Source organism: Adiantum capillus-veneris, chromosome 22 (assembly GCF_014529385.1).
Source record: "Adiantum capillus-veneris isolate H3 chromosome 22, ASM1452938v2, whole genome shotgun sequence".
Classification (NCBI taxonomy): Eukaryota; Viridiplantae; Streptophyta; class Polypodiopsida; order Polypodiales; family Pteridaceae; genus Adiantum; species Adiantum capillus-veneris.
In genome coordinates this window covers 4,821,144-4,893,232 of record NC_140952.1, presented here as the reverse complement: position 1 = coordinate 4,893,232, position 72,089 = coordinate 4,821,144, and the positions used below count along the sequence as shown (strand labels likewise).

At 43.3% G+C, this 72,089-nt stretch overlaps 1 protein-coding gene across 2 annotated transcripts; it reads right to left on the bottom strand.

The window, feature by feature from the left end:
* Positions 1–32,623: 32,623 nt before the first annotated feature.
* On the bottom strand, positions 32,624–53,232 carry LOC147428865 (putative LRR receptor-like serine/threonine-protein kinase At1g67720). 2 transcript variants are annotated; one of them, XM_086494761.1, is made up of 15 exons: positions 52,810–53,232; positions 52,018–52,594; positions 51,455–51,939; positions 50,590–50,713; positions 50,420–50,491; positions 50,160–50,228; positions 49,956–50,027; positions 36,699–36,779; positions 36,242–36,513; positions 34,791–34,993; positions 34,501–34,624; positions 34,339–34,407; positions 33,997–34,186; positions 33,657–33,789; positions 32,624–33,241 (listed from the first exon to the last, which is right to left on the bottom strand). In XM_086494761.1, exons 1-15 carry the CDS (start codon positions 52,895–52,897, stop codon positions 32,954–32,956), a joined length of 2,847 nt encoding a protein of 948 aa, XP_086350887.1. In that variant the 5' UTR covers positions 52,898–53,232; the 3' UTR covers positions 32,624–32,953. The 2 variants fall into 2 exon arrangements, with proteins under 2 accessions (XP_086350887.1, XP_086350888.1); XM_086494762.1 differs by having other exon boundaries at positions 51,569–51,939.
* Positions 53,233–72,089: the final 18,857 nt, after the last annotated feature.

Sequence of the window (72,089 nt, the reverse complement as noted above, 5' to 3'; positions counted from 1 at the left end):
AAAAGTGTAAATTATATAATTTTTGCATAGAGCCCCCCAAAAGATGGGTATCTCTCACCTAATAATACAGTCTGGTAATAGAGCCTAAGGTTATGGAGATAGCCTCAAGCCTAATACTAGTCGGCTTAATCGTGCATCATGCACGCATTCATGCATATTGTTTGAGAAAGAACAATGTATTCCATGAGTATTTACAAGTAACATTAACTGGTGATACATGCTTGGGTTGTCTTCTTGTGTGGAATTGTATGGTGTTGGGTCACAACAAATTGATTGGATTTTCATACAAGTATATTGAGAATCTTTGAATGTTTGTCTTGTAGTTAAACAATGGCTCCTAAGGTGACACATGAACGCTTTAGCAAGGGAAACAAAGTTTTGGCCATAGTATTCAACAACATCAAGAGATTGGAACCAAAGTCTTCACAACATCAAGAACCATGACTTGTTGGAAGATGTCGTGTTGTGACACGTAGTGGGAATGAATGCTACAATATCTATTTTGTAACTTTTTAGATACATAAGTATATTTCATATAATGTCCATATGTATATCTAAGTATAATAAGCTTTCTATCTCATCCTATTATTTATCTCAAGGGTAACATATTCTTACTTTACCATTAAAGAGTACTATGGGAAAAAGTGTCAATAGCTTCGCCTCTTTAACTTGGGACAAAAATCATTGGTTCTTTCTACTATCTCATTATCATCTCACACCCTATCTAGATCCTATATCTAGATAGGATCAACAACATCAAGAGATTGAAACCAAAGTCTTCACAACATCAAGAACCATGACTTGTTGGAAGATGTCGTGTTGTGACACGTAGTGGGAATGAATGCTACAAGATCTATTTTGTAACTTTTTAGATACATAAGTATATTTCATATAATGTCCATATGTATATCTAAGTATAATAAGATTTCTATCTCATCCTATTATTTATCTCAAGGGTAACATATTCTTACTTTACCATTAAAGAGTACTATGGGAAAAAGTGTCAACAGCTTCGCCTCTTTAACTTGGGACAAAAAGCATTGGTTCTTTCTACTATCTCATTATCATCTCACACCCTATCTAGATCCTATATCTAGGATACCTTTCAATATATATATATATATATATATTCTATATATTTTTCATATATTTCTTTTTAATAGCTACTAGCAAGAAATCAAATCCTAGTGGGACAATAGCTTGCATGATTTTCAAAGATGCACACATTTTAATACATTATTAAGAGGATGCTTACAAACCTTTGTCAAGGAGCAATGTCATGCTTTCATATTGCACGAGGTGTCCATTGGAATCAAGTGGAGGTCTAAGCTAAGCGAACCACAAGAAAACTTTTGCTACCAAAAAGATATCCTATTTTGGTGAATTTTTTACACAAGGTTCCATTCTTAATTGAAAAAAAGTATATAAAATAGGGGTCGTCGCTTATGAGCTAAATTTTCTACTCCTATTTTTATTTTTTTATTTGGATCCATGGTTGAGGTGATGTGATCAAAATGGTGGACCCTAGTATGCCCACATCATGCAGGGACAACTCATCTCAAACTTTGGCAGTTCCTGTTCACACTAGCTCTTCTCTTTCTTGTGTAACCCTTGAGGGTTCCACCTATAAAAGGGGACCTCTTCTTTCTTGAAAATCATTCATGAGGGAGTAAGAGAATTGATGCCTAATTGTACTTAGCCATAAACATAAGCCTAAGCCTACATTTGCTCATAGAGGAAGACTAAGCTATCCTTGGAAGATCAACTCTAATCAAAGAAGGTCTTGAACTTGGTGCATCAATCAAGGCTTGAAGTATTCCCTCTTCTTCTCCCCCCATCAAAATGGTGAATAACTCCCAAAGAGTTTGTCAAGTAAGATGTGTTTTACTTTAATATTTTGTTGGTTTCTTGTTGTTTTCTTTTTTATCTATACTCCAACATATATCTCTAATTTCATCTCCTTCCCTAACCATATCTATCTCTCTCACTCTTAGTCATTCTCTCTAAAAATTCTAGGTTCTCCGTGCTACAAGTACATCTCTCCCCACAGTATCCTTACTGCCTACAGACAAGAATAGGGCTTCGAAGGGAAAATTCTCTTTTCTTCACTTCTCTCATATCTATATATTTTACATACTAGAAATATCCTAGATGAATAATCCACATGTTGTGAATTTCTATTGCTTCCACTTTGTGAGATCTATTACAATTACCGTATGGATTAGCCAAAAAATACACTTTCAACAACGTATAGTATTTCTCTTTGGCCCAAAAAGGCTCAATGAAATACTTCTTTCATCGGATCCCATCATACTATCCCTTATAGACTGCAACTTTTCTTTTGACATAAGTGTAGCTATCTTGCTATGAACCAAGAATATTTGTATACACAATTTATCCCAATCAGTAGACAAAACATATATATTATGGTAAGCAAAAAATTACAATCCCATAGAACAATTTGTAGCCTGTCTAGTCGGCAAAGATTGCCCATCATTAATCACCACCTATAACCTTCTTCTAGGCAAAACAAGAGACAAGCCTGGACCTCTCTATAGAAGATGTCTACAGAATGCGAGGAATGTTGTTCTCTCTCTCTCTCTCTCTCTCTCTCTCTCTCTCTCTCTCTCTCTCTCTCTCTCTCTCTCTCTCTTTTCAAGGTATCAAGCCGGAAATGATTAAATGGATTGGAGATTTAACACATGAATGTATGTGTGATATGTTCAACGTTGCACTTCAATATGGTACGTCTTAGGATGTACAAAAGCTTATGCTTGTCCTTGAGAAATTTTGCTTGCATAGTGGGCTAATCATGAATGAATCCAAAATAAAGCTTATGCTTGTGAAAACCACCCATTGGGAGACGCCATGCATTGTGTACAACAATGAGACACTTGAAGTTGTTACGAGCTTTAAGTACCTTGGCCTTGAGGTTCTGGCCAATCACAAGTGGCATGAATATGCTATGTATCATTTGGAAGTCACGAAGAAAGCATACTATGGATTTGAGAATGTGTAATGTGGGAAACATCAAGTGTCGGATTCTCAAGAAGTACCTTTTTGACACATTGGCGACACCGGAGTTGAATTTGTGGGCGGGAGCATCTCAAAGAGCACAATGCCCTCTACGCATTGATGTTGAAAAAAAAAAATCAAAGTTATGGAAGGAATTTTGCAACAACATTTTTGAAGTGAATAGGTTTGGAGAAGTTGACTCTCATCTCTTATTTTACATACAATGTCTTTTGGCACTCGCAAGGGTTCTTCTTCTTCAACAAGGTCCACATCCATTGTAGAAAATGATCCAAAATCTCTTAAATGTGGAGATAGCAACACAACCACTCAACTAACGACATCAAAAACCATGATAATGGCATACTCGGTATCATTGCAAGAGACCGTAAATAAACAAGGTGAAGAAGTACGAGCACTTGCAATGGAGAATGGCGCGCTAAGGATTCTTGTAGTTGAGAATGAGAATCTCAAGAGGACACTTGAGATGCAAACAACACATTTGATGCAACTTGAAGAGGAAGTCAATGAATGTAAACGCTCTCTTGTGGACCTGAATGCTTTGAAGGAGTGCATGAGAAAAATAGAGCATGATCATGTATTGAAAGAGGACATATTTGATACCTTGAGCCGGGATGTATGCAACATGAAAAATGTATGCACAAACAAGTCTTGGGACTGGATTTTTGGTAATTCACTTTCCACTTTGTACCTTTCAGGTTTGGATAATGCACTTGACTCTAGGTTGGTGGACGCTATTTTCAACCTTTAGGTAAGCATATAATATAATTTATATCATTTTTGAACATGCTTTGATTGAGTTTTCCAAGTAGGATGTATATACTAGAATGCTATCATCCATTTCACTCTCTAGACACATTACAAGGTCATGTAGGAGCATAGAATTTTGGGACAATAGTGTACCAGATACATTTATGTACCCTACAATTGAAGACCTACATAGTAGATTTTTGTTTGACACATGTTGTCACAAGGAATACAACTTGGTCTAGGAACCCATGGAGTACGGTTTAGCCAGTGTGAAGTAAAGTTCATGCAGGTCCCTCTCACTCATGTCTTTGAGTATTTGTAGCTACCTCCACACACAATTACATATCGTACTTGAAGTATGTTTTGTTTTTTGTACATCCTTATATGAGACATATTCCACATGTGGAGAATATGAGTCTCTGGCGTTTGTTATTTTAATTATGTGTCACGACAAGTCCCTAGTTGCTGCTCAAATCTGTTTATTGGACCAACTTGAGCATTTCATATCAAGAACAATTTCAATGGCCAGAAATTGACGGATACTTAATAAGACTTGTTGAGGTTACAAGTATTGTTAGACAACTTTAACAGACGGTTGTTTACACATGTAGCAAAGCTATGTTTTGTTCATGAACATGTATTTTTGGTACCTAGATGTGATTAATTTTCACATTCTATTATGTTAGCACGGATCTCATGTAATTGTAGAGAAAAGTTTTTAGTTCTTTCCTTATGGGATGTGAGCATAACATTAGCCATAAGAATTGGCAAGTATGGTCATAGAAATGTAGATTCATATCTGTTTTTGCAAAATGCGTGCACACTAGGTGTTATGGGCCATAGTGTTTAGCAAAGGTTGAATTGAAGCGGCATGAAAATTCATGAAATTGATAGCTTCTAAAGAATTTCACACATTATGTGCATTATTTCTACGAGATTAATTGTGGGTTTACCAATCACCATCAAAGGTCATGGCTCGATGTGGGTGCTTGCAGATAAGTTGACTAAACTTTGTACATTGTATTCAATCCACTTTTCAACTCTCTAAAGTTAAACAAGTTAGTTTCTCATAGCATTTTTGATTACTTAGCAATGTTGCAAGGAATTGAGATCCCAATTTACCAATCATTTTGGAGGATTGCCTGTAAATAGTTGTGAAACACACCTTGTTGCTTCCAATCATCTAGATACGGATAGGTAGATTACAAGTGTTTATCTTGTACTAAAGCATATGCTAAGTGCGTACATTAACACAAAGCAATCTAATTGGAAAGGTTATCTCTATAGTTGGAGTTTGCTTACCATGAGGCAAAGCATGTTGTGACTAAGTTTAGTCCCTTCATGTTTAGATCAGGTTCTCAAACTCGATCATCAGTTATGGTAGGGTTGTTTACTGATGATAAATGATAACAAGTCAAGGAGTTCATCTTTGTTGATGAGTTATATCACCTTGTTACTTTCATAAAAACTGAGAAGAGGTTTTCTTATAGACACCTCTTAGGTGTAGTAACTCGTGTAGCATACTCTAGTGAGTTATAAGTAGAGTTTACACACTATGTTGGATATAGGTTGGTTACATAAGACGGTTGCAAAGGGACAACATTGTGGAAAATCAAAACGTTCTTCTTGATTTCATTGAACCTCCTATTGAACCGTGTTTTGATAAAATTAACAACAAGATCTGTGAAGGATGCCACTAAGGAAACTTTAGTGTTCTTATAAGATCATCACTTTTGTTTTCGAGGAAAAAGATGCTTCTAGGGAGTAATATCGAACCTAGAGTAAGACGGGCCAAGGCCAAGGGCCAGGACACACATGTGATACAAGGGAGCCTATATTTAGCAGGCGAAGGGTCTATCTTAGGTATAGTCTCCACTAAAATGGTAATTTTGAGATCTCAAAGAATATTTCATTTATAAGACAGAGTTGTTACATCATCAAGAAATGGAATTTTTTAGAGTATAAGGAATCTCGTGGCATGCTATATATCAACGGAAAGATCTCAAAGTGTACATTCTAATTCAAACATGTTCAACAATTATTGTGTTTATATGTAAAAAGTTCATTGTGTGCCCATTTTGGAGAAGTCACAGATAATAAGCATGCTTATAGATCCCCTTTGAGAGTCCAAATTTTCCATAATATCAAAATAATATGGGCAAAATTAAAACAAGCCTACATTTTCAAGTAAGAGTACCAAATTTCTCTCAAGTCCCACCATCATTCTTCCAAGAAACCAACACTAAGGTGGATTGTAATGGGAGAGTTGCGAGTTAACCTAAACTTAATTGAAATAAAAGTTCCAAGCTAAAAGGAGATTTCACTTCTAAAGAACAAAAGGATCTATAAAGAAAAAATAATTACCCAAGGATCTCTTCATTGAACAATGCCACTATACAAGTAATGGGAAAGTTCAGTTGCCAATTAACCTAGAAAACAAAATAATGTTCAAGCTAAAAGGAGATCTCAATTCTAAAGGACCAAAGGATCTATAAAGAAAAAAATAGCAACTAGAATAAGGGCCACATCACCCATGTGATGGTGGCCTACACAATCAAAGTTGGGTACATAAGAAGCGGCTCCATACAAATGATAACGTTGAAGACTTCTCCAGGTCCATCAATGCTAAGATTAAAGACAATTATGGCACCATGGAGCTAGACTCCTACCACAAAAACAGTCAACCAAAGTGCTAAAAGTTTTAAAGCTTTACTCCAAGGTGAGACTCTCTGCAATAAAGACAAGTTGTCAAGGAAGAAAATAAAAGCTCTTTGCATAAGAGTCAAGAGTTAGGAATTTCCAAGCCAAAATGTGCTTGGATGTTAGAAAGAGAGCTATAAGTTCTATCTACTCTATGTAAATAGAGTATTTGTACATAGTTTTTCTTTCCTTTTTATCTTTTAGTGTGTTTTTACTTTAAGCTAGAAAGATGAGCATATGACATGTTGCTCATGCCGGATGAGATGAGCATAAGACTCCATTCTAAGTCTATAATAAGAGTCTGCTAGGTATCTATGAACCTACCCTATGCTAGCATCCGAAGCTTGACCTACTCTATACTACTTATGTACTAGGAGGTTTTTTCCCTATGCATTATATATACGTCCACCGTTCTAACGCTAACTTATCTTTGTATTTTCACACTAAGCAATACACTCTCTATTGTGTGCCTTCAGATTCTTTATCTTCTCAAAGTTGTGTGTGCATCCTTGCAACCCTAATTCCAACAAGAGATGCATTTTGTGCATTGCAATGCTTGTTCCCATTCTCCACATTTATAATAATATTGTAGAGAACGTGCCCTTATTCCGCTACGTTTATCCCCTCCAGTGTTGAAGGGGGACTTATGATTCTGCTCTAGTATTGGAGGGACTTTCTTATTGTAAAAATATTGCAGTTTCACAAGGAAGAACTATAGTTGTTTCATTTACAATCTTTTCAATAAAAATGATGTAAATTTATTACTTTGATGTATACATGATGGAATCTAAGTACTTTTGAGATCACACAAAGGAAATTGAAATACGAAATATAAGTGTACATTTTGATATTGGCCGTATGCTTAATCTTGGATGGATCGACTCCTAAATCTTCCTTACGTTGTTCTACCACCTTGCCACTACTATGTGTTTTGCCATCATCATCCCTTGTATGAATTTTGCCAATATGTCCACAGTTACTCACTTTTGTTATCATGCCTACCATTACCTCCACTACTTCTTATGTTCTTGCTCTTAGGGTAGGTTGAATATGCCGTATTTTCTGGGGGATTGATATCGAGTGAGCTTTTTGAGCGAGCTTCAAAGAGAGCCTTTTTCAAATATTTCATGGATGCCATATTTTTAAAAAAAACCTCACCCATGAAGTGATTGGAATGATTGGAGAAAACTTTTTAAAGAGAGATTTTTTATTTTTATCCAGCCAATGTAGCCTCACTCAACTCCCTTTGAAACGCACTCCATGTGTCTCTCTTTGACCAACATCTCAGTGTTTCGATCGTCCGACCACCTTGACACTAAACATGCCTCCTCGATACTCTAGAAACATGCAATCCATGTGCTTCGTTCGCCAAGGGAATCACTCCTGACTTGACTTTGAGAGGAGTGTGTAATTTCTTTAAAATTGTAACATGTCAAATCGTGTAGCCATGTCGACTCAAATGCAGCCAGATCATTGGTGTGTGATGCTCACACCGTGTATATATGGGATCCAAATCCACTTGCCAAGACTGATTCTTCGTATGGGCCAATGCAACTTCATTCAACTCTTCCTGAAATGCACTACATCTATCCCTCTTTGAACAACATCTGAGTGTTTCGAGCATTCAAACACCTCGACACTAAACATGCCTCCTCAACACTCTGGAAATATGTGTTTTGTTTGCCAACAAAACCACTCCTCACTCGACTATGAGAGGAATGTGCATTTTCTATGAAATTCGTTGCGTTTTTTGTTGCCATCTAACCTTATAGCCAAGGAGACCCAAACACAGCTAGATTATTGTTGTGTGTCACTCCATGGGTATACAGGATCCAAACCCACTTACCAAGGCTGGCTCTCCGTATAGGATGATGCAACCTCACTTAAGACCCTTTGAAACGCACTCTATCTATCTCTCTTTGACCAACATCTGAGTGTTCTGAGCATCCAACCACATTGACACTAAACATGCCTCCTCAATACTCTGGAAACATGCAATCCATGTGCTTCACTCTTGGCTCGACTCCAAGAGGAGTGTGTAATTTCTCTGACACTGTAACATGTCAAATCTTGTAGCCATGTTGACCCAAATGCAACCAAATCATTAGTGTGAGATGCTCACGTTGTCGTGCAGCTCCGCTTCGATGATAAGAAAAAGAGCAGAGAAATGCAAGCTAAGCTTCTTTGAAGCCTACTTGATGAATGGTCAGTGATGAGGGCTTGTTAACAGGCCAAGTCTCATGATTAATGTATGCCAGATGCATCTTTAAAGGGCCAATTGATGCCTTAATGATGCCAAAAATGGACTATACTTAAAGTGATCATAGATAGAATATTATGATCTAGAACTGAAGTGCTTGATGAGCTCTACCGGCCTGTCTTTACGGCTCGTCGATTACAGCCACTGTGAAGAAGTTATGGCACTTTGAAGTTTAAGTCGATTGCAGATCCGTACCGGATTGGGCAACTTCAGCTGATGTGACATAATTGAAATGAATACACGGGCTTCAAGTGCTCACTTTGTGGAGCACGTCGGTCTTTTCAGATCAGTGATCGGAGTCCAGGTCATCAAGATATTAGCCGTTAAAGATTCGTCGGGGGCCGGCTTCGTACTAGTTCGGTTCGCTCGATCGGAATGCTATTCGGGAATTTTTGAGCTTTATTCGGGTTTTGATATGCGGGAGCATTTTTATCATATGCCTAGCTTTGATGGACACATACAGTTGCATCTTGGAAGCCACGGTGCCATTCAACACACTAGAGTGGGCAGTAGAATTCAAGGTGATATTGCTAATCCCTAGATGTGGAAAATGATGTCAAGGACGCAATGCTTTAACCGATATTTATGCCAAATGTGACTATGGCCGCCGATGAAGAAAACTGGCAAAGCCTAGGCTGCTATGCATGTCGAATGTGGTGCCGAAAATTTAGCAAAGCTTCGTGTTTGGAATGCGGTCTCTTGGAATGCATTCGATGCAGGATTTACCTCAAGGTGAGAGATTCCATGATGAGATTGTTGGCGGATGTTGGGCTGTGCTTGGCAATGCCTTAGTCGATATGTATGCTAAATGGGGTGCCCTTTAAGGGCCACCCACCCAAGCTAAAGCAAAAGCCGCCCGCCCAAAGGCATCCGCCCAAAGGCATGGTTGCCCAAAACCCTCAAAGGGTATTTTTTTAAAGTGTGAAGCCAAGGAAATAAAAAGGCGATGGCGTGGAAGCTGAAAACAGGCAGCGCGCAGGGGAAGGAAGGCTCGCGCCGGCCAGTAGAGGCATCGGATGATGCCGAGCATGAAGCGAGATGTGACAAGCACAGCAGGGTGCTCAGATTCGGAGCTAGTTCTGACGATTTTCGCGCTGCTCGACTTGCCGACTGCCATGTCATCGGGGTCGTTCATGTGCCACGTCAGTAGCGGCGGCGCTACTGTTAAGAAAGGGGCACGCTATTTATAAGGGTTTTTTTTGCATGAGAGAAGAAGAGGGGAAGTTAACGAAGCCAAGGAGAGCAGCCAACGACGAGGGGAGGCCAACGAGAGGGGAAAGCCAGCGTGAGGCAAGAGAGGAGAAGCGATCCGAGGCAAGCCAACGAGGGTTGCAAGCCAAAGGAGACAGGAGAGAAGAGCTTGGTCGAAGGATACAGGAGGAAGAAGCTTGAACGAGGAAGACAAGCTCTCGCTCTTGATTTCCAATTCAACCAAGGCAAAGCTCTCGCTCTTGATCTCGAATCCAACCAAGCCGAAGCATCTATCTCTTGATCGGCAATCCAAGCTTGAAGAAAGGCAAAGCTTCTTTCTCTCTCTCTCTCGATCGCCATCGAAGCTAAGCAAGAGGCAAGAATCAAAAGCTTTCTCTCCGAAACTCCATCGAACCAAGGGGCAAGTTAAGGAAGGGAAGCAATAGAAGAACCATAAGAGCAGGCTAAGGAAGGCACTCGGAGAAGCAAGGGATGAAGCTTTAGATAGCAATTGAAGAATAGGAGGGAGTTAAAGTGCAGACCATGAGGAAGTTAATGTGAAGAGCATAAAGAGCAGGATAATTAATAACTATTGAAGCTTGATGATTGAGGCAGTGAATTGAATTGAAGCTTGCAGAATCTAATGGAACTTGAAGCAGACAAAGCGACAAGAGATAATTACCATCATCGTCATCAGCTAGAGATTGATTTAACATTCTTTTAAGTCCGGTGTCGTTAACGGCCCGGTTAATCCTGTAAAGCGGGATCCTAAACTCCTAGTTAGCAGATGATCCAAGTTACGGTGTTGTTAACAGCCCGCCTTGGCTAAGGACTAAGTTGTACTCAAATGTTAATAAATTAATTGATGATTACGGTGATTCCCATATTCAATTACATCTGTTGTTCTTGTTCTCTCTCTTTCACACCTCCCACAGCCAGAGGCCCGGTGCATGCCCGGCTCACGTAGCGAACCCATATCCCCCGACATCTGGTGAACCCGACGCGAAACGAGCCGGGGTGGGAGGTAAAGATGGAGATGCCAGAACAGTTAAAGCAATTTATTGAAGATTTCAGTGCCAATGGATTTGATACAAATCTGGCAGTTAGAGATTTGCCAAAAATGATGGAATTGGTTCAGGGATGTCTGCAGGAAGCGAAAGCCGTGAAGTTAAAAAAGAAGATTGATGATGCTGTAGAGCTAGCACTTGATGCTGTTCAGGAGCAGTACTATCATTTTCAGGGATATGATCCAGAAGGTTTTATTGCATGTTACGAAGCTGAGATGAAGAGCCGAAATGTTCCAGAAGATCGGATGATTGCAGCTTTTGAGCAGGTTGTAAACTCGGATTTTAAAAAGCATGATCAAGAAATGGCAGAAGAATATCCCACACGGTGGAGTATTTTGTAGAGGAATTTATTTACGAAAGCTCAAGGATTCTAGATCGGGACATAAAGGAGATTACTGAACGAAATAAGGTTGTCTTCAATAAAGGTGAAGGGGATGAGATGCAGATCCTCAACTATGATGAATTTTGGGAGCATATTTCTGCAAGAAGTAAAGCCAAAGAAAATGTTGAGCCGGAAGTAGCAGATTCAGTTTCAGAGGAGCATAATTTGAGCAACGAAGAAAAGGTAAACAATGAATTTAATGCCGGAACAGATTTATATAAAAAAATTTCAAAGATTGCTCGCATGGACGCCACCTCTAATAATGTTTCCAGTGAAGACATAGACTGTACAGCAAGCGGTTCACAAGCTGTTGACCTTGACATGGGTTATTCTGAAGGAGTTCATCAAGCAGATGCACCTCTACAGGATATTTCTGAACCTATCAGCACTATAAACAAGCAGGACAACATGTTTGCTACAGATGATTGCATAAACAAAGCTATTATATACACAGTAGTAACTGATGAAGTGACCAAGATTGTGGACCCAGCACAGGATGAGCCTGAGGATGTCAATGAACCTATGATTGCTACTAACAATATGCTTGCAGATGATGCTATCACAGAAGAGGGTGCTATAATCGGTGAATTTCTGTCTAGATCTGAAGGAGTTGTTTATGGCAGTATAGAGGAGCTTTCTGATGTATATACCTCTTCAGAGGGGGTGTCAGATGAGCCTTTATAGCTCTATAATGTATTATTAAGTAACATGGATGCAAATGAGGAAGCAAAGGATGATATCGAGGAGTATGAAGATTGCTTGGATCATATTGATTGTGAACAGGTTATCGACAGGGATTTTACATCTATGCTTGTAGATGGACTGCATGAGGAGATAACTCTTACAATTTTGATTAATGTTGAGACTTCCAAGGGTGCTTTTCCCTAGGATGCTATTGATGAAGATCTACAGGATAAAGCTGTCTTTCATGATCAAGCTAAAATCCCAACAGGTGAAAATTCATCTGATGATACAGGTCGAGAGACTCCCAAAGTTTTCCTTGATGGCTATGAAGTTAGAGGGGGTGATGATGCTAAATCATCCTTGATACAGCATAAAATGCACAGGGTTTTTCATTTGCTTAGGCAATGTGCCAGATGTGGTTGGATTTGGATGTTATTCCTATTGATGCTTATGTCATTGATGTATTGGCTGCCAGTAAAAAGGAGACAGATTTCTTTAATGCTTTCTGGTAACGAGCTTAAGTTGCCAACAGTTTACGGGATGTGGGTGATGCACTATGCTTCAGGTGAAGCTCTAGTATATTACAGAGCCCATCAATGCTGTGTGATCTCAATGGTGTTTGATCCAGGAGATTCTAAGGATATTCACAAGCAGATTCAACACGGATGGATATTGATCAGTATGCATAGTAATTGCGTGCTATTTGCACCAAGGGTAGCATATTTGCACCGGAAATGCTTGATGATGATTGATACAGGAAATTTATGCTCATGTGGATGTTATGAAGCCCCAATGTGTGGACGATTGCTTATTATCCCATTTGATCCTGGGGGTTACTAAAGTGCAAGTTGCAGATACGGAGGATACCAGATGCCTGATGTAGCAGGCTGCATGATGCAAGATTTTGTTTTCTAGATTATGCTAAGTTAGAAGAGTGTTTCGTTATGCATTCAATAAGATAACATGGCTGGCTTCCAACTAACTTCTTTGGACAATTAATGAAGTATCTTCACATCTTTTGAGTTGGTTCTGCTAACAGAACTTGAAGTAAAGGACTTGGCGGCCATTCCGTGTGCAGACAGAGCAAGGCATACTTGAGCTTGACAGGGTTCCTTAAGAGAGAACTTAATGGTCAAGCCGTGTGCATCATTAACTGGAGCACTTGAGTCTGGCGGGGTTCACTAAGCAAGTTATCCATGATTGAATGCTTTGAAGATACGACAAATACAGTTCAGAGATTTTTGATGGACAACTACCTAATGATTAAGCTAATACATTGATGATAGGGTATAAGCCTTATTTCATTTTTCATATGTTTAATAGTTAGGTGAGTCTGATGATGGTAAGGAGCTTAAAGTACCTGTAGCAGATGCAGATTGAAGTGTTGTTGGCACAGACCAGAGGCTGTGCAGGTTCAGAGGGGGTGGATGTCATGCAGTTCCGCTTCCATGATAAGAAAAAGAGCAGAGAAATGCAAGCTAAGCTTCTTTGAAGCCTACTTGATTAATGGTCAGTGATGAGGGCTTGTTAACAGGCCAAGTCTAATGATTAATGTATGCCAGATGCGGCTTTAAAGGGCCAATTGATGCCTTAATGATGCCAAAAATGGACTATACTTAAAGTGAGCATAGATAGAATATTATGATCCAGAACTGTAGTGCTTCATGAGCTCTACCGGCCTGTCTTTACGGCTCGTCGATTGGAGCCACGGTGAAGAAGTTATGGCACTTTGAAGTTTAAGTCGATTGCAGATCCGTACCGGATTGGGCAACTGCAGCTGATGTGACATAATTGAAATGAATTCACGGGCTTCAAGTGCTCACTTTGTGGAGCACGTCGGTCTTTTCAGATCAGTGATCGGAGTCCCGGTCATAAAGATATTAGCCGTTAAAGATTCGTCGGGGGCCGGCTTCGTACTAGTTCGGTTCGCTCGATCGGAATGCTATTCGGGAATTTTTGAGCTTTATTCGGGTTTTGATATGCGGGAGTATTTTTATCATATGCCTAGCTTTGATGGACACATACAGTTGCATCTTGGAAGCCACGGTGCCATTCAACACACTAGAGTGGGCAGTAGAATTCAAGGTGATATTGCTAATCCCTATATGTGGAAAATGATGTCAAGGACGCAATGCTTTAACCGATATTTATGCCAAATGTGACTATGGCCGCTGATGAAGAAAACTGGCAAAGCCTAGGCTGCTATGCATGTCGAATGTGGTGCCGAAAATTTAGCAAAGCTTCGTGTTTGGAATGCGGTCTCTTGGAATGCATTCGATGCAGGATTTACCTCAAGGTGAGAGATTCCATGATGAGATTGTTGGCGGATGTTGGGCTGTGCTTGGCAATGCCTTAGTCGATATGTATGCTAAATGGGGTGCCCTTTAAGGGCCACCCACCCAAGCTAAAGCAAAAGCCGCCCGCCCAAAGGCATCCGCCCAAAGGCATGGTTGCCCAAAACCCTCAAAGGGTATTTTTTTAAAGTGTGAAGCCAAGGAAATAAAAAGGCGATGGCGTGGAAGCTGAAAACAGGCAGCGCGCAGGGGAAGGAAGGCTCGCGCCGGCCAGTAGAGGCATCGGATGATGCCGAGCATGAAGCGAGATGTGACAAGCACAGCAGGGTGCTCAGATTCGGAGCTAGTTCTGCCGATTTTCGCGCTGCTCGACTTGCCGACTGCCATGTCATCGGGGTCGTTCATGTGCCACGTCAGTAGCGGCGGCGCTACTGTTAAGAAAGGGGCACGCTATTTATAAGGGTTTTTTTTGCATGAGAGAAGAAGAGGGGAAGTTAACGAAGCCAAGGAGAGCAGCCAACGACGAGGGGAGGCCAACGAGAGGGGAAAGCCAGCGTGAGGCAAGAGAGGAGAAGCGATTCGAGGCAAGCCAACGAGGGTTGCAAGCCAAATAAGACAAGAGAGAAGAGCTTGGTCGAAGGAGACAGGAGGAAGAAGCTTGAACGAGGAAGACAAGCTCTCGCTCTTGATTTCCAATTCAACCAAGGCAAAGCTCTCGCTCTTGATCTCGAATTCAACCAAGCCGAAGCATCTCTCTCTTGATCGGCAATCCAAGCTTGAAGAAAGGCAAAGCTTCTTTCTCTCTCTCTCGATCGCCATCGAAGCTAAGCAAGAGGTAAGAATCAAAAGCTTTCTCTCTAGAACTCCATCGAACCAAGGGGCAAGTTAAGGAAGGGAAGCAATAGAAGAACCATAAGAGCAGGCTAAGGAAGGCACTCGGAGAAGCAAGGGATGAAGCTTCAGATAGCAATTGAAGAACAGGAGGGAGTTAAAGTGCAGACCATGAGGAAGTTAATGTGAAGAGCATAAAGAGCAGGATAATTAATAACTATTGAAGCTTGATGATTGAGGCAGTGAATTGAATTGAAGCTTGCAGAATCTAATGGAACTTGAAGCAGACAAAGCGACAAGAGATAATTACCATCATCGTCATCAGCTAGAGATTGATTTAACATTCTTTTAAGTCCGGTGTCGTTAACGGCCCGGTTAATTCTGTAAAGCGGGAGCCTAAACTCCTAGTTAGCAGATGATCCAAGTGACGGTGCTGTTAACAACCCGCCTTGGCTAAGGACTAAGTTGTACTCAAGTGTTAATAAATTAATTGATGATTACGGTGATTCCCATATTCAATTACATCTGTTGTCCTTGTTCTCTCTCTTTCACACCTCCCACAGCCAGAGGCCCGACGCCTGCCCGGCTCACATAGCGAACCCATATCCCCCGACAACGCCATATGTATATGGAATCCAAACCCACTTGCGAAGATGGACTCTCCGTATAGGCCGACACAGCCGCATCCAACTCCCTCTGAAATACGCTACAGGTCCCTCTTTGAACAACATCTGAGTGTTTCGAGTGTCCAAACATCTTGACACTAAATATGGCTCCTCCACACTCTAGAAACATGTAATCCGTGTGTTTCTTTTGCCAACAAAACCACTCCACTCGACTATGAGAGAATTGCGCATTTTCTATGAAATTCGTTGTGTTTTCTGTCGCCATCTAATCTTATAGCCATACAAGATCCAAACCCACTTTGGCAAGATCGACTCTCTGTATAAGCTAAGACAACCTCATTCAACTCCCTCTTAAATGCACTACATATGTCCCTCTTTGAACATCTGAGTTTTCCGAGCATCCAAACAGCTTGACACTAAACATGCCTCCTCAACATTTTGGAAAAATGTAATCCATATTTTTCGTTCGCCAAGAAAACCACTCCTCGCTCGACTATGAGAGGAATGCGCATTTTCTATGAAGTTCACTATGTGTTGTCGTTGCCATCTAATCTTACAGCCAAGGCAACCCAAACACAGCTAGATCATTGATGTATGCCGCTCACGCCATGGATATACAATATCCAAAACCACTTGCCAAGGCCGGCTCTCGGTATAGGCCGATGTAGCTTCACTCAACTCCCTCTAAAACGCACTCCATCTGCCACTCTTTGACCAACATCTTAGTGTTTCGAGCATTTAACCACCTTGACACTAAGCATGCCTTATTAACACCTTGGAAACATGCAATCCATGTTCTTTGTTTGCAGTGAAAACCACTTCTCGCTTGCCTCTTAGAGGAATGCGCATTTTCTCTTAAATCCGCTACATTTGTTCATCACTCAACTCTCTTTGAAACGCGGTTCATTTGTCCCTCTTTGACAAACATCTGAGTGTTTCGAGCGTCCAACTACGTTGACATAAAACATGCCTTATTAATACCCTAGAAACATGCAATCCATGTTCTTCTTTTGCCAACCACTCCTTGCTTGCCTCTGAGAGGAATGCACATTTTCTCTGAAATCCGTTGCATTTTTTCGTCGCCGTTGAATCTTGTATCCAAGGCAACCCAAACGCAGCCAGATCATTGGTGTGTGTCACTGACTCCATGGGTATACAGTATTCAAATTCATTTGCCAAGACAGACTCTCCTTATAGGATGACGCAGACTCACTAAACTCCCCTCTAAACGCAGCCTAAATATTCACACTAACCAATTTGTAAACAAGAACTTTCAAGATTAACACAAGAGGCTTTGTGAAATGTGGCATTGCGCTCGGAGTGAGGAAGAAACTACAAACATGTATAGAGGGATCCGTGCTTGGTGGGCTTCTGACAAGGTGTCGGATGTAAATATTCCCCAAATGCATTGTTGGATGAGTTGGTGGCATGTTCGGTATCCACGTTGGAGGAAGTTTCTCGTGGAAGTAAGTAGATGTAGTATCCATGTTGTCGGTGGTCAAATTTTGAACCATTTTTAAATGGCAATAATGACGGAATATTTTTTCGGGATCTAGAAGACGTTACATTCATTCCGACAAAAAAATTATATGAGACAAAGCATGACAGTTGGCTAGCTGGAGAAGGAAACAAACAAATGCTCAGTTTGTATGATGCAAGTGTTTTTTATCTAACAAACTCGTTGTTGCAAAGCGTGAAGATGCTTGCATTTGTGGAAGATTAATACCATGGGTTGGACCTTTTGTAGAAATACTAGCAAATTTTGCAATGATAGTGTGGATCACATGTGGCAAATCTGCATCACAATAACCCATTCTCCAGGGCGAGTGCCAAATACATGGCACGTGGAAAAAGGGACAAATTTGACTCCACCCAAAATGAAGATGTTAGAGGAAGGAGGAGGTTCAAAAATGGTTAGTGAATGAGCTGACAAACATGTACTATCGTCCAGGTGTCTCAACCGCTACAGCCAAACGAATTAACTCAGTAATATCTATGGAGACTAAGATTGAGGAGCATGTTGTAATCAAAGAAAAACAGCATGAGAGGTTTATGGTGGGGACTTTGAGTTTGCTCTCCGTACATGATGAGGTATACGAAGTTCGCATCGCCACAAACCCCATGTGTACATGTAGAGACTTTGCAGATCGAGCAACACAAGAATGACCGTACCTAGCATGCAAACACATCTACTATATCTTCTTGCATATCTTTGGGTTAGATGTAAACCATAATTTGTTCATCCATCAATGTAAGCTCACAAATGAGAACCTTGCACGCGCGTTCAATGCGTCTTGCACCTTCTAGATTGTGGAAATTTCATGTCCTTCAGTCAAACTCCTCATTAGATATCACTGCTTATCGCAAATTGTAATTTTATTGTTTTCTGTAATTGTGTTGGTGCTCCTCGCACATGTGTTGAGCATTTGATGGGAATTTTGATTGCTAAGATCTTGGAATTGGCCTATTTTTGTTGCCCGATTTATGTTCATTGTTTTTCATCAGTTTAACCCTTTTAATTCTAAATTTTGAGTTGTTCGATGACCTTGGATTGTTGATCTTCACACTGTCTAATTTAGCTATTATCATTGCTTCACCATATATATTGGAGTAGACAAAACATTGTTAGCAAGTTGGTGTTTGAAGAAGTGGATTATGTAGAAAATATGTATTGTGGTTTGCTTCATCAACTTAGGGCCACGAGTTGCGGACTCTTTTCTTTGTTGTGTTTTGGTGCCACAATAGTTAAAGATCATTACTTAGTGGTAGTACATGAGTACCTCTTATACCTGGACAATCAAAAGAGCAGGCAACATGCACATTATTTGGATTTTACAATGTAGTGCAGAATTGTTATTTTTCTTGAGACAACAAATTAAGACTGCAGGCATGTGAAAAAATTAGCAATAATGATGCTCACAAGTAAATATGTGTCACCGCATTTGGGAGGACTCCTTCATGCAGCATGTGTTCATAGTGCCTCCATGCTTTGTCACCCTGACATATTGCTACATACCCCTGCAATCAATGAACTCCATGACACTACACTACTAGAAGCTCTTGGCCTTTGAGAGAGCATGACACTTGCATACATGCCCACAAGAGCCATGCAAAGCATGACATTATCTCATGCAAAACCTCATCATAATTTTGTCTACATTTGTCTACTATTGTGTTCCAAGAACTAGCATTCAAAGCAAAAATTTAAGTCACTCGGTGCATTTGGAATGATACCTCACTCCACATTTTGCCAAATCAAAATAGTGTGCTCACCTTGAACTCTTTTGTGTGCATAGCTTGCTATCAACATGTTCCAAGTAACGACACTTTGAGAAAGAAGATTCTCCAACATCTTGTGTGCCATCACATATATACCACACTAGCCATATATATATGCAAGAGCATTGCCTAAAGCAACAATATTTTGAAGCAACCATTGCTTCATAATACCGTGATGAATTTGTTTGCCTTTGTCAAGGGTTCCACTTGAGACAGAAGCTTTTAAGACCTAGGGATCCACTTCTTATAGAAAAGGACATGTCACCTACGAGTGGAAAGGTTTGAAAAAAACCCCTATTTACAATTGATACATGGTAATTATGTCCCTCCTCCTTACACTTAAAAGAGTTGTGGTGAAAAAAATTATTACACCCCTATCTTACATATAAAATTATATTTTATTCTTTGAAAACATACTATTGCCTAGTAAAAATCTCTTTTGTGTCATTTTAAGGTTAGTTTATGTCAATATACATTGATAAAATTCTCCTTATTCTTAAGTCTCAAACAACCCTAGCACCATAAGAAAGAACAAAAATAAGAATTATTGGTAGTCATTAGGTAATTGTCTTGATGGGAGAATGTGAGTGCGGATACCCTTAAGTTATATGAAAAGGATTTAGGGCTTGTGATATCAAAGATTAACTTTTAATTGACATCATATGAAAATTACAAATATTGTGCTAGCAATGTGCACATATCATACATTCATGGACATCTCTATCTATACATGCCAATGGAGATATATGTTATTGGTAGTCGTTAGGGAATCTTCTTGATGAGAGCATGTGAGTGCAAATAAACTTAAGTTATGTGAAAAGGATTTAGGGCTTATAGGGCTTATAATATCAAAGACTTAACTTTAAATTGACATCATTTGGGAATTGTGCTATTAATGTGGATATTTGATACACTCATGGACATCTCTATCTATATATGTCAATGGAGATATATGTTATTAATAGACTCCATATAGAGAATGTTTATCTCTTTTCAATACATCTCTACCTCTTCTCCTTTCCCTTTCCCTCTCCCCTCTCAAGTGAGACTTATATCCCCCCTCTCTCTCCTCATAATTTTAGAAGGGAAATCTTAACTTATACACTTAATCTAAATTGTTGCATAACCCCCCTCCTCGCCGCTACGTAGCATGGTACGTTTTCCATGGTCAATCCCCCGGGTTTTAAGACGCAAATATATGTCACAATATTTGAAAGAATTCCCTCGCTTTGCATGCATTAAAAGAAATTCAAGGCTTCATTACCTTGGCCCTCCTGTGCATATCTTGCGATCAACATACTCTAAGACACTGCATCCCAAGAAGGAGCACATCTTGAGCCGTGGAAAGGGTGCCACTCTCCGCATACATGTCCACAAGAGTAGTGCCCATCACAATATTGCTTGCTCGTCTTGCTCTTTCCTTTGGAGAAATTTGAGAAATGGGTATGATGACAAGTGAATCTAACCCAAGCTTGGAAGTATAGACATTCTCCTTAGGAAAACATGGATTTACTACAAATAGTAGATTCCATCAATGATTAACTAAAGTGCTTCATTAGCTACATTCGCATCGAATGAAGATCGAGTAAAATATTGGAAACTGAGTGTGTGTGTGTGTGTGTGTGTGTGTATATGTGTGTGTGTGTGTGTGTGTGTGTGTGTGTGTGTGTGTGTGTGTGAGAGAGAGAGAGAGAGAGAGAGATTTCATGAAAGCGTGTTAGGTTTTTCTACCTGATAGTGTTTGGGATACCGATCGTCATGGTCACAAGTGTACCTCCACAAAGATTGGATACCGATCGTAGTGCTTCAAAGGGGTACCTCGCCAAAAACCGCAAGGAGTGTTAGAGTTTTGTCAAGCTCAATGTTCATGATCATTTCGTGACAGAAAGCTCCTCAGGCATGTTTTGTGCTTTCTAAAGTGCACCACATTTAGCATACGTATAGATCAAGGCCCCCTCTTTGCATCCACTGAAAACAGCCGAGTGCTTTTTGGCCCTACTCCTATTGTGCGTATCTCGTAATCAATCACTCCAAGAGACAGCATTCGAAACAAGAAGCTCCTCAGACACGTTTTGTGCTTTCTATACCACTACATATCGACCAAGGCATTGCCAAGCACGACAAGTTCTTGCAAAAACCCTTGACTAACAACATCAGAGTGAATTTTTAAGCCCATATCAACATCTTGCGTAGAACCGCATGCCTTCACAATGCGTACTTAGGTGATTGCATCTATGGATGCGTAGGTGATTGCATCCGTTGATCCGCATGCCTTCAAGATGGCTGCGTAGGTGATTGCATCTATTGACCCACATGCCTTCCAGATGCGTGCGCAAGCGCAGTTGACTGCATCAAGAGAGAGACCGAGCCTGCAATTGCATCTCCTGACCCGCATGCCTTTGAGATGCACGTGTAGGCGTAGGTGATTGCATCTGGAGAGACCCTGCCTGCCATCGAGACAAGAAGCTCCTCAGGCACGTTCTGTGCTTTCTGAAGTGCACCACATTTAACATACGTATCGACCAAGGCATTGCCAAGCACGAGAATTTTTTACAACATCCCTTGAATAACAATGTCAGAGCGAATTTTTAAGCCGCCTTTAAGATGCACGCGTAGGTAATTGCATCTGGAAAGAGGCGCTCACTTTGCATCCGAAAGAGGCGCTCACTTTGCATCCGCTGAAAACAGCCGAGAGCTTTCTTTCCCTGCTCCTGTTGTGCGTATCCACAATCAATGCACTCCAATGGACGGCATTCGGGGCAGGAAGCTCCTCAAGCACGTTCTGTGCTTTCTGAAGTGCACCACATTCATCATACGTATCAACCAAGGCATTGCCAAGCATGAAATTTTTTTGAAACAGCCCTTGACTAACAATATGAGAGTGAATTTTTAAGCCCATATCAACAGCCCAAAACTCCCGGCGCGGCCCATGTGGGGCATATCCTGCAGTTGTAGCGTTCCAAGAGACAACATCCAGCACCACATTTGGCATACATATCGACCAAGGCATTGCCAAGCACGGTAATTTTTTGCAACAACCCCTATTAAAGTGAATTTTCATGCCCATATCGACATCTTGCGTACAGCTACATGCTTTGAAGATGCATGCGTGTGTAATTGCATCTGGAGAGAGGCCCCCGCTTGGCATCCGCTGAAAATAGCGGAGAGCTTTTTGGCCCTGCTCCTGTTGTGCGTATGTTGCAATCAATGCACTCCAAGAGACGGTATTCGAGAGAGGAAGCTCCTCAGACACGTTTTGTTCTTTCTAAAGTGCACCACATTTAGCATACGTATCAACCAAGGCATTGCCAAGCACGACAATTTCTTGCAACAATCCTTAACTAACAATATCAGAGTGCATTTTTAAGCCCATATCAACATCTTGCGTAGAGATGCATGCCTTCAGGATGCTTGCGTAGGTGATTGCATCTGCTGACCCGCATGCCTTCAAAATGGCTGTGTAGGTGATTGGGCCCTCACTTTGCATCCACTGAAAACAGCAGAGAGCTTTTTGTCCCTGCTCTTGTTGTGCATATCCCGCAATCAATGCACTCCAAGAGACGGCATTCCGGACAGAAAGCTTCTCATGCACATTTTGTGCTTTTTGAAGTGCATCACATTTAGCATACGTATCGACCAAGGCATTGCCAAGCATGACATAATCTTGCAACATCCCTTGACTAACAATAAGAGAGCGAATTTTGAAGCCCATATCAACAACCCAGAGCTCTCGGCGCGGCCCATGTCGGGCATATCCTGCAATCATAGCATTCCAAGAGACAACATCCCGCACCACATTCGACCAAGGCATTGGCAAGCACGGCAACAACCCCTATTAAAGTGAATTTTCAAGCCCATATCGGCATCTTGCGTACAACCACATGCCTTCAAGATGCGCATCTGGAGAGAGGCCACCGCTTTGCATCCGCTGACAAGAGCCGAGAGACGGCATCTGCTGCATGCCTTCAAGATGCCGGCGTAGGAGATTGCAGGCATATGTATCGACCAAAGCATTGGTAGCAACATGCCTTCAAGATGCACGTTTGTGTGATTGCATCTGGAGAGAGGCCCCCGTTTTGCATCCGCTGAAACCAGCCGAGAGACGGCATCTGCTGACCTGCATGCCTTGAACTGCGTAGGAAATTGCATGCATATGTATCAACCAAAGCATTGGCAGCCAGATGCCTTCAAGATGCACGCTTGTGTGACTGCATCTGGAGAGAGGCCCCCGCTTTGCATCCGCTGAAAAAAGCCGAGAGACAGCATTTGCTGACCTGCATGCCTTCAAGATAGCTGCGTAGGAGATTGGATCTGCTGACCCGCATGCCTTGCGGATGCCTGCATAGGCGAGGTGATTGCATCTGGAGAGCGACCCTGTGACGATTAAAAAAGCACGATCAATCAATATAAAAGTCCCGTTTGAAAAGTGATGCCAGCATCTGCTGACCCGCATGCCTTCAAGATAGCTGCGTAGGAGATTGGATCTGCTGACTCGCATGCCTTGCAGATGCCTGCGTAGGCGTAGGTGATTGCATCTGGAGAGCGACCCTGTGATGATTAAAAAAGCGCGATCAATCAATATAAAAGTCCCGTTTGAAAAGTGATGCCAGGTGGACGAACGAGAGGGCAGTATTGCGATTTTGCCTTCTACGCTAACGAAGTAAAGATGCCTCTACAGAGTGTTGGTTGCAACCACCACTCCCCTTATTCCTGGTGTAGCTGGGTCAAAATTTCACTCAGAAGAGCACTATAAACTAGAAGTATAATCAGCTCTCCACCATTGGGACTCAACCCCTTCTCTCTCATACAAGATCTGGCATGCCCCGTATCAATTTCTTCGCGTCCTATTCCCAAAAGAGCTCACACAAGCATGGCAGCACAAACGCTGATCTACCTGATATTCCGCAAGCAAAAACCCTCAAGAAGATCCCAAAGAGCAAGGACAAGGAAATAAAAGTAAGGGCTACAACAAAGAAGGGCATCTTTACAAATCCGAAAAGAGCTCACACAAGCATGGCAACAAAAAAGTGATCTTTTTGCTATTCTGCAAACAAAATTGAGGACTACATGGATGAAGAGACCTTGGATCCATACATCCTGGTGCAAGGAGTAAATGTTCCAATACCTGCAAGGAGTAAAGCTCATTCTAGAATCCATCACCATCGTAAGGGATCATCCGCTACTGTCAATGGCATTCACTGCAGTCACAAGTTCCATATTCTGACACTAAAAAAAGCCATATCGCCCATGTTGTACTAGAGGAAATATAAAGCCTAGATTTCGAACCCGAGAATCAATGCCATCATCCATGGAGCCTCAGCAAGGTGTTTCGGAAAGAAGCAGGTATTACCCATTGAAGCAGAGAGCATGTCTCCAGGCACTTTGCCATGGAGCATGTCAATTTCTTCCAGCTCCTCATTCTCTCCAGAACCTACAACCTTCAACTACTGTGATGATTCGCTCCAATACCCCGTTTTTTCACCTCTCAGGCTTTCAAAAAGATCTTGCTGTACGTCGTCTATTTTCTTTTTTTCTCCTTGCGCTGCTTAAATTAGCACAAGACTAGATCTTCTTAGACACACGTTTTCCAATCGGTACTGCCTTTGTTCTTTGTTGTTGTGGTCTGGCACTCCTACCTACATAGAAGTAATTACAGAAAAAATGGGCACCAAAGGAAATGTATATCACGTCTTAGTCAAAATAATCCTACACATAGGCTTTCAGTGGTCACATTTGCCTTGGGCATATTAGCACATTGGGCATATCTTTATTGCCCTCTCTCTGGAGATTTGATACAAATAACAAACCTCCCTCGGTCATAATCTTGCAGCGAAAAATAAATTCTGCAATACCTAACTCTTACACAAGGTAGATTCAGGAGCAGACTATGGTCGGCTTCTGCTTTGCAAGACAATTACTAAGTGATGTCATGGCAAGGAAGATGACCTTTGGAAATGGCACGCTCCAATAAACACCTTGCAAACTAAGAGCTTACAAATTAGCTTTTGAGCTAAGTCATGGCTACAGCTTTCCAGGCTATGGAGAGAATCGACTTTACTAGTCGGAAAATAGCCATACCACGTGCATCCGTAAGAGAATAGAATTTCCCCTAATGGAAAAATGCTCTTTGCGGTGACCTCACCAAGCTGTTGTAATGTGTTGCTCTGTCTATGGAAACCTCCACTATTAATTTGCAAGAACTTGGATCAATAACAAATTAGGTGACACGAGAGAACGGGCGGACAATACACTCTTGAGATCCCACTTCCTCTCTGACGCCTCTCTATTTGCAGCTATGGATGGCTTTCCATGGGTCACTTAAGGGGTCTCACAAGTGAATGCATAAGGGCTATATTGAGCCCACTTTTCAAGCTATCCTTTTTTCATAGGTCTATTGACTTGGTATGGGCACCTGTTTGGGAATTCAAGGGTCCTCCCAAACCGCCTTTAAAGGGCCTATGAGGGAACCCCCCTTACCTCTCCATAGGAAGCTTGAGTGATACAGTTGCTACCTGCACTAGTAGCAGTTGTTAAAGGTGAATGGCTTGACAACCAATTCCCTTGCTCTTCTATACTGCAAGCTTCATGTAAAAACTGCACCTTGCTCTCTTCTTTAGTGTTGCTCTTTAATGGAGGCAAAAATCTTGCTCTCTACTAAAGAGTTGCATTTTAATGGAAGTGATTTTCAGAGGTGAATGACTACTACTGTTGCAGATTCCCAATTTGAAGGGAAGTGCCTATAAGACTAAGAGGACTAGTAAGACATGGAGCTACCGTGGGATCTATAGATTGCAACACCTATATCAAAGGTTACTTTTCACGATGCTTGAGATTTTTCTCTTGATGGAAGTATCCTTGTCAAGCTTCTTCCTAGCTATCTTCTAATGAGCTAGCTATGTACTAAAGAGATGTGGACAAGGTTGACACAGAGAATGGGATAGCTTGTCTTAGCTTCTCCATTGAAAAATTTCTCTTTACCTATTCTTGATGTCATAGGCACACCAACGTCGAAGACAACGGGAATCTCACTTGTTCGTTAAGTAGACATAGATATAGAACTGCTTATGCAAGCCTCAAGCAACAAGCAAACATATTGAATACAACCGACCTTTTTCAAAGGTGACGTGCTTGTATTTGATGATCTGCGCACAAACAGGGGAGGACTTTGATAGTGGGACAAGACCTAGTAGGAGGAGTCTTACCAGATGGCGAGTGAGATTTTTCGAGCGACAAAAAGAAGGAGCAAGTCCCTCCACATAGTTTTTGTGAACTAGAGGGATTTTCAAAAGTGTTTGATTAGGTAGCCATATATAGGAGCACGGTGGTCTCACATTCATGTGTTTAACTAAATTGAGATGTTTGGAATACTAAGGACATGTTTTTTGTTCCAAAAGGTTTTCATGGTCGCCAAGTATCCCTTTTCTTTCTTTTGTATGGGTATGAAGATGATTGTCTAGTGAATGTGATCTCGAGATATTGATGGCTCAAGTCCTCATGTTTTTCTCTGTGTTTCCTCAAACCTCAACCGCCAAACTTGAAATTGATGTCTTCTTCTTATTTTTTGTTGAAAATTTAGGTCAGTCTTCACCAAATGCTTCACTTATTGTGCCAGAGAGAGGCGATGGAGTGGACACGCCTCATGGATGAGATGCTGCGAAGACAACATCCCTTTTGGTCTCCGCTTGCTCACAAAGTCGCATTGTGGAAGTCATCAGTTCACCACAGAGTCCAATGGGGGTGCTAGATGCTGATTGCTTCAGCTCTGAAAGTTGCGAGATCAAAAGTTGCTCTCTCTCTCTCTCTCTCTCTCTCTCTCTCTCTCTCTCTCTCTCTCTCTCTCTCTCTCTCTCTCTCTCTCCGACACTCTTTGGGCTCTACATCGACGAGATCTCCGACTACATACTGCGAGCAGGGGGGAGGGGAGCGACTTGGCAGGTACTCCGGTCCACATCATGTTATATGCTGATGATATTGTGTTGTTTTCAGAGTCACCCGAGGGCTTACAACGCCATCTTGAGGCCTTGGACGAATTCAGCACACACAGGGGGTTGACTGTGAACCTTGGCAAAACCAAGGTTATGATCTTTCACACATCCAGTGCAGTGAGGAGCGCCGCCACCTTCACAGCAGCAGGAGGACAGGTTGATGTAGTCACCTCCTATGTCTACCTTGGCATCACATTCACCAGCCTACCAGGACCCTTCACTATGAGGCAGGCTGCTGTTGACAGGCTCACCCGAGGATATGCAACTCTGGCCATGCTAGAGCGGAGATGCCACCAGGCACACTTTCAGGAGCCCCGCACGAAGGGGTGGCTTTTCGACACCTTAGTCACCCCGGCCTTGATGTACTCGGCAGCAGTATGGGCACCAGGATTGACAGCTGACCAGTGGACACAGCTTGAGAGACCACAGGTATGTATGCTCTCACGCTTGCTCCGCAGCAAGAAGACAGTGCCACATGACATTATTAGAGCCGAGCTCGCCACACCACCTATGGTTGTAGAGGCACTATTCCAGACAGTTTGCTTCATCCAGAGGATGAGAGAGCTACCTCTTGACAGACTTACCCGTAGAGCATTTGAGGCAACTATACAGCTATCAGAGAATGGGCATGAGAGAGCATGGTACTCACAGGTCAGAGCATGGTTTGAGGGACACGGTCTTGACATGGAGAGCCTACCACCATTCCAGTACGACCCCCACTCACCATATGTTCACCTCTCTCGCAGTGAGAGGAACTTGGTATTGAGACAGGATCTGTGGCACCTATACACTAGGAGAGTCTGGGAGGCACCTGGCTTGGGGACGAGGATGTCAGATTACAGAGACCAGTTTCTCACCATATTGTCTGGGGGGTTCATACAGAGACCACGCTACATGGACACATATATGCCACATAGCTCACGGGTGGCGATTGGTCAGCTGAGAGTGGCTTCACACAGGTTAGAGATTGAGATCGGGAGACATACTGGTGTTCCCAGGGAGGAGCGAATCTGCAGAGCCTGCACAGAGGAGGTGGAGAGTGAGGAGCACTTTGTATGTAGATGCAGAGCATACACTGAGATCAGAGGCAGGTATGAGGCCTTATTCAGAGGACAGCCCACTCTCCGAGAGATCATGGAATCTCGAGATCAGAGACAGCTCGGACGTTTCTTACTAGAGATACAGAGCCATCGGGACACACTACTACAGCCACACACAGCTACACAGACAGAGGGGAGACAGTCGCAGCTCACAGACTTCTTTCAGAGGATTTCCGCCCCTCCCTCACCAGACACTCAGAGGGGAGTGACACTCCCACAAGCGGAGGTGAACCGAGCTAGACGACGACCACGAGTCACAGGCTACAGGGGCGCGAGCTCCCACCACCGACAGATCGAGGAGATCCGAGCCCGGGAGCGCCATGCCACTGAGGAGCGAGTGGCTCAGATGAGGGCCGACCCGACAGCTTTCATCCGGGTAGCCTTGGCACCAGACCCGCCCATGTACCACATCTTACATCCCCCCATTAGTACAGGATGGAGCTAGATAGCTTGATGCATTCTCATGATTGTACTACCTTGAGCATATAGACATGCATATACCCCTAGAGATAGAGCTCCATCCCTCCTCAGATACTCCACTACCTACATTCAGTTCAGTTTTGTATCAGTTTTGTTTCATTTGTCTTTCCGATAGACGGATGACATACACACCATGTACATTTGATTTGTCTCATAGGCCGATTTCGGCCTGACATAGACGTTAAAAATCTTTCTTTCTTTCTTTTCTTTCTTTCTCTCTCACACACACACACATACACATATACACACACGTATGCACGCACAAACTGTCAAAAGGCTTTATGGGCCCTAGCCAGGTGCCACATACACGGTTATAATTTGCAGACGCTACTCTCCATGTTTGGCATTCCTCTCTATGCTATGGGCCCTAGTCGGGTGCCACATGCAAGGTTAGAGTTTGCAGACGCTACTCTAACATGTCTGCACCGGCGCGGACTAGTTTCGACAACTTACAGCAGGCTCAAAACGTTTGGCATTCCTCTCTATGCCCTGGCCCCTAGCCGGGTTATCCCTAGGCCACATGCACGATTGCACTTTGTAGACGGTGCTCTAACCTATCCGCGCCGGCGCGGACTAGTTTCGACAGCTTACAAGTTGAGCTGAGACGGAGGCAAACTTTAGGGCAAAAAATGATTTGTTAAAAAATTTCAACGAACCCGTATGAGATTGTGCAAAATAACATGTATAATCTATCAAGATTCTCTTTCTTACTCTCTCTCTCTCTCACACACACAGAGTGCATATTCTTTACAGTTGTCCCTGCTATTGTTATTGTGCAATACACCCATGTTGGATGTAGCAAGGAAAGGAGATACCTCTCTCTCTTTCTCATCTCGAACGAGGCGAGGCATCTCTGCGCGATGGCAAGTCATGAAGAGGAGGCCGCATGGCCGCAGCGGAGGCTGTGTCGCGGTATCTATTGGGCGGGGTGACGTTTTTTACTCTATAGTATTGTTTATAAACTTTGTTTGAACCAGTCCGCGCCGACGCGGACTGGTTTCGACAGCTTCCACAAGAGCTCGTCGAGATGAGAAAGAGGCTAATTCTAGCGGCTTGCGACGAAACCGAGTGGCTGGAGGATGGTGGCGGTGGCAAAACGTGTTGGCTAGAGATCAGCAACCAACGGTATTGTTTGTTGAGACTCAATTAGCATTGTTCATAAACGTTGCTGGAACCTGTCCGCGCCGACGCGGACTGGTTTCGACAGCTTCCACAAGAGCTGGCCGAGCTGAGACAGAGGCTATTTTTGGCGGCTTGAGGCAAAACCTTGTGGCTGGAGGATGGTGGCAATGGCAAAACGTGTTGGCTAGGGATCAAACCGGTGGCGGCGAAACCAGGCAGCTGGAAAGCAACTACTTCTTCCACCTTTCCGACTAAAAAAGTAGAGAACTTGAGAAGCGCAAGAGAGTATTCAGCTTGAAGAAGCACAAGAGCTTGATAATTAGCAAAGCTGCAGGCCTGCTATTCCACGACATATGAGCACAAGTAGATCCCCACCCAAGAGCTTCCTTCCCAGCTTCTTCATGCTCTCTTTCTCTTAGGCAGCTTCTTGAAGCCTTCTCCTCTCTCTCTCTCTCTCTCTCTCTCTCTCTCTCTCTCTCTCTCTCTCTCTCTCTCTCTCTCTCTCTCTCTCTCTCTCTCTCTCTCTCTCTCTCTCTCTCCATCCAGAGTGCAGATGAGGATGGATCCTCACCATTTCTTCCATCTTTGTTTCACACACTGTTACATCCAGTTTACCGGGTACCTATTGTATCAGCTGCTACACCCACGTAGTTTTAGATTGTAGTAGTAGTAGTAGTATTTTGTTCCACTTCTAGTTCTTTTCTAGTTCTTTTGTACCCAGACATGGTATTAGATTCACTATTTTGTAACTGATTGGTCTCATAGGTCATTTTGGCCTTTTGAAGACGTTAATATAACATTTCATTTCATTTCATTTCTCTCTCTCTCTCTCTCTCTCTCTCTCTCTCTCTCTCTCTCTCTCTCTCTCTCTCCCCTTCTTTTGAATCACATGCTCTCTAGATCCTTAACATTCTTCACCAACTGAATGCTTGCCCACAGGCCGTTATCCCAAGCTCTCCTTCTTTAACTTTGACTCCCTCTAAATTTTTTTCCCCTCGGAGAATACGGACAGAGCATACTTGCATTGCTCATAAGGTCGTTTGACGAGCACGATGCGGGGCATTCAAAGGGTATGTCAAGCTTCCAACTTCCAAGCTTTAATCAGTAGCAAGCTGATAAAGCAGACGAAAGCCTGTGCTTTTGCAGGTAGACTGATCCTCAACCTCGGCCAAGCCTTCCTCTCTTGATGTGGCCATTGATGTGCAGCCCCTCGCCCTCTGCTATCACCTCACGACTCCACCTCCTCTTATGCTTGCTAATTTCTGATCCAGAGATCGCTTCGAGCTCCCATGCAATAGTACTTATGGAAGTAGGTAATATTGTAGAAGCGGATTTTGCAGGGCATTTTGCAGTTGGTTGGAATTTCAAAAGGCACAACAATAGCCACCCCATCGACGTGCACACCAAACAGAAAGGTATCTGTACATTTGGAGGAGCGAATAACTATGTAATTGCTTTCGCTGACAGGCTGACGTGCTGCTCTGTCAGCTGTACTATTACAATTAGTCACAAAGCTAATAGGGGTGCCACCATACGGCTTAAAGCTATGATCATCTCCTCGCACTTTGCAAGCAAGCAGGTGCGTTCTGCTGCAGCATCGATGCAGGGTTCGACTCTAGTACGCATTGAATGGATTTTTGGTCAACCAAATGTAACCTCTTATGGGTGACTCGAGACCCCGGCTACTAGCTGGCTTCCATGATGTCAAGCTCCCTAACAAGGCTTTTAAAGAAAAAGGTGAGATTATTAATCAAAACTGGCAATGCTCGTTGATCTTTAACATGTAATGTAAGTTTTCCTACATTAGCTTCGATAAATACTCACAAGTTGAGGTAATCCATGGCCATGGAGCCTGCCAACTTGCAAGTGGCCCTTTCCTCATTTTCCCATATTGCTAAAATAGCTACTCTATTTTCCCATGGTACAGCTACAAGAGCAACGCTACGGACCCTAGATATTGAGTTCTAGCCACCGAGAATAGATGGACGGTGTGTGCCACCTCGACCTCAGATATTGATCCCATCTACTTGGTAGCCTTTCTAACACCATCTCCAACTCCACGTCCTCTGTAACCTCTGATTCAATATCTCCACCTCCCCTGCTAACCTCTTCCACCTCCCTTGCTAACCTCTTCCACCTCCTTCGAAACATCTGCGGCACCATCACTATCCTCTCGCTTTCCACCAACACCCTCTCCAACCCCATTCATTCCTCCCGCGCCAACCTAGCGGTCTACATCTAGTGATCGTGATGCTTTTCTTTTCTTACTCTTGGCCAGAAGGCGACTACCTTCATAGTCATGTGCATGAGATCAAAGTTGACACTATTAAGAATCATTTGACATTGATGACGAAGATCATGTTAAGCTTGAGAGTAGAAAAAATAATATAGGAGAGCATGTTTATGCTCTTGATCATGTTCGAAGATCTAGACCAATATTAGTGACTAATGAGGAGATATTGGAAGTGGTGACTTATTTAAAGGTCTGGTGCCGGGTAAAAGTGTTCGAAGATCTAGACCAATATTAGTGAATGCTATGGAGATATTGGAGGAGGACAACCACACGTTTCTTCAATATACCTTGTGCTCTCATGAATCTGTCAAGGGTGTTGCTCATATTTGCTCGGAAATTGGCTTCGCTCGATATTCTTTGCTTGCTAATTAGAAAGCCTCAGTAGGAGGACATTCTTTAAGTAGACATAGCTATAGAGCTGCTTATGAAACCCTCAAGCAACAAGCACACAGAGTTGGTACAAACGCCCTTTTTCAAAGGTACAATGCTTGTAATTGATGATTATAAAATTTATACTATCTTGGAAATAAGTATTGATACACGTACATCCTGACACAATTACATTTGGGATAAGCTATGCAGGGAAGAATTAGAAGGTTTGTACCAAGATATAAGCACTAAAATCACATACATTAAATCTCCCTTATGAACTCTTTTCAGATACGAAATACATATTAGTGCTAAAAAGAATGCACAATCCATGAAATTATGACCGTGTCCTTTGGTATAACTCTTCTATCAATGGCTTCTTTTTTTTTAACTGCTTAGTTTACAGCTTCAATAGCAACAGACAAAGAATGAGAGAATTCTATGTAGTCCTCTAGCTTGCTCATGGCAATTACAGAGTTATTGGTGAGGACCACAAATAAACCTTACCTACCTTGCACTGACATGTGTGTAGGACAAAGTGCTATAGTTACTATTACCTGTGAATTCCACAGAAGGCTGGTCAATAGCATGTCTTTCTTCACTTTCAAGTTCCATTCTCTCAGCTTCTCTTAGTTCAAGAGAGATCTCACTCATCTTGGGCCTCTTGGAGCTCGGAATTTCAACACATGCCAATGCAACCTCTGCTACTTTCCAAACTGACTGGACATCAAATTGACCATGTAGGGACATGTCCACAATGTCTTCAATCACCCCACGGTCAATGGAGGCTCTTGCCTGTTCATTCAAATCATGTGAGATTTCATTCAGACAATGAGATATTCAAACCGCATTTCAGGTCAAGAGACCAAGAGTGACTCAATATCGACGGCACATGCTTGCAGAAGACAATCCTGAGCATTTGTGTTGATTGTGAATGCAATGGGGAAAATATTATCGTTCCATGATAAGAATCCAACCAAATTGTGGCTAATTATGAACCTATGAAAGCAAATGCAAGATAACGCACAATTTTATCGATAAATGAAGGCTAATAATAAAGGGTGTTTTATCCTTGAATGAAGGGATCAGATTCAGATGCTTTGTCTTTCAACATGTGAATTTCTTAAATTTCTTAAAGTTAAACTTAAAAATACATGTATTGTGCTAAAAAATGTATCAAATGATACAGGAGAAAGTCTGACAGCATTACCCACTCCACAATATTGGTCGGCTGGTGAGAAGTGTCTTTGAAAATAGCTGTTCGGCCACATACTACCTCAAAAAGCAGCACTCCAAAGCTATACAAGTCGACTTTCTCCGTCAATTTCATATTTGACATGTACCTGTAACATTGATGATATTCATGTTATTTTTCAGAGAAAATAACGAGCCGCCTCCAAAGGAGGCCAAATGCTACCCAGCAGCAACAATATGAATGCTCAGAAAGAGTTAAGTATCACAATAACCATACACTTTGCAGGGTGAGGTGAAAATAGGAAGAAAAAAAAGAAGAGAACGAAACAAGGCAGTGTCAACGAAGTTGTACTTACTCAGGATCCATGTACCCCATGCTACCCATCAAAGTCGTCGGTGGGGCTCCAGTTTCACTCCTTACGTAGTCCCTTGAGATTCCAAAATCTGATATCTTGGCTTCCATGTTATCATTCAGTAGTATGTTACTGCTCTTGATATCTCTATGAATGATTCGAGGGTTGCATCCATTATGCAGGTAGTCAAAGCCTGCATTTTCATATCTCATGTCTAAAAGGAGAAAACTTGGCAATGTGCACACTAGCATGCAGCATAGACACATGTGCAAGCAGCCTCCAATGCAAATCCAAACATACATGCGTAAAGGCAAGCACAAAAACCAGTGTATTCAAATGAATTACCTTGTGCAGCATCAACCATAATCCTCAAACGTTTGCGCCATGATAAGGGGGAAGCCGCTGAATACGGACCTTAATAAGGAGGCCACAAGTTAGAGCAGTTTAACTCTGCCATGCTGCAGAAACAGATTCTTATTGTTGCATGTAGACATTTTGGGAACTCACCATGAAGACAATCAAACAAGGACCCACTTGACATGAATTCATATACAAGTACCAGCTTTTGATCATTGCAAAACCCAAGGAGCCCCACAAGATTTTTATGGTGTATCCGTGATAAAAGATCAACCTTCAAAGAACTGTCAGATTAGAAGAGCAATGGTATCTGAATGGTTCAGTGGATTAGAAGGACCATCTTCCTTAGGGAAAGAAAAAAAATTGTGTATGCACAAGCACTCACAAAACAATCAAACTTGTAATTGAAGCAAATAACAATAACAGCTTGTACTAGTTACCTCGTTCACAAATTCCTTTGTTCCTTGGTTTGCAGAGTTCGAGGCAACTTTGATAGCAACAAAGCGACCATCTTGAAGGCAGCCTTTGTACACTGGACCAAATCCCCCTTGGCCAAGCTTGGTGCGGAAATTATTTGTGGCAGTTTTGATTTCTTCAAAGGAGAACTCTTGGACAGCGAGCTTCGGCATAGCCTTGTTGGGAACTGGCAACCATGAAAAGAAAAAGAAGAAGAAAAAAGCCAAGTGAGCGGTCACCCTCAGCAAGCTCTTGAATTGAAACAGAAAAAGAAGAAGCTCAATAGAATGCCAATGGCAGAACACAGTCTCAGAAATAAAATGACATCTCACCCAACAGTACTTTCAGCTTCGCTTTGCACCATCACTCAAAATCATCCAAATTGTTCATTATACATATCCTTAGCTAATCGAAACTCAGTAAATAAAGAGGGTTAGGTTGGCATTTCAGTCCAATTGCAACCATCTCTGCATAAATCAACAAGACCAATCTTGCTCATAATGCTAAGGAGCTCCTTATTGAAGTGGCCCAGCTCCCATCCTTTACACCCTCATGAAATCCACATGTAGAAAAAAGAGGACCTCATTGACCAACGAGGAGAAACCTGAAGGGTGCCTGCAGAAATTCTAGTCACCTTAACCTTAATGCTGACAATGTAGTTCTCATTGCTTGATACAGACTAGGGACTTCAAAGACATGATAGTCTTTGAGATGTCATAACAAGGCTGTGATCTTCCACACATCTGATCAAGTGAGATGTCCAACATAGATAATTTGAAAAATAAAGAAGGATTAATTGTTCCAATTGGTGAAAAACCTGGAGGACCCTCCAACAAAGAAGATTTCAATGCTTCACAAGCAAACGCAGGTCCAGTTAGTATAAAAAATAATAAAATATTCAAATGTATGCCTATCTCCCTTCTTCGCTAAGGATTGGTTTAGAAAGCCAAATAACAAAAATATAAGCTCCTAAGAGGTCAAAAAGTATAAGCTCCCCATCCTTTGCTGGCATATTAGAGTATATCTCATAGGGCTCACGAGTTTCTGTTTTGGTAAGGCTTTCCTTCTATGGTTGGTTTTTGCATGTGTGCGCTTGTCTTCCATACTGTCTGGCCTGTTGTTTGTGTTTTTGTTTCGCCTGTAAATGTAGCCACAGTGGGTTATTTCTTGCTGAGCCAAGTAACACACACATGACTCAAATGACTCCAGGGATTGGCAGCATCCCTTTTGTTATTCTGAGATGTGCCTTTAATGAGCTGCGCACTGCTTCTGCCCTTTTCATAAACAACACAAAGAAACAATCTTTAAGATTTACTGGCACATTGTTACCTTGACAGCAGTTTAATCCACTGTCCTTAATCTCCCCATCTAATGGCTTGATTTAGTCGCATGCATACAGTCGGAGAGAGTATCATTTGAGAGCTGAACTATGTACCTGGGTTTTCATATCTCTGATTTATTTCAACTCCTCTTTCTTGAGGAACGACGACTTTGGGATCCTTCTGTACAGGTGGTTTCTTCTTGAAACAACAGCAGTAGACAGCAATACAAATAGCAATGGCCACCACCAGAATTCCAGCTACTGCCCCTCCTACAACTGCTCCGATGCTGGTATTTTTTGGGGGACTACCATTGGGTCCTGGCAGGGACCCTGGTGAAGGGACACAATCTGCACTGTTGCTCTCACACAAAAGGTTTCCTGAATATCTGGATAGACCAAAAAACTCATGTCACAAGATGTACATGATACGAAACAAACATGAAACACAGAAAATTTATCGAAAAACAAGTCTTCTCAAGCACAAGCAAGCCTAGAAAGCACTCCCTTTACCAACTAGTTCACCTCAAAACTTGCATATTTTAATGGAATATTTAGCTGATCAAAGACGCACTCAAACATTAACAGTGATGCCTGTTTGCGTTGTAGTAGAGCAGCTGGTATCTCTCCTGACAAATTATTGTTTTGCAAGTACCTGAAAGCAAATTTCAAGACAAACAATGTAAGCCCTGGTTGCATAGACAATGCAGATTATGGTCACATGAAACAGGACAAGGCAAACGTCTCTGTCTCGCATGTATGTGACAGCGAACTTGCAAACATCATTCCATGAATGTGTGAACTGGAGAAAGAGGATTGGATCCTTTTTTTAGTAGTCGCTAATATAGCATGGTGCAATAGGAAGGCTCCATGTTTGCATGCTTTAAGAGCAGAGCCTTCCTCTGCTACAAATACACAACACTGGCTATGAGCTGGTCCCCCATACTCTTGGCACTACTTAGGATACATCTACGCTTCTCAACAGTGTACATTTTGTGAAAGAATGGTCATCCTGAAAAGAATGTTTTGTGAAATGTGATCTCTCCAAGAAGTTGATTGTTATAAAATAAAGATAAATTTGAAGAACCTTACAGCAACAAAGGCAAAGAAAAGCTGCAAAGGTCGCTTATATTGCTCATGCTTCGCCCCTTCCCAACCCCCCCGATCCATGCCCACACACATGTGCTTTTTTCACCGCTGAGATGGTGAAGAAATCCATTGACAAGATGAGGACTGGGAGAGCATATGATCATGATGGCTTAGTCGCTGAGCATTTCATGCATACCAAAGACCTACTAGCAGAGCTTCTAGCAGTTATGTTTAACCGTGCCATGTGTAAGGGCCTACCGGACACTTGGAACCTATCTACGATTGTACCTATCTTCAAGTCAGGAGACCCCATGGAGCCTGGGAATTATCGCACTATCATGATTGGACACACACTGGCACGGTTGTATTCATCCATTCTTGAGCAACAGTTGAGTAGATGGGCAGAGAGGGAAGGAATGCGTGCAGCTGGGCAGGCAGGGTTTAGGAGAGGCTTCTCTACTCTTGACCATATCTTGACACTCAGGGCCATCATCAAGGAGGGCAGATCTCATGGGAGACGGATCTATTGTAGCTTTGTGGACTTCCGCAAAGCTTTTGACACAGTATCCAGAGCTAGATTGATGCGCAGATTACAGGAGATGGGAGTATCCATAGAGCTCATTTGGGGGATCATGGCATTGTACAAATCAGTAGTAGGGCATGTACGCACCCCTGAGGGACTTTCTACACCCGTTCACTCCACTATTGGGGTGAAGCAAGGCTGCCCGCTCTCTCCTACTCTTTTCGGTATGTATGTGGATGAGGTTTCTGACTACATTGAGAGCGATGGTGATAGAGGTGCACAGTTGGCAGGGACATGGATTCCACTTTTGTTATATGCTGATGATATTGTGTTGATCTCCGAATCTCCAGAGGGAATGCAACGTCAATTGGATGCTCTGCATAGGTTTTCCCACGAAAGTGGTTTGTTTGTCAACCTTGGTAAAACCAAGGTTATGGTGTTTAATACCACCCCACAATGGATCAGGAGGTCAGCACCTACATTCACATACGGCCAGGAGACTATGGAGTACACAGATGCTTACACTTACCTTGGAGTGGATTTTAGCAGACCTGCATTCTCACTCAGAAGAGCAGCAGAGACCAGACTGACTAGAGCCCACGCAGCATTGGGTAGATTGGAGAGGATGTGTTCGCAGGTTCAGTTTCAGGAGCCCCGGACGAAGCTCTGGCTCTTTGACACTTTGGCGGCTTCTGCATTGCTCTACGGAGCTGAGATATGGGGACCTTCATTGGATCACCACGGGAGGTCGGGTCGCACTGATGGATGGGGGAACATGGAGAAACCTCTCGTCTCTATGATCTCGCGGCTCATTAGAGCCAAGGCATCAGTACCACGGGCCATTATCCGAGCAGAGCTAGCGGCCTCCCCACTAGTGGTTGAGGCGCTCACCAAATCAGTCTCCTTCATAAACCGCACATGGGAGCTTCCTAGAGACAGATATGCTCGCATTGCACTTGAGTCCTCTCGACATATAGCCATGCAGGAGATATAGCATGCTAGTATGGGGAGATGGCATCATGGTTTTAGGCGCATGGGTTCAGCATAGACAGGCTGCCACCATTCCAGTACTCATTGGATGCACCATCTCTCACTCTTACACAGTCAGAGATCACCAAGCTCATCCGCCAAGACCTGACCCAGCTAGACACCAGGAGCACATGGATACAACCAGCACAGGAATTGGGCACGAAGATGGCTTTCTAAAGAGACCATCTTCTCCAGCTTACGGAGGATGGTTTTGTGACGAGCCCCAGATACATGGACACCCACTTGTCTCATGGGATACGATGAGCTGTTCGCCAATTACACACATCTTCTCACCAGCTACGGATTGAGACCGAGAGATACAGCGGAGTACCAGCAGAGGCCAGGACATGCCCCTTGTGTGACATGGAGCCTGAGACAGAGTTACACTACACATGCCGCTGCCCCGTCTACTACGAGATACGAGGCCGCTTCCATTGCTTGTTCAGAGAGGGTTTTGGACCACTCTCAAGAGTCATGGGATACAAGGATCAAAGATGCCTGGGTTTGTTCTTGCTCGAGCTCCGTAGACACAGAGATAGCCTGATGAGTGGCGAGGCTAGTCAGTCTCAAAGACGGATCACAGACTTCTTCAGAGCAGACACGGGACAGCCGTAGGAGCCACTCCCACAGCAGAGCTCCCTCTCGTCTCACACCAGAGGCACACTGATCGACCGAGCGACTAAACAGGGGAATTTCAGGCGCCCACGACTGCGGAGGACTACACAGCATCGACGGAGGGTACGTCAGAAGATTCGGAGCACTCTGGCCAGGCATGCACGACGCCCGGTCAGACTACTAACCATGGAGGAGATTGATGAGATCCGCCAACGACTGATGCTAGATCTCCTGTGATTCAGCTATCCCAGCAAGCCGCCCATTTTTGCTTAGTTCACATCGACCAGTCTAGGATCCCATAGTATATATCTTTGTTTTGTATTGTTGTTATTTTGTTACTCTGACTTTGTATCAGATCCACCACCTTGTAACTTTCTGGTCTCATAGGTCACTCTGGCCTTTTGAAGACGTTAATATAACATTTCATTTCTCTCTCTCTCTCTCTCTCTCTCTCTCTCTCTCTCTCTCTCTCTCTCTCTCTCTCTCTCTCTCTCTCTCTCTTTGGATTTTGGATTGCCGAAGAGCTCACTCCGGCACAAATCAAATGCAAAAGTGAAAAGCTCAAGTACGTGCAAGCCGCACGAGCCAAAGGCAAGTGGGCGGTATATCATGGAGGGAAGGCCATCATACAGGAATTTTGGTCTCCCAAGCCTTGTGAGAGTGCGCGTGTGCGAGAGAGAGAGAGAGAGAGAGAGAGAGAGAGAGAGAGAGAGAGAGAGAGAGAGAGCACAAAGGCAAGATATGGTGAAGAGGGGGTAATTAGCCCCCCATGACTACCATGAGCAGAAGACCCAATACACAATGACCAAAGATGTGGAAGTGGGTACCCCCCCTGGTGAAGAGGGGGTGATCAGTCCCCCCATGACTACCATGAGCAGAAGACCCAATACACAATGACCAGAGATGCGGAAGTGGGTACCCCCTTGGCCCCATAAATAGGTGCCTAAGTGGAGGTAGGGCAAAGCCTTGAAAAATCCCCCACGACCCAACAAGAAATAAATGAACTATATATATGAGGGTGCCCGGACAAGAGTGGGCGGCCGGCCCCAAACTCGGGCGTCCGGACCAGATACAACCTAGACTATAGGTGGCCAGCCCGGAGACATACTAGCTGTACAAGTATGCCCTAGACCTATGAAGCAACAGAGTGGAGTAAATCTGTCACAACCTCCGAGAGATCTCCATGGTAAAGTGTCGTCACGAGCAGTGTAGCAAACTGCTGTACTCCGCCGATCCAAGGTGAAGATACTACATGAAGTTCCCGAACTGAGTGTAGAAACAACTCCTTGTCGTAAAAGAAGTGTTAATAGACCTGCAAGTGTACAGTGTCCTGCCCAATAGGATCTATGGTGTCTATAGTCAAACTGTCTTAAGAAAATTAGGAAGCCCAGGAACCGTCATGAGAATGATCGGAAGCCTGTCAATGCATGAACCTGTAACCCAGTGTGGCCAGGTGGCTAAGCTGTGAAAAACTCCAGAAAGGCCAGATGTAGCAATCTACGTCGTAAACTCTCTCCAAAACAAGGAAAGCGAGACTAAACATTCTGCACTGCAGAAGCTACTGTAAGTTGCAACAGTCACCGAGAGACCGCACGGACCACCACTAGATGGTATCCTGTAAGTAGGTAGGGTAATCCAAGATGAGGGGAAAGCCAGATTCAACAGTCTGCGCTGTGAAAGGCCTCTGAGAAGAGGTGTGGTCAGACCAAGTTGTCTGCACCGTAATCATCCTGTAGAAGTAGGGAAGCCAAACTAAGAAGGCTGCACTGTGAAGATCTTCTGAGAAAAGGAAAGGCCAGACCAATCTGTATGTGCCGTCTTGCCTGTGCCTCCTGCCTCCAATCCTCCGGTCTCAACCAAAACAGAATCCGCACCAACGCCGCCACCAAACCGCATCCTAGTGTGGTTCTCAATGTGAATGAGCTGGGAGTGGCCTACTACCCAGGTTAGGGGATAAGTCTGCTGTAACGTTACCGAGGGTGAGTGTAAGCAACTCTAAAGGTAGCAATCCAAATGATCGGGTGACTCCGGATGTAGTCACGGGATGCCTGATCTCTCGCATCTCGCGGATAAACTCTCCAAGAAAGTTTAAAGAACTGAAGTCCCACTCCAGTCTGTAGATCCAAGCAATAAACCTGCCCAAGAAGAGATCCAAGATCCTCTCTTTAAGTCCATGTAGATGCTCCTGTGTAAGCAAGTGATCTGACATGTCGAGATCAAGTGGTAAGTGTCTGTCCACCCAAGATGGTGGTGTCTTCTCTGGGAATGTCAGAATCCCATATGCCATGAGCACGGTCATATCTCGTGTGAACTCCTTTGATGAGTGCATAGGTGTGTCCATAGCAAACAGCCTGAGAAGGCTAGCGCTTGCAGCCAGAAGAAAAAACGCAAGCAGTTGATGCAAAAAACGCAAGTGGGGTCCTCCACGATGAAAACGCTCCAATTGTCATCGCGTGCCTGGCTCATGCAAAAAGCGCTCGCTGATTCTTCTTGGGAGGAGTACCTTATGCGAAAGATGAAGCGCCTCTGACCATGAAGAGCCTGAAGCTGCTGATACCATGTGAGAGTGCGCGTGTGCGGAAGCGTGAGAGAGAGAGAGAGAGAGAGAGAGAGAGAGAGAGAGAGAGAGAGAGAGAGAGAGAGAGAGAGAGAGAGAGAGAGAGAAATGAAAATGAAATGTTATATTAACGTCTTCAAAAGGCCAAAATGACCTATGAGACCAATCAGTTACAAAATAGTGAATCTAATACCATGTCTGGGTACAAAAGAACTAGAAGTGGAACAAAATACTACTACTACTACTACAATCTAAAACTACATGGGTGTAGCAGTTGATACAATAGGTACCCGGTAAACTGGATGTAACAGTGTGTGAAACAAAGATGGAAGAAATGGTGAGGATCCATCCTCATCTGCACTCTGGATGTCGAGAGAGTATGGCTCGAATCTTCTGTTGTAGTCTCCGTCGATGTTGTGTAGCTCCTCTCCTCAGTCGCGGTCGTCTGTATCTCTGTAGCTCCAATGCTCGGTCGATGAGAGTGCCAATAGTGGTCGAATGAGTGTGGGACGAGCTCTGCAGTGGTGGCTGCTCCTCTGGCTGTCCCATATCTAGTGAAAAGAAATCTGTAATGTGTCTCTGGGACTGCCTCTCTCTAGCTCTCCCCAGTAAAGTGTCTATACCTGTGTAACTCAAGTAGATATAGTCCAAGACATCTCTGATCCTCATAACTCATGACCCTAGATAGAGGACCAAAACCCTCTCTGAATAAGCAGTGGAAACGCCCCCGTATCTCATAGAACACTGTGCACTGACATATGTAGTGCAACTCTGTCTCTGGCTCTCTCTGGCATAATCGGCATATCCTGTTGTCTGCTGGTATCCCTCTGAATCTACCAGAGAGAGAGAGAGAGAGAGAGAGAGAAAGAAAGAAAGAAAGAAAGAAAGATTTTTAACGTCTATGTCAGGCCGAAATCGGCCTATGAGACAAATCAAATGTACATGGTGTGTATGTCATCCGTCTATCGGAAAGACAAATGAAACAAAACTGATACAAAACTGAACTGAATGTAGGTAGTGGGGTATCTGAGGAGGGATGGAGCTCTACCTCTAGGGGTATATGCATGTCTATATGCTCAGGGTAGTACAATCATGAGAATGCATCAAGCTATCTAGCTCCATCCTGTACTAATGGGGGGATGTAAGATGTGGTACATGGGCGGGTCTGGTGCCAAGGCTGCCCAGATGAAAGCTGTCGGGTCGGCCCTCATCTGGGCCACTCGCTCCTCAGTGGCACGGCGCTCCCGGGCTCGGATCTCCTCGATCTGTCGGTGGTGGGAGCTCGCACCCCTGTAGCCTGTGACTCGTGGTCGTCGTCTAGCTCGGCTCACCTCCGCCTGTGGGAGTGTCACTCCCCTCTGAGTGTCTGGTGGGGGAGGGGCGGTAATCCTCTGAAAGAAGTCTGTGAGCTGCGACTGTCTCCCCTCTGTCTGTGTAGCTGTGTGTGGCTGTAGTAGTGTGTCCCGATGGCTCTGTATCTCTAGTAAGAACCGTCCGAGCTGTCTCTGATCTCGAGAGTCCATGATCTCTCGGAGAGTGGGCTGTCCTCTGAATAGGGCCTCATACCTGCCTCTGATCTCAGTGTATGCTCTGCATCTACATACAAAGTGCTCCTCACTCTCCACCTCCTCTGTGCAGGCTCTACAGACGCGCTCCTCCCTGGGAACACCAGTATGTCTCCCGATCTCAATCTCTAACCTGTGTGAAGCCACTCTCAGCTGACCAATCGCCACCCGTGAGCTATGTGGCATATATGTGTCCATGTAGCGTGGTCTCTGTATGAACCCCCCAGACAATATGGTGAGAAACTGGTCTCTGTAATCTGACATCCTCGTCCCCAAGCCAGGTGACTCCCAGACTCTCCTAGTGTATAGCTGCCACAGATCCTGTCTCAGTACCAAGTTCCTCTCACTGCGAGAGAGGTGAACATATGGTGAGTGGGGGTCGTACTGGAATGGTGGTAGGCTCTCCATGTCAAGACCGTGTCCCTCAAACCATGCTCTGACCTGTGAGTACCATGCTCTCTCATGCCCACTCTCTGATAGCTGTATAGCTGCCTCAAATGCTCTACGAGTAAGTCTGTCAGGAGGTAGCTCTCTCATCCTCTGGATGAAGCAGACTGTCTGGAATAGTGCCTCTACCACCATGGGTGGTGTGGCGAGCTCGGCTCTAATAATGTCATGTGGCACTGTCTTCTTGCTGCGGAGCAAGCGTGAGATCATACATACCTGTGGCCTCTCAAGCTGTGTCCACTGGTCAGCTGTCAATCCTGGTGCCCATACTGCCGCCGAGTACATCAAGGCCGGGGTGACTAAGGTGTCGAAAAGCCACCCCTTCGTGCGGGGTTCCTGAAAGTGTGCCTGGTGGCATCTCCGCTCTAGCATGGCCAGAGTTGCATATCCTCGGGTGAGCCTATCAGCAGCAGCCTGCCTCATAGTGAAGGGTCCTGGTAGGCTGGTGAATGTGATGCCAAGGTAGACATAGGAGGTGACTACATCAACCTTTCCTCCTGCTGCTGTGAAGGTGGCAGCACTCCTCACTGCACTGGATGTGTGAAAGATCATAACCTTGGTTTTGCCAAGGTTCACAGTCAACCCCCTGTGTGTGCTGAATTCGTCCAAGGCCTCAAGATGGCGTTGCAAGCCCTCGGGTGACTCTGAAATCAACACAATATCATCAGCATATAACATGATGTGGACCGGAGTACCTGCCAAGTCGCTCCCCTCTCCCCCTGCTCGCAGTATGTAGTCGGAGATCTCGTCGATGTAGAGCCCAAAGAGTGTCGGGGAGAGTGGGCATCCTTGCTTAACACCAATGGTGCTAGCAATGGTCTCTGAAAAACCGCCTGGGCAACGAACTCGACCCGTCACCTTCTCGTAGAGAGCATATATGGCCCAAATCATCTCTGTTGGTACCCCAATGCTGTGAAGGCGCTGGAAGAGTCTCTCGCGAGGGACTGTCAAAGGCCTTGCGGAAATCCACAAAGCAGCAGTAAAGCCTCTTCTTCCGCGCCTTTGCCCCATCAATGAGGCAGCGCAGAACGAAGATGTGATCAGTGGTGGAGAAAGCTCGTCTGAAACCTGCCTGGCCTGGAGCTCGTAAACCCTCGATCTCTGCGTAGCAGCTGAGCTGTGCCTCAAGTACTGCTCCATATAGCTTGGCCATCGTGTGGCCAATCATGATAGTCCTGTAGTTCCCTGGATCCAGGGTGTCGCCAGATTTGTGGATAGGCACTATGGTGTGCTGTGTCCACTCCTCTGGGAAGCCCTCCCCTATAGCCCGGTTGAAGACATGTGCAATCAACGGGGCTATAGTGGAGGCCGCATAAATGATGTGCTCACTCTGTAATCCAGTATGGTCAGCTGATCGTCTGTGCTGCATGCGGCGTATGGCCCTCTCTACCATCTGTGCTGTAAAGAAGGAGGAGCACGTGGGGCGTGGCTCGTGTGGCTGTGGGATAGGAGGCTGTCCTGGCACCTCGTAAAGTCGCTCTGCATAATCATGCCATATCTGTGGATCCTCAATAGCTGTAGTCGGACGTGGCTCGCGCAGGGTGCGCCATGCCGTCGCGCTATCCATGCTCATGAATAGGCGGTATAGCTCAAGCTCCTGTGCCTCTTCGAATGCTCGCCGCTTTTGGCGTGTCAGCGTCTTCATATGCCGTCTGGCCTCTCTCTGTGTGATCTCTCCTAAGGCTCGCTGTGCGCGGAGGCATCGGTATAGCACTCTGCACTCATCATCATACCAGCGGTTCTGAGGCATAGTCCCGGGGGGGGGAGTGCGTCCTGTGTGAGTGGTGTGTGGAAAGGAGCTAATAGCTGAAGTGTGGAGAACGGAAGAGATATGTGATGTGAGAACTGAGAGTGGTGTGGATGGGTGGAGGAGGCATAGGCCATGCTCGACCTCGGCCGAGTAAAGAGAGGCTAGCTCATGTGTGAAATGGATGGTGGTGTATGGAGTGTGTGCTGTGGAGCTGTGTGGGATGGTATCTCCGGTGATGGAGAAAGAGAGGTATGTGTGGTCGGCCCCGATGGGTATGGGTGGAATGGTGAAGGATGTGATAAGGTGTGTAGCCTCCCTGGGTCCCAGAATATAGTCGACTGTACTCCCCCCTCCCTCTGCAACTCCATGTGGCATACAAGTTAGGCCCCCTGAGGTGGGCCACTGGACCATCCCGTTATAAATAACGAGACGGTGCTGGGAGCCAAGTCGAAGTAGATGTCGTCCGTAGGCTGTGACTGGAGCTCTGTCTGCTGTATCTCTCATAGTAGCCTCCTCATCTAGAGTGTGTAGTGCCTCTGGGTCCTCGTGGTCATATGCCTCACACTGCTCACTGCGCGTACGAGCATTGAAGTCTCCCATAAGAAAGACTTCACCCAGTGTGGAGTACTCCATAATCTCCTCCGTGAGGCATGCGTACGGTGACTCCTGCTCAATAGGGGCGAATCTGGAGCCTGTGGGAGCAAAGTAGCAAAGGGCAATGTAGACGATCCTGTCTCGTGAGAGCTCGAGGCGAATCCACATGTAGCGGGCCTGTGGGTCCCGGGCAACAATCTGTAGTCTACTGTGAAGCCCCTGTCTAAAGAGTATGGCCACTCCTCCTGAGCCACGAGTGGTGTGCTGGCGCATACACCCCCGATGTAGAGACTCCCACTGGAATCCATGTATCCGTGGTAGCCCTCTCTCTGGGCTCTCGTGTGTCTCTGTAAGTAGAATGATGTCTCGACCTCTCATCACCTCCTCAAGTCTCTCTGGGTGTGTCCATAGGTCTCCATTGCAATTCCAAACCGTGACATGAATCTCCTCGTGTGTCCCACAGGCCGCGAGTCCCTATGCGATGGTCTTGCCATCAATGATAACCCTACCATCTCGATATACTACCTTCTTCCCTTCTTTGCGGGCTTGGTGGACTCTAGGCATGCACGCGCGACGGTGATCTTGTTGCATCTTTGTGAGGTCATCATCAAGATAAATCGGGGGGCCTTCTAGCCCTCTCAAGATGACCCTCTTTCGGAGGAAAGAAGTTCGAGACTCCTCGGAGGCGAATTGGAGGATGAGAGCTCTCTTCTTTGGATCTTTGCCGGCTCTCCAAACTTTGGAGAAAGGGATCTCTTCTTCCTTGTATCCCACTTTCTTGCATAAAGCTTTCCCATTGCTCTCGGGTGTAGACCCTTCTTCTTCTTTGATGCCGGTCACTCGCACATTGAGACGGCGAGCTTGTCGCATCTTCTCCTCCTCGATGGTTGTGTGTACGATGAGTACCTCATCTTTTTGAGCTTCCTCTCTTGCAACCTTCTTGATGTTCTTTTTGACCACTTCGACCCATCCTTCTTTGGTGGCCTCTAATTTGTCCTCAATGCTTGCGGTGAGGGCTTTGGTGATCTCCTCCTTGAGGGCTTCCTTAGCCTCCTCTTTAATCTCTCCTTCTTCGGGGGTGAGGGATGTGATGGAAGCATGAAGGAGATCGATTTGTGCCTTCATCTCTTCTTGCTCTTTCCTCCATCTCTCCCTCTCCTTCCCGTTCTCCCGTTCCCTTCTCTCCTTCTCCTCTTTGAGATTTTGGATTTCCGCTCTCATATCCTCCTTCTCTTCGTTCCATAGCTTGATGAGGGTGGCTTTCTCCTCCTCCCATATCTCTCTCTCCATCCGCCATTCTTTCATGTCCTTCTCCAATTGTGCAAGCCTCTTGTTCGTGAGCATGAAGGTTGTCTTCATTGTCGATGCCGGCGTCTTGATGATGGGGGAAGACATGGCTGTCTTCGTAACTACCTTCTCTTCATATTGTGAAGAAGAGGGGAGAAGGGGAAGAGAGGGAGTACTTGTGTGTATGCGTGTATGTGTGTAGTGTGTGTGTGGGTATGTATCCGTGTGTGAGAGATTGGGGGCAGCGGGCCTGGTGCACTTGGTAATGCTGCCACAGTGAGGCAGCGGCAAGTGCTACAGCCTTGGCAGCGTGCAGTCGCAACAGGTCAGCCACAACGGGTTCAGCAGCACCAGCAGTGGCGCGCGCAGGGGGTGAAACAGCAGCAGCAGTGGCGCGCACAGGGGGCAGCAGTAGTGGCGCGCGCAGGGAGCAACAGCAGTGGCGCGTGCAGGGGGTGAAACAGCAGCAGCAGTGGCGCGCGCAGGGAGCAACAGCACAGAGAGAGAGAGAGAGAGAGAGAGAGAGAGAGAGAGAGAGAGAGAGAGAGAGAGAGAGAGCAACAGCACAGAGAGAGAGAGAGAGAGAGAGAGAGAGAGAGAGAGAGAGAGTAGACCACAAACGCAAGATATGGTGAAGAGGGGACGATCAGCCCCCCATGACTACCATGAGCAGAAGACCCAATACACAACGACCAAAGATGTGAAAGTGGATACCTCCCTGGCCCCATAAATAGGTGCCCAAGGGGAGGTAGGGCAAAGCCTAGAAAAATCTCCCACGACCCAACGAGAAATAAATGAAATATATATATGAGGACGCTCGGACAAGAGTGGACGGCCGGCCCCAAACTCGAGCGGCCGGACCAGGTACAACCTAGATATGGGTGGCCAGCCCGAAGACATACTAGCTGTACAAGTATGCCATAGACCTGTGAAGCAGCAAAGTGGTGTAAATCTAACAAGCCCCCCACCATGCCGCCAGATACCACCCCCTAGCCTCGTAGGTCCCCCCTCTCTTATTTTGTATTTTTGAATTACATGCTAAGGTTGTCTTTGAAGTCTGCTGTGGAGCATGCTCATCTGGCTGCTGAGTCCAAGCTCTAAAGAAGTCAATAATCTCCCTCTGTGAATGTCTCCCATTGCCTGATCTCTTCAAGAGACTCTCCCTGTGTCTAGAATAACAACCCGAGGCATCTCTGATCCTGATATCTCATGACTCTAGTCAATGGTCCAAAGCCCTCTCTAAATAGACAATGAAAGCCGCCTTGTATCTCGTAGAATACCAGACAATGATAAATGTGATGTAACTCTTCTCTGGCTTTATATGACACAATTGGCATATCCTGGCCTCTGTTGGTACTCTCCTAAATCTGTCAGTCTCAATCTCTAGCTAACGCGATGATGTGCGCATCTGATCAATAGCACATCATATCCCATAAGATAAATGAGTGTCCATATAGCCCGGTCTGATCACATATCCATCTTTTGTTAGTCGGAGAAGATGCTCTCTATAGAAAGCCATCTTCGTACCCAACTCCTGTGTCAGCTGTATCCATGTGCTCCTGGTATCTAGCTGAATCGAATCCTGACGTATGAGTCCAATGATCTCTGTCCGTGTGAGAGATGGGAGGGTGGGTGCATCCAAGGAGTACTTGAAGGGAGGCATCTATCCATGCTGAAGCCATGTAACCAAAACCATGATGTCATCTGCCCATGAGAGAGAGAGAGAGAGAGAGAGAGAGAGAGAGAGAGAGAGAGAGATGATGATGTTGTATTTACGTCCTCGGGGGGCCAAAATGACCCATGGGACCACAAAAAAACCTACAAGATGCTCCCCTCGTGTGTAGAGGGGATAGTGGGCTAGTAGCTTTCTTGTGTGTTAGTGTTGTGTGATGATCCAATACTTTGGCAAAGTAGATGCCTAAAGCTATTGGGGAGGGGTGTGTCCGAGAGAGAAGCTCCTCAAAGGTGACATCCCCTTGCAATAGCAGTGGGAAATCAACACGGATGTGTGCGTATGTTGGGCACTCGATGGTGACATGGGCCTCGCTTTCCACTTTGTTTAAATTGCATTGTGTGCATGTCCTTCTATTTTCCTTAATATTCAGCCACCCTCCCGTTTCAATCTTGAGAGATGAAATGAAATGAAATGTTTTATTAGCATCTTCTACAGGCTATATTGACCTAAAACAAGGTCGAGATAAAAAGAAAGAAAGAAACTAACCAAACAGAAACACTACTAGAGCTATAATAAGGTGGGTATCGAGAGAGAGAGAGAGAGAGAGAGAGAGAGAGAGAGATGTTTATTTTTTGGGCATTGAAAAGCCATTAGGCTCAAAAATACGAGAATCAAAAACTTGCTTAGTTTTGAAACTTACAACACTTTTAGATTCTTTAGTGATGCCAAGGAATCAGGAATAGCACCAGTGAGTCTGTTGTTGCTGAGATCCCTGCAAGTAGTAACAGTCACAAACTTTTGCAAATGACTACAAACTAAAGTTGAAGGCAACTTTCCAAGGGTCCAGAGCAATCCTAAACTCTATTTTGATACCCAATTCTCCACAAGAAAGGAGCGAACGTACAGAATTTCAAGGATAAGTAGAGAGCTCAGATCAGGAATTTCTCCTTGTAAATTATTCCCACCGAGATATCTGAAAGACAGAGATATACAACAGAGACTACTGATGTTATTATCATGAAGAACTGCAGATATGGACAGTAAAGATGAGTTTGCAAAAATTATTTGTGTTGTTCTTATTTACCACCATAAACATTACAAGCCCTATTACTCTTCAAAAAGAAGAAGAAAGAAGAAGAAAGAAGCATGTGTTTGAATACTCACATTTCAGTGAGTGAAGGAAGTGACTTGATAGCTCCAGGAATTTCACCGCCTGTACCGTACTTTGATAACATTCTTGAGGACAAAAACCAGAAAATACACATGGTGTTAAAAGTAAGTAACAGCCTCACCATTGTCTGCTTCACACAAAAAGGGTCCCATCTTACACTTACAATGCTGTGATTCCAGAGTCCCCGGAACAATTAAGCCAAGGGTATCCATAGCCAACAGGAAGGCATGGATCGCCAGTGGAGCTTGTTAGGCCAAGGCTGGCTTTGATATCCTCAATCGCACTCACTGCCCACAAACCAAATTGCAATATAACTCCTTGCTTTGGCATACCATCTCATATTAATAACAGAACGTGTTCGCCTCACTATGATGTATATGGTTTTCAAACACATATTCATGTCAGTATCATCGCAAAAATGGATCTTGTTTGAAATATTAAGCAGCAAAACAAATTTACATTACAATGCTGCCGACAATTTGCACATAATCATGCACCATAGATTGTTTGTCTGTCTTGTCTATGACATTGTATTTGGAAAAATAATGAAGTTGTACAACATAGTGCATCTTAAATGTAGTGCCTTATGGAAACCAAAAATTATCATAGCAACTTCATGGACCATATAAGAGCATCATAGACCTTCCATGCCTGTTCAGGCACCTTATACTTGCTTGATATTGAAGGCATTTTTATATCTATCACCTACAAACAAAGTATTAATCTTTGCAACACTTATTACTTGCCAAAAGATCAGAGCAATAAGGCATGCTATTAAGATGGACTGGATCATCAGAAAATCGGTGATATGACGAGAGAGAAACTCTTGTACACTTCAAATATTGCAGCACTCCATCCCCCCCCCCCCCCCCCCCCAAAAAAAAAAAAAAAAACAACACACACACAGAACTGACTCTGCAATGTAGTACAGCTCATTTGACATGACATGACTTGTTAGCATCCACAGTTTGAAAATTGGCAAACACAAAATAGAAAATAGGGAGAGATTAGAAGGCTGACTGACTGACCAGTACTGGCAGAGGTGAGATTATTCATTATTTTAATTTCAAAGACCTCGGCAGCCGCAAGGAAAGATGGGTAAACAGAAGTAGCAGTTGGAGTGAAATTGAAGGTAACGTCACCCGTTGAGTTAGGAGAGAAAACCATTGGATAGCCATAAGCAGCATTTGCTCCAACTTTTGCAAACACGTCTATCTCTCCTTCAATGTTCATTAGTTCCTCATTTGCATATATGTTGAACGTACGCTGACCAGAGGCAGTCACTGCTGGGTCAATCTCTGCAAAGTAGAATTCTGCAATGTACACGGACTTGGGTTTCAACTCCGAGTACCACGATCTGATATGCGGACGACCCATGAATGTGGTTTGCAAAATCCTGCTGGGCAACTCATTCCTTTCGCTCACATCAATCGCTAGGGTCGTTGTATTCACCTCATCTATGTCCGATGCCTTACTCGAGATCCAAAACCGATCCAATGCATCAAATTTGTACCTAGTTACCAAAATTTACCCTGTTTTGTTGCTTCTTGACTTATAGCATACAGCTTAGGGGCAGAAAGCTAGCCCGTACCTGGTGAAGGAGACATTTGAGTCTGCCGGTACCCCGTAATCATTATGACCAAGACAATTGGCAATGGTGTTGGTGGCATTTATGGCTCTTGTTGCGGTAAGAGTTGATGGCAGAGGCCGAAGCTCTAGCACGTTGAGAAAAGGGGCATCCCCATCAGGGGTGATGCGGGCCAAGCAAAAATCAATGCTGCTGCGCTGAGCGCGTGTATACACATCAAAAGTCAACCACTCTGTCGTTCCATATTGGACACTCACATCCTGCCACTCGGTCGCATCCACAATCATCTTGAATCGAAAGTTTCCATCTGAGTCTTTGGGTGTGTAAGGTGGGGTTATCCCAGCCCAAATTCCAACTCGAACGAGGAAGAAGGCTCCTGCTTCCACAAGACTGTTGGTCAAGCTGTAGCAGTATTTGCTTTGATTGCCATCAAACAAGCGCATGGTAGCCAACAAGGGGTTGCTCCCCCCAGTCACAGGTCTTGACGTCCCTTCATTGATCAGCTTCGTATCAGATACCCACTCTATCCCATTGCCATCGGTGGAGGGCGAATCAGAACCACAATCTATACTCAGAAAGCCTGCATATAACATCAGCCAAAAATCAATGCAATATAAAACGAGGCAAGTGGAGCTCAAATCCGATGTCTTATAAGCTGTGCAGGTATAAGCAATGGCAAGTCTAGCAGGCTTGTGAGTGACCTAGGCATCAGAAATGCATGCAAAAATGAATCAAGCGGAAGGAATGGTGGTTCTGTGGGATGATAGCATAAGTTGAACACGCAGCAGAGATTACCAGGTTGTTGCGATCGTGCAAAGGACCAGAGAATCGTGGCCTGCAGAGCAATGCATGTAAAGAGAGGACGGCAGGATGATGACTCCATGGCTGCCTGCTATGTGACGTTCTGCAGAGCCTTGTTTGAGAAGGGGAAGGGGGAGGAGGGGCGGGGGCGTGGGGGGCGCATGGCAGCGCGCTTTGAGAGCTGTCCAGACTCACTACGGTTGACGCAGATGCCGGCTCCACTACTCCAGCTCGATTTCTCATTTTGACTTCTTTGTAAAAGGGTTCGCACATGTAGGGCTGCAGCCAAAGGCGAAAAGGAAGGAAGAGATTCATGCTGCAGCGTCCAACTTCATAAGAAATCCTGCTATCAGCGATATTTGGAATGCTGGTCGATGAATTTGCGCAACTTTGAAGACGGGGATCCTCAATTACGAATACGAATTTAGGCGGGGATCGTAGAAAAGAGTCAAGTGTTCCTATTCACTGAGCTGAACCTTTCGCGCAAGTGTAATTTTTGAGTCAACGATGGGCCTAGCTTCCTCAAATCCAATACAACCTCTTTACATTTGTATCCTTGTGGATTGGTGCTTCTTGTGTTAGATACTCCAGTTATATCTTTTTCGCTGTTTAAAAGAAACCCTTAGTGTTGTGTTTGGTTAAGGAGATTTTCATAGTTTTCATTGCATGATGGAGACTTACCTTTCATTTCACATTCTGTTTTTTTTGCATTTTATTGTTTTAAAATAATAAAGTGAAGTTTCACCTTGCATAATTTTAGTAAATTTTACACACACACACATATATATGTTTTTTTTTTCATTCTATTGTTTTAAAATGTTAAAGTGAAGCTTCACCTTGCATAATTCTAATAAATTCTATACACACATATATATATTAATTAGTTCTTTTTATTTCACCTTTCATTTCACAACTTCACATGCCTTTACATTTTTTGCATTTTATAGCTTGATTTCAGTCAGTGTTAACGTTCGAAAAAGTCTCTTTTATTAAGCGGCTGCTGCTGATCAAGTTTTCTCCTCACAAAGAAGAAAACCGAAAATATTAGCAAAAAATTTGATATTTACAAAATTTTTGGACAATTTTTTCACATATTTCATCGGTTTTTCTTTCTTTTACCATGGTTTGCAACTAGCTAGTCTCGATTTTCAATCGGCTCAAGACTACCAGTTTAATTCGACCTAATAATTTTATTACTTTCTTATTGTTTTTGAAAGCCGTCATGACCCTTTCACTTGTCTTTTCTTTTTTTGGCAAAACTCACTATCCTAAGTAGATTATATTATCATAACCAATAAATTACAGATTCTAACCATGCTCCTTCTTGATTTGGTCCTTCTTGTGTTAGATACTCGAGTTACAACTTAACACCTTTTTGGCTTGCCCAAAGGGAAAGGCCATAGATGACTTTTCTTAAAAATAGAAGAAATTTTTTTAGGAACAAAATAATTTGATTGGTGAGTGTTGTAGTGAGGAGTCAAGTCTCAAGAGAAAGTTATGAATGACAGAGCGGTGGGTTGTTGAGTAGGTAAGGATCTCATATTTTCTACGATTCTATTATTTAATGTACTAAAAAAATAGAGTTCTCTTTTCTCGTGCAGTCTGCAAAGCAAGTGTGTTGGGTGTGTAAAGGTTTCAAGATGCTCCGTATTGGTGGTGAATCTTGTCTTGAAAACCATGATTCTTTTGGAGTAGGGTGGATGGATCCAAGATTCGTAGCATAAGGACTCATCATCTCTCTCCTTTCCGTCGCTTATGTGTGTACCGCTCTCTCTCTCTCTCTCTCTCTCTCTCTCTCTCTCTCTCTCTCTCTCTCTCTCTCTCATCACATGTAACTTTGGTCCCATAGGTCATATTTGACCTCCGAGGACGATAATAAAATCTATCTATCTATCTCTCTCTCTCTCTCTCTCTCTCTCTCTCTCTCTCTCTCTCTCAGACCTTATGAGACAGGGCGTTGGGGCAATGGAGAAAAGTCAAGTTGATTGTGCACATTATGCTCACTGTAAGTTCAAGAGTCTGAGTACCACACACTACTAGAGTGCTTAGCTTTTTGTCACATCCGAACTTGCGTCCCTCACATTTTTAGCCATGACTTAGACCTACACACTTTCCTCTCCCAACCACAATGTGGGCTCTCTATTGCGACTCTCATCACCACAATTTTGGAGCATCGAGAGTCACTCATTAGCCACACACATACTACATCACATGTAACTTTGGTCCCATAGGTCATATTTGACCTCTGATGACGATAATAAAATCTCTCTCTCTCTCTCTCTCTCTCTCTCTCTCTCTCTCTCTCTCTCTCTCTCTCTCTCATTTCAGACCTTGAGTTGGATCGACATAGACACACATAGAACAGCGAGTGAGCACAGGGCCTCATCTCTAATTACCCTACATTGGCTAAGAGAGCTCCTCTATTAGACGTAGTGTTTGGTATGCGGCACTTTCAACTCTAATTATCCTACGACAGTTTCCACAATTAGCTCCCATTACCTGACGACCCACTTTGTTAAAGCTTTACGACCGCGCTCCAGCTTCACCTTCCATGCTACCCCTTATGCTTATCCCAACCGTTTCCATAGAGAAAGTCCATGGAGGAGATGGAACATATCGCTTTGGCAGAAGGGGATTTGTTCTACCATGCGGTTTATTTTCTGCCATCAAAACGCTTTCATGAATTCCATCAGCAAATGCATCACAAACACCAGATTTGACCCTAAACAAGCTCCCAACACACCTCTACTCTTGTTGACAATGGCCATGTGAATGGCTAGGGCACTACAAGAGGATATGTGCACTTGTGAAGTTTTTAGCGACGGAAATACATTGGGTTTTTATCTCCCCAGCGTCGCTAATAGCGTCGCTACGGGAACGTCGATATAACTGTCGCTATATAGCGACACATATAGTGATGCTTATAGCGACGGTTATAGTCCTTCTGAAGAACGATGCTTATAGCGACATAGCAGAACCTTATACAGAGATGCTTATAGCGACACCCGAGAGTAAAAAATTTTGGGTGGTAGGGCATTCAACCCATCAACCATATTGAATGTTTCCAGAATAGAGTAAACCTAAATGAATCCAAGATAAGCTCAGATTCACCTTTGAAAAAAAGTGCAAGGTATAGACCCAAAGTAGTCATAAAGCTTTATTACAAGACAATATAACCATTAACTCCATCATGCATAGTATTGTTTGCAGAATAAAGGTACAAAACTGACAAAAGTAATTGGACAAAAATAAATCAATGACAATTATACACATCATAGGCAAAATCACTTGATTGTTGAGCTTTGCAAATATAGTAGTTACAACACAATTGTCATTATCGAGAAAATACATGGTTTTCCAATAGTCACAAAAAGACATATACACCTCATCTCATTATACATGCTATGACAAAAGGAAACTAATGCTATCTGGCTACGGCTAGACTGACGTCTAATCAGACGTCTCATCACGTCCAAGCGACGTATCTGTCAGATTTTGCAGAAAAAAACAATAAGACGTACTTTTGGTAAGTATAAACATATAATTACAAAACAATCTATTTTCTTATCTTATCATTAAAATACAACAAATGTAAAAGAGTAAAGTGAAATACTAACCATGCCACCGCGAGAACTCAGAATGTCCATCGGGGCGTTGAAGCCCTTTCTGCCTGCGTACTCGCGCTCATATGGTGTGGGGTCACGTCCTGCCTCATCGACCACTATTCAAAACATACAAAGAATCCATTATGTTAAAATTTAAAAGTACAGATAGACGTAACTACCAAACCTAAAGAGCAATGCAAAAACACTTACAAAATCAGCCTCAAATGATACCCACCCGCCGCTCCCCAAGTGGTGCGAGCTCCTTGCATCTACTCGCACTTTGGATGCCTCCTTTTGTTGCTTCCACTTGTCAGGATTCACGCGCGCTGCTCGCTTCACATTCTTTCAATCTTCTTTGGTCAGCCAATCTGGTATGTTCCACCCATGCTTTATTGTTTTTTGTACTTCAGAACGTTTGTGCTTGCAGTATTCGCGCATTCGAACCTTCATCAGGTATTCATTGAAGCGTTCATCCCGACTTGACACAGGAAACTTGTCATGCAGCATGTTGATGACTCTGTCTTTTAATTCATTTGGCACTTCACTCTAGGTGTTTAGTATGTAGTGTCTAAACACTTGAGAGTGTTAGCAGCAAGCTAACACGGACACCATTTTTGCACCATTTTTCGGAGTTCTCCTTGTAAAACATTTATTATTTTGATAAATCGAGAATATTGTAACTCCTCTTTTCTTGGATAAACCTTGTAATTAATGAGCCGGGGCTACAAGCTTCCAGATTGTATCAGCCAGTCATGTTCCAACTTTGGTAGAACTCCAGATTATTAGTTTTGACCACCCAAAAACCTTGGCTAAGGTATAAAAGCCAATTTTTGTAAGTTTTGGATAAAAAATACACAGTGTGAGCAAACGACGCTCACTTCTCTCCTTCTCGTGCTTCTTACTCCCTCTCTGGTTATCACATTGCGATTGCGTTTGTTGCATTGCAACCGCAGGTAAGAGCTCTACGCATTGACGTAAGCCATTCACGGTATTTCGTAGCTTTTGGCGTCGCCGACCCGCGGCCTAATTTCATCATAACTAGGAATTTACACTTTTAAATCGAAAACTAAGCATAGGCGGGATATTGGGGCATCATTGCTGAGCATTTAGATGCATTCTTGGTCGAAAATGACTACGTCAAAAACCCATTGCTGTTAATAATTGCGATTTTGGAACTTGACATAAAGTGGGGTTTGAGACGATAGGCATGTGTGCTTAGGTCTTATAAACTTGTCCTAGAAGTTTCGTTACGTTTGGATATCATTTGATACTGTAACGCATTTGATTTGCTTGCCGATGAGCGATTGGTTTTTGGTGATTTCAGTCACTTGAGTGTAGCTTGAGTTAGATGCGAGTTGTTAGTTTTTTTCCGAGAGATTGACAACCTCTTGTAGCCTCTATACACTAGTCGAGTCAGCTTCGTCCCATGGTTTGACAAATTAATCGTGGTTCTCGTTAATACTGCAATAAGATAGGATGGTGAGGTTAGACATGCGTCCCACATTTGGCGCCGTTGCCGCGGATCGAAGAGACCTAAACTAAGGAAAAGCATGAGCGTCTTGTGTAGTTGTCCTTTAACTTCCTCTAGTTTTGCCTAGAGTTCAAAACTTTCTTTTAGAAACCGCATAACTTAAGATTGTCGTCTTTTGTTGTGTAGAGGTAGCTTGGAAGTAATCGTACTTGCTGAGTACCTTTAGTACTGTAGGATTAGAGATTTCAATTAGGATTCGGAGAATGATTGGTAGACGAAACAAGTCTTAAGATCAAGACTTTGAAAAACATAAAAAACACAAGAAAACGAGTGTTTGTGGACACTTTCCCAAACCCCATTGCATGAGAATCTAGGAGTAGGAAAAGTAGGATCCGAGGTGGATTTCAGAACATTGCTCTCTCTGAAAGAATCAAGTGTGAGTTGTTATTGGAAGTTGCAGAATTTCAGGTCTACGGCTAGAAATAGCTTGAAATGACTCGAATCCACTCAATCCGACTAGAGAGTAAGCCTAAGAGTTGTCCGAACCAGTGGGTAAGCTCAAAGACACTTCGAGGTAAAAATTTCAAGAGTTGGCCAAAACACAGATTATTTACTTTTTCTTGACATTTTAGGCCAAATTAAGTTTTGACTTGATTCATAGGCTTAAAATACATCACGTAAAGACTGTCTTTGAGAAAATTGCAAAAAAGTGCTCATTTCAAGCCTAAAGTTAATAATCGAGATTATTAACTTTCTGCTCTAAATTGGCCAAGGTTCATACCATTGACACATTGCATGTGTACAAACACTTTTGTAAAGGCCCAAAAGATTTGGATCACTAAACTGGTAAAAAACTGGGTAAAAGCTAACGTTTGTACTGAGTTTTTGAATCTTGAGTATAAATTTGAGAAAAATTCGTCCAAACTTGTTGAAATTTGATTCATAGGTTAATGTTGATTTGATAACATGTTTATATGCTCAGTTGACCAAAAATTTACAAAAAATTGTCATAAGTAAATAATCGCGATTATTTACATCTGTTCTATTTTTCAACTTTTTTGACCAAGTTTGCATACCACTAGCTTCACCATGTTGGAGACTTAAGCCAGATTCTCAAAATCAGAGTCTGCGGACACCAAACAGCTGATAAACTTGATCAGAATTGGTCCAAACTTGTTGAAATTTACCCAGACTCTAACAAGTTGTATACTTGCCAAACCTATCAAAAAAGTGTAAAAAACTGACAAAAGTAAATAATCGTGATTATTTACTTCTCTATCTAAAGACATCATCATTTTTTACTTTTGAACCTAATATAGAACCACAGGGAAATTTTGGGTTCAATCGGATCAAAATTGATACAGATACACTCGTTGCAAATTAGACCTTTGATTTTTGCTAAAGTCGAATCTGAAAGTCAAATTTTGACTTCCATAGCTCGATTTGAAGTGATACACAGAGACCAATCACAAAGAGTTCTCAAGAGCTCTACTGTCTTTATAGAAGAATAGCTAACTTGATTAAATTTGTACAGGAATCAGATTGCAGATGAGGAATCAGTGGATTGACAGAAAGTTGCAATTGAATCGAGTGGAAATTGACGTCGAGTCAATCCAAAGGTGAGTACTCTATCCAGGGCTTCATAAGTCTATATGAACCTTAGATCTGGTCATGTACTAGGAAATCAGGGCATACTCGGAGAAACCTTCAGTAGAGTATCTACCGAAGAAAGCGTGAATCGAGGCAATTCCTTGCACACAATTCCTGAAGAAGTCTCAGAAACTTTTTCAAATTCAACATCTGAAATGTTTTCTTACTCGACTCACTCGAAAACCGGAACGAGAGTGCGCTATAAGCATATACTATCTTTTTACAAGACTAACCGTCATGGAGCCCAGGTTTACTTGGACCTTAACGAGGAGTATGCTATTCGCATTGATGACCATGATATTGAGTTCAAAGAAGAGGTTAGGGCAAACAAACAAGGAAAAATGTACATGGATCGAAACGGAACTCAGCATTTACAGGTTGAAAACCCTGACGTGATAGACAAATGGGGGTTAGAAGTAAACACTATAATCCCAAATATGTCAGCAAAAGAAGGACCACCAACTTTGGATTTCGAGGGATACGATCAAGTAGACTTGAAGCCTTTGAAATGGTTTAGTACGGATAATCCTTGGACCGGAGTCTATTGTTGGGAAGATAGAAACATAAAAGATCTTTTGTGGACTTCTCATACCAAACCATGACAATTAACGGCCATGTAGATCATCTATATCTTCAAGATAAAAAATCAGGGATCAACAGACCTATTAACCTACCTTTTTAGGGATTGTTATAACAATAACTTTGTTATGATGACTCCTGAGGAGGTAGAACAAACCAAACACCAAGGGTATTCCATACGGGATTGGATATTGGAGCAAGGACCAGACACAATTCCAAGCGATGAACACCGTGAGAGATCATCTGAGAGTAATGTGAAGAAACCAGAAACCACCTCATTATGTAGAAAACCGAGTGACACTAAGGCCAGTTCAAGGCTACATGAGTCACTATTTCCAACAGACTGGTTTGCAGGATTTGGAACAGAACCAACTCCCAGAAGACCTGGAGTAGAATCAAATAGACGTGTCAGTTGAGCTGATTTTCAAAAATGGGTCAGAAAATACAATGGATCAGGGGATCCATATGACCACTTATCAAGATTTAAGCAAGTGCTAAGAGAAAAACGTATATTCGATTTCCATACTCAATTCGAGGGCTTTGGAATGACATTAGAAGGAAAAAATTTGACGTGGTTCCAAAACATTCCACCAAGGTCCATCATGGACTTGAACACATTAGCTCAATGATTGTAGCAGCTTGTTCCAAAACGGGGATTAAACATAATACGGTAGCTCAAATTTACAGCTTTAAACAGAAACGTGGTGAGTCTGTTAGGAATTGTACAACTCGAATGAAACAATACATTGCCAGATGCCCAGCGATGGAGATACCTTCAGAAGAACGACTTGTATCTTTGTTTCCGGAGGGACTGCTAAACAAAGAACTTCATGCTATACTCTATAGTAAAAATCATACAACCCTAGAAGCGTGTGTATCTGATGCGATTGACCTAGAAGACAATTGTGAGATCTTCAATGAAGAAGATGTCCCTAAGGATAACCAAAGTAAGAAAACAACATCCACAAAACCAACACAAGTGGGAACGACTGCTTCAGCACCACTCTCAGACATAGAAGATATGCTAAAAAGGACGAACGACATGATGAACAATATGCAAAAAGCACCTATAAGAGGACCATGACAAGGGATACCTCCACGGGGACAACCAATTAGGCCACAAACATGGTGTGCAATCGAGGGTAAATGGACCAACCATGAGACCCACTAGTGCTACTTCAAACCAAAGTATGATGGGAATGTTCAGTACGTGCCCATGAGACCACAAGGACAACCCGTGTACAGATATCAGCCTAATTTGGCCCAAGCTCAAAGACCACCATGGGTATTGAAAGACCTCAACCTGTGTTGGGACAACAACCTCCGTATCCAGGACATAATGAATGCATGTAAAGTACATGCACTCTGAAGGAGTCATAGATGAACAAGCATTAGTGTCTGTTACACCCTATGCAGAGCGTAGTCCATCTACAGTAATGGTAGAAGGAGATTGGTATAGTCCACATCCACCACCAATGGAAGAAACCATGACTTATGCTCCACCAGAGCTCACACCAATGTATTATGTAGCTAATCAAAGTGTCAGACCTCCCATGAGAAGACCCATGATGAAGCCTAGAACTGGAAACTGTCATAACTGTGGTGCTAATGACCATTGGAAGAAGGAATGTCCAGAGCCTGACAAAAACCGCAAACCAATTGAAGCTTATTGCATGCAATGTTGCAAAAATGGAGGACACTTTCCGAAAGATTGTCCTAAGAATCCTTTGAACAAGGGAAAACTGTCGTAAACGTAGTCCAAGTGATGCCTAGTAGCTCATCAGAGAGTGAACCGATTATTCCAATCAAGGTAATCACTAGAGCCCAGGCAAAGAAAAAGAAACACAACTCCTCTGGTGATTCACAGAACACGAAAATTTCTTCTCAAAGAATCAAAAGGAACAGAAGCAAAATATATGAGATGAGAAAACAAAAACAACGGGTTTAAATCGAAGAGAAAGCAAAAATGCTAGCCCAGGACAAGTTGAAAGAAATTGGCAGTGAATTTAAGGAACAAAACGTGAAATCTGGAGGATCCATTATGGTTGATAAAATTTTCGAGCCTATTAATGCTGCCTTGGAAGCCTACCAAGCATAACTTAAAGTAGGCCAAAACATGGAAAACAAGTGAAAAACTATCCATCTCCAGACATGGAAGCAACGAAGCTGGAGGCTTATTAAAATTTGGTAAGAATCAAATGTTTGATAAACAAAAACCCAAGCTTGAAAGTATTACAAAACCTGAAGAGCTTGTGGTAGAAGGAATGAAATCAAAATCCAATGTGGTGGCAGAATCCCACCTTGAAACAAATGAACTAGAGCTTATAGTGCCGGACAACGAAGATGCCTTAGACGGAATTCCATTCGTAGAGGAAGACTGGCCAGGACACTTATGGGAAAAAGTGAGAGAGATCAATGGTGGGAGCCTAACTTTAAAGTCAGCTCCTATAGACGAAGTCTGGTTGGATAACCTACCTTCTGATATGAACATGGATTTACAATCCTTGTACGGGGATTGCGGATCGGAAGCTTCAAGAATATCTAAACCATTGACATTAAAAACATTACCTTCTTACTTGAGAGATAACGAAGATGAATCCATCGTTTGCAAGACCACTCAAGTAAAAAGAGCTGAACAGACCGTAAAAGTAGACAACATTCATTCAATCATGTCTACACCCATCCCATGCACTCTTACTTTGGGAGAATTGTTGAAACTCAGACCATACTTGTGGAACGATTTACAGAAAACCCTAGAGAAGGTGGGGATAACGGGGTTAATCTCTAAGAATTTGGGAAAATTGAAAAATGAAATGGAAAACAAAGAGATTCTACCAGTTCCTATGAACAAGGTCGGAGAATATTATGAAGGGGAAGATAGAAACACCACCCTCCCAGTGAAATATAATGACATTGAAACCATGGCAATACTGGATAGTGGAGCTGGCATAGCCATAGCCACTAAAGAAGTATGGAATCCTGGGGACACCCAGCCATTAGAGAAACTCAAATGAAATTGCAGTTGGCTGACGGACACATTGAGAGACCACTATGGCTGCTTGAAAAAGTGATAGTCAATTCGTGTGGAATTGAATATCAACACACTTTTGCCATAGTAGACTTTGGAAAAAAACTCAACTATGAAATCATATTGGGAAGACATTTCATGCGACATGTACAACTTATCCAAGATTGGGGAAACAACTATCTGTACAACTTGAAGCAGATGAGATCTATAACAAGAGTCAATCTAAAAGATCACACTTATAGAGATGTCTTGAAAACATCCATCCAAGAGTTTGATTCAGTCTCTTCAGCTGAAACTAAACTCCCATCTTGGTTAAACAAAGACACTCCTATTTGGATGTGCGGAGATTCAGAAAATGGAAGCTTGAGAGGAGAAGAATGTATCCTAGAAAGGGACTGCACAGACAAAGCCTACGTACCGGAACCCTTTCCATAACATTTATTTGAACCTTTTGAGTGGACTCAAATTTTAGCGACAATGGATGTATGTGTGAATACGTCTATGCCTACTCAATTTTGCAATGAGGATGGCTACAACATAATTCCCATCCAAATAATGTCAGTCCTCAACATTGAAAACGAAGATGAGGAACCCAAGGACTTGATGAAAGCTCAACAAGTCTTTTCAGACCTCTATTACGATGCAGCTGATGATTTAGATGAACACTCAGCTACCTTAGAAGATTCGGGATCAGAAAAAGAGCATACGTGTGAGACCGCGGGGGATTGGACCATGCAACTCTCCACCCAACCGTGCTATTTATAGACTCCTAGCCTCTAAAGATAGCGCCCCTTGACTGCATTTCCGTCCTGGCCCTTGGCCCTGCCCTTGGCCTGACATTACTCCCCCCTTGGAGAAGCGTTTTCGTCCTCGAAAACACAAGTGGTAGTATCTTCGTAAGAACACTGATGTTTTCCTTATTGGCATCCTCTACACGGGCCAATTGTCCATATGACCGATACCGGGTGCAGTGAAGAGGTTCAATGAAACCAAGAGCAACATCTTGATTTTCAACATTGTTGTCCTTTTGCAACCACCCGTATCTAAATGGTAACTCATGATAACTCATGTGAGTATCTTGAAAAGCTCATAGCTACTGAAAGATAGAATAGGGAGTGTCCTCATGTCAGACTTCTGAACATTTTGGAACACACAGAACCACATGTTCACCCCTAACAAAGGTTACATGCCAACATACTCTGTCAGCACACCTACTAAGTCCTTGACTTATGAAACTATCGGTATCCAACCCCACCACAACAGGTGTTCAAAGTTGAAAACCTAACCTAAGCAAATTCTAGAATAAGGAGAGAATCACCTATTCAGAATGCATTGTGCTAACGTATGCTCTTAGTAGATCCTTTAGCACGGTTTACTAACGTATGCGCTTAGCATATCCTTTAATACTAAATATAATAGTTGTAAGCTGCCCCTCCAACATGGGATGAATAACAGCAGTAAGAGTGAGGTACTTTCCCCAACCACTTACAGAAAGTCTTCCACGACTGACGACAAACTATGACTCAACCATTGAGTATCCAGCCATATACTCGATATGGAATGGAGACAACCAACTAGGTTGAAGGTAGATTGGAGGTTCCAACAACCAATCACTAACATCCATACTCAGCCATCACCTTGTATGGCAGGGTGTAAATTCATACTAAATCTGCAAGAGAGATTGCACTAGCAGTGCAAAAGGGTGCAGAAAGAATAAAGTCCATGGATTTGCATGCCGCTCCAAATAAATTAGTGTTAAACACTAGGGCCCATAACACCTAGTGTGCATGCATTTAACACAAACATATCCAAACCGCAATTCCATGACGAGACTTTCCACGATACTTACGGGAAAATCTTGCAACAAAGTTGGACCATAATAGAATGTGACAACCTGGTCACACCTAGGAACCAACCATGAGACCTTCTCATGAACGTAGCATACTTTGCAGCAAAAGTTGGACCATAATAGAATGTGACAACCCGGTCACACCTAGGAACCAACCATGAGACATTCTCATGAACGTAGCATACTTTGCTCTACGTAGAAACGACCCTCCGTTAAGGTGGTTTCACAACACTTGTAATCACAACAAGTCTGTACTTAGTACCCGACAATTTTTGGCCACTGAAATTGTTCCTGATACTGTGTGCATCAATTGGTCTAATGAACGGATGCGACCAACACCTAGGGACTTCGTCGCGACACATCATTTCGAATTGGGCGCCAGTGTCAGTCCCAGAGACTCATATTCTCCACATGTGGAATATGTCTCAAGTAAGGATGCTAGTAAAAGTGACATCCATCAAGTACGAGCTGTACTTGTGTGTGGAGGTAACTACAAACACTCTGCGACGCGAGTGAGAGGGACCCTCATTATCATGCTCCACACTGGCTAAACCAAACTCCTTGAGTTCCTAGACCATGTTGTATCCCATGTGACAACATGTGCCAAATCGAACCCTACAAGTAGGTTCGTAACAGCATAAGGCAAAAAGGTAGATTGGACACTTGGCCCAAAATACTTTGTGCCGACATGCCCTTGGCATGGCTCTGTAACATTCAAGCGTACTTATATGTCTTGAAAAAAAAAACAAGCAAAGCATACAAAAAATGGAATAACATCAAATTAATAGATGCGTACCTGGAGGTTTGAACGTAATGTTCACTTACCAGTATTCAAACGGAGAGGAGCACATCTCCTACCTGAAAAACAAACAGCATTGCACTGGGAACCGTGTGTTTCCTTCGCAATCCAACCCCTTTGGTTATAATCTACGTAGTCAAACCCCTTGGTAAGACCCTTTGTAGAAACTGCTCAACTAGCAGTTAACGGCAACCAACATAGTTAACCATGTACATAATGATTGGAATCAACTTGAAAAGTTGAGTTTGTCCGCTACCGCGTGGTAGATTGCGGAATTCTTTCCTTGAAAGTCTAACTGAGAGAGATCAAACTGTGATCCTCAATGCGGATCAACTGTGATCCTCAATGCAAATCAACTATGATCCTCAATGCCTATGGGGTGATGTAGCAGTCACCCGTCGGGTCGTACCCCAAAACAATATGTCCATAGACACTCCGTAGTGCTATAGAGAGAGCAGGAAATCCACACAAGTGAACTGCCTAGCTCGTGTGGACAGCCATGCTGTCACCACTGATTGCTGCATCTATACTTCCTTGTAGAGATCAATGGCTGTGAGTTGAAGATTATCAAAAACTCAGCTTGAGTGTCGCACTGAAAATATGTAGTGCAAAAATGACACCCTAAACATCCGTAATGACAAGACTCTTTCTTGTGCATTAACGTCGATGTATACTTCATTGGGTAGATCTGTTCAATCTTGAAAACAATCACCCCAAAGAATGCCAATAGTTGGGTCTTACCCTTGGCCTGACAATGGCTCTTAGCCGGTGTGGCTCATAGCCCTTATGCAAATTAGTGTTCAATGGACGAACCGATGAAGACTAATTTGAGTAGCATCTTAGCCACGTGCTAGCTGAGAGTTAGAGCACCTTGGCTCAGGCTGACTCACGAGCAAAACACGTATCAAAAGCTTCTTAGAAGATTTTTCATTTTTCCCTTAAAGAGAGGGAGAGAGAGAAGAAGAACATGCTGGGGTGAGAATTTTTTCTGAAATTTCTAGAGTGTGTGCCCAATCTGTGTGCTTTTACACATCTTATGCCTGACTTGTAGCTTATCCTATAAGCATTCCACAGTTTTCAGGTATGACTCTCTCATTGAGAGAGGTAACAGAAAAACACAACCACATTTTGACATACCTGCCTTGCAGGGTCGTGATTGTATGAAAATGACTTAGCATTGGAACTTTGCCTGTGAAATAAGTTCTAGATTTAGGTTCCTTTTAGTGTTGTTGGGTGTTGATAGCAACCAACCATCATGTTCAACAATCCATCACTTAGTCTATCCTTGACAGAGTGGCGAGTGTGACAGCGAAAGCGTAATCCATGAAATGGTGGACTCCATGCCACCTGCTTAGCATGCCTTGCATGCAAAAGCATAAGCCCTTGGCTACTAGAACAGTCTCAAGCGTGGGAACCAAAACCATAAGTGCCTTGCACATAATAAACTAGTAGGGATTTTGTGAGCTGACATTCCCTATTTGGTCAGTTCCCCAAACTTGGGTGCAAATGCCCTTGATTCCAAATCAATGGGCAGTATCTCGGCACAAGGGAGAAGCCTTGCTTCGTATAAAATTGCCAAATCACTTTGCTTTGCACAATGATAGTAATTTGCCAAGTAAAGTGTAAACATGGAAAAAATAAGAAAAACTTAAGCTTGGCTAACCTGGTCATTTGACTGTCACCAGTTGTGTTGAACTTCCAAAGGAAAACTCGTTCGAATGTGGCTCCCAGCCAATTCTGCTACACGAGAGAGAGTTGTCGTGTATGCACTTACGCCCTCTTGTATCATGTACACCATGAAAGATCCTTCAAGCAGAGTGTAAAATACCTCCCAAGTTTGTATGCTCATAGCATATACCAAACGTGAGCAGGTTCACTACAAGATGCGTAAATTGAAGCCTTGCTTCACATCAATTGAAGCCTTTCTTCACATAAATTGGAACCTAGCTGATAGCCAATCTGAGGCAGTTGTTGACGTACAGAAGGACAAAAGAATTGACAATTTCAACTGAAATTAACCAGTATTGTGTGGCAAGCATCCTTTGTCAGCTGGTAGAAACAAGGACAAGGAGTCAGCCATGCCGAGCAGCTTGCTGCCTTCAACAAGTCTAGTAATAGGCCATGCCTGTCTCCTTGAGACACTAAAAAATTAGCCCTTGGCTTTGCCGTTGAAGCAAAATGTAACCTTTGCCAAGCGTGCTCAATCAAAGTACTCAGAAGAAGCCATGCTTCACATAACTATGTCTCGCCTCATTGCCAACAAATGCTATTAGCGACATATGTCATAGCAAAGAGAGTCGACCTTGACGATCATGCACAAGAAATTGACCTTGTCGAATTGAAAATCTAATGGGAAAAACAGTAGAACACGTACAAGTTATGCATTTTGTACCTACTTGGTTCTATGAATGAGAGCCGTGATCATGCATTCCAGTGCATAAGAGAGTTATCAAGCACATGCTCAATAACTACTCTACTGTATGTTGTCAAGGGCCTTGCCCATTTCGCAACCAAATTGAAGACTAGTGAGAACTTCAATGCTCTGGCCAAGTCGCAAAAACCTTGCCCATGTGCAACATCAGACGGGCCTTGCTCCCGTGAAATCCATTGGATGGAGGCATGTCGGCACCCTTGCCATGTCCATACCAGGTGGGCGATTTGCATCACCATGTTCGCCGGCAAAAGGGCTGCTTTGTAAGCATAAAATTTTGAATTTGTATTGCATACGGGTGTGAATGCATGCGGGGTCGTCTTCAAGGAAACAGATAACTCATGATACCATGCAACATGGTCCGGTGGTCACCATGTTTGCGTGTTGCGGACTTTCGAGACTGGAAAATTCTGCGCCATGCAAGAACCATCGCCCCTCCAGGCCTACAAATTATGCGCCATGCAAGCCCATGGCCTACATGCAAGCATCCCGTGGGAGGGGCCCTTGGCACCCATCCGTGGGACGGCCCTTTAGGGGTTCCTTTGGGCACCCGATGTGCGCCCAAGGAGCCCAGGCCGAAGGTTTTTTTTTTAAAAAAAAATAAAGGAAACAAAACTGAACACAGACCTACGCATGGCAGATCTGTTGCGCCGAGCAACAGAGAATGGATACGCCTACTGCATGCAGAATTAGGCATCGCCGGTGTGTTGAAAAAGCCTCCAGAGCCTGGGGCGCATCCGGCAAGGCCGAAATCGGCGGATTTTGTGCAGGCCGAATCCCATGTCCGTCCTCATGCAAGGGGCAATTATTGCGTCCTCCTGTCGAGCCTTCCTTCTCCTCCCGACATAGGGGTTGCTCCCCACAACTCTATTTTCGGCTTCCTTCATGACTTCACAAGAGAGAGAGAGCGCGAGAGATGCAAGACCAATAGTGTCGTCTCCTTGAGCACACCATAGCCTTGCTCTAAGAGAGAGATAAAGAGTAGCCATACCGAGCCGTGCTCGCCCCTCCTTCTACTTCTCCTTCCCTGAGCTCTGATACCAATGTGAGACCGCGGGGGATTGGACCATGCAGCTCTCCACCCAACCGTGCTATTTATAGACTCCTAGCCTCTAAAGATTGCGCCCCTTGACCGCATGTCCGTCCTGGCCCTTGGCCTGACAATACGAGAGCTCGATTACTCTTAAAGGGAGGGGAGGAAAAGTTTTCTGACTTTCCAAACCAGAAATCAAGAAGACAAAAATGTTATAGACAAAAGAGAGAGACCAATATCATGAAAACACGACCTATGTCATCAGTCTCCAGTAAAACACAATTCTTGATGCAGATAGATGCTAATGATTGTGTCAAGAACAAAATAACTGGCAGATATCCTTCAAACAAAAACTCAAAAGTATCTCGGACATCAAGAAAAGCAAGGAAGGATACTCAATAAAAATCTCAGGATAAAAAACCACTCGTGACCAGAGTCGAGCGGAAAAAGAAATATCAAGAGTTGAAAAAAGCTCTAAAGGAGATGTACACGACCGAAATTGAAGCCACTGAAGAGGATGGTAAGGATGTAATGCATGTTCCATCCCATTACAAAAAGTATACTCTCCAAGATCGGAAAATCATAATTGAACAACCTGTTAGGGAACTATGGAAACAAGGAAAATCTTACGAAGGGCCTGAAAAGGCTAAAAGGGTAGACTTGGCTGAACCAAGAGAAGAGCCTAGACCTGTTTGCATTGCGAATGACCTAACAAAAGAAGAAGAAAAGCTTTTGCTGAGCTTGCTAAAGGAATACTGAGATATCTTCGCTTGGTCTTACAAGGATCTCAAGGGTGTTGATCCAGAAATCTCTCAACAAACTATACCCATGAGAGATGATGCCAAACCGAGTAGACAGAGACCATACACTTATAACGAAACATTTGCTTGGAAGATCAAAGAAGAGATTGAAAAACTAAAGGAAGCTGAATTCATTTACGAAATTGAACACACAGATTGGGTGTCTCCAAATGTGGTAGTACCCAAGAAGAATGGGAAATTACGAGTGTGTGTTAATCTCAAAAAGGTAAATGCAGCTACCATTAGAGACAACTTTCTTCTTACGATAACTGAGCATGTTTTAGAACGAGTTGCAGGAAAAGAAGCTTACAGCTTCTTAGATGGTTTTTCGGGATACAATCAACTTTTGGTTGACCCAAAAGATCAGCATAAAACTCCTTTTGCAACAGAATGGGTTACATTTTCCTATCGAGTTATGCCGTTTGGGTTAACTAATGCTCCCGCCACGTTTCGGAGGTTGATGAGTCATTCTTTCAAAGAGTATCTTCAAAAATTCTTAGAAGTATATGTGGATGATCTATGCGTGCATTCGTCAATCCGGGCTGATAATTTTGAACACCTCAAAAAGGTATTTGAGAAATGTAGACTTTATAGAATTTGCTTAAATCCTGAAAAGTGCACATTCATGGTGAGGCGGTTCGGGGCGGGCAACAAGAGAGGCGACCTCTAAACACCTCTCAAGGCTCCCATGCTGCTCAATTGGGGTTGGGGCAAGCACAATCAAAGATAACAACAACCCACAGCCAGAAACCAATACAAGAAAAGGGGCACCACCTAGTTGTAGATGCGAACTATGACGCACACGATATCTCCTTGTAATCAAACACACAAAGGTAGGGGAATGTAAGATAGCCACACACACCAAACACAAACATTCACCACGCCAGAGAGAGGTAAGAGCACAAATCAACTTGAGCAACTCAGTCTTAGCCTTAAAGGCTAGATGCACACAAAGCTTGATACAAAACTTGACCTTGTTGCCAATACACAAATTGTCTTAGGGTCACGGGAGCCCTCTCACCGAGCACCCTTTTACAATTGACTTTTAGGCAAACAATTCAACAAGCCCTCAAACCATCAAGCATGAAATAGCACAATAGACTTCAAGGACAATATACCTTCAACCACCTGATGAGCAAACTTATCAAGTCAATTCGGAGAGAAGAGTCGTAGTTGCAGCATACAATTGCACCCAAAACTATGAATCTTATTTATGGACAAGAGTAGGATACAAGTGTGATGTAGAGTATGGTATCACTCCACTCCTCTAGATGGCATAACTAACTTCAAGCTTCTCCATGCACCTATGTGTAGTGATGGAATAGAGCACTCACAATGCACACACTCTACACAACTAGGCTTGAAGAGTGGTGTGTTATGTGTCGAGAATGGTGTGGTGTAGTGTGATCATGTGATAATTTACAAGGGAGAGAAGGGCTCTATTTATAGGTTTTACAAGCCCCGATTAGGATTAGACCTAATCAGGTTTATTTGAAGAAATCAAAGATTATGCATATTTTATTTTATTTTAAATAAGGGTGGGTCTCTCTTATCCTTTGAGTCACATGGATGTGGGCTCAAGGGAAGAGAATTATTGAGGATGAAAGGAGAGAGGATTGAGTGAATAATTTGGGAGTGCCTACTCTAGTAGAGGGTGGATTTTACAGTAAGGTTAGTGGTTAGTAGTTAGTAATTATCACTACAAAATATTTACAAAATCATTCACCAAATGGTGAGATATATGATGAGAAAAGTTAGAGAAGGGATAAGCTTGTAAAGCAAGGTTGAAGCTTTGGAGAAGTTGACATTCACCTCTTTACAACACCGATAGAAGAAGCGGTCAGCATGGCGAAGTAGCGCGTGTCGATGAAGCTATGTTATCCTCAAACCTTGGAAAATTCATGATAAAAGCCTTCATTTGCAGAGGTTAACCTTGGATTTTTTCTGATTTTTTGAAGTTCTTTACAAAGCTGAAGAGGGTATGGTAATATGGACATATATTTAGAGAGAAAGGGGAGCACCTAGGGGT

Excerpts from the sequence above, each read along its gene's own strand:
- LOC147428865 (XM_086494761.1), bottom strand. The coding sequence starts at position 52,897 with ATGGAGTCATCATCCTGCCGTCCTCTCTTTACATGCATTGCTCTGCAG. Across the intron at positions 51,940-52,017 it reads TCAAATGTCTCCTTCACCAG|GTACAAATTTGATGCATTGG; the intron begins GTACGGGCTAGC and ends TTTGGTAACTAG. Across the intron at positions 50,229-50,419 it reads CTTCCTTCACTCACTGAAAT|ATATCTCGGTGGGAATAATT; the intron begins GTGAGTATTCAA and ends TCTGTCTTTCAG.